At 42.9% G+C, this 72089-nt stretch overlaps 1 protein-coding gene across 2 annotated transcripts; it reads left to right on the top strand.

Moving 5' to 3' along the window:
• Nucleotides 1-13431: 13431 nt before the first annotated feature.
• MATR3 (matrin 3) lies at nt 13432-59930 on the top strand. 2 transcript variants are annotated; one of them, XM_073621973.1, is made up of 15 exons: nt 13432-13540; nt 31858-32865; nt 35780-35841; nt 37305-37331; nt 37964-38091; nt 38376-38419; nt 39144-39269; nt 40727-40852; nt 42667-42882; nt 47969-48100; nt 52816-52850; nt 54127-54481; nt 55398-55659; nt 57190-57311; nt 58469-59930. In XM_073621973.1, the coding sequence occupies exons 2-15, from the start codon at nt 32002-32004 to the stop codon at nt 58511-58513; spliced, it is 2544 nt and encodes an 847-aa protein (XP_073478074.1). In that variant the 5' UTR covers nt 13432-13540; nt 31858-32001; the 3' UTR covers nt 58514-59930. The 2 variants fall into 2 exon arrangements, with proteins under 2 accessions (XP_073478074.1, XP_073478073.1); XM_073621972.1 differs by having other exon boundaries at nt 13464-13632.
• The last annotated feature ends 12159 nt before the right edge of the window (nt 59931-72089 follow it).

Below are 72089 nucleotides of genomic sequence, written 5' to 3'. Positions count from 1 at the left end.
GCTTCTTCCATGCTGTCTGCACTTCAGATCCAGGGGGGCCGCAGTGCGATGGAGGTCGGACACCATTTCCAGAGCAAGGACATGGAGAGAGATCCTGAAAAGCCATCACCATTTGCATCCTTACCAGCAACTTAAGTTACAGTGTCGGTGAGCGGGCACCTGCCCATTTAATCCTATAGACACTGTATACAGACACCATTGTCTTTGTCCACATTTTAAAATTTGTAGTGCCACTGGATGCAAGTTCATTTTATCCCATAGACTTTGTATACAGACACCTGTGCTTTCACTCACATCCCAGGCATCTGTAGTCCTACAGGATACAATACCATTGAACCAACATACATTGTGATCACTTGTGCTTAGGCTATACAGGGAAAGTCTGCATCCTCTATTGGTTAACCACATACCAGCTAAATTTGCTCTGCTCTACCATCCAGGATTATTTCATCTACCATTCTTTAGGTACTAGTTGAAGATCTGCCGGATTCCACAGAGTTACTGTTAACCCCTTTTATCCCTTCCTAATCTCCACAAGTGACAAGTGTTGTTTAATAGAAGAGGTCTGCTCTCTTTTATCTGGAACTCTGCTTAAAGGAGCCAGCCAAGTTAAATACAACAGTTTGCTGAATGCTTTGTCAGTTGTTTTGATGTTAAGTACGTGTGGGCTGAGGAGACAGAAAGGAGTGGTCTGGCATAGTCAACAAAGTGCCGGTCCCCTACCTTTCTGCTGCCTGTTCACATAGGCTTCAGTGACTGAAACTGGGTTTGATTGTATTTAACCACACTGTGTTTCTTTGCATTCTACCTTACTAACAAAAATCCTTATAGGGCGTACACACGGTCGGACTTTGTTCGGACATTCCGACAACAAAATCCTAGGATTTTTTCCGACGGATGTTGGCTCAAACTTGTCTTGCATACACACGGTCACACAAAGTTGTCGGAAAATCCGATCGTTCTAAACGCGGCGACGTAAAACACGTACGTCGGGACTATAAACGGGGCAGTGGCCAATAGCTTTCATCTATTTATTCTGAGCATGCGTGGCACTTTGTCCATCGGATTTGTGTACACACGATCGGAATTTCCGACAACGGATTTTGTTGTCGGAAAATTTTATCTCCTGCTCTCCAACTTTGTGTGTCAGAAAATCCGAGGGAAAATGTCCGATGGAGCCCACACACGGTCGGAATATCCGACAACATGCTCCTATCGAACATTTTCCACCGGAAAATCCGACCGTGTGTACGGGGCATATGAGGGGCCAGGACAGATATTAGCACCTTCGTAAACACCCAAGGGGAGGTACACAGCCCGAAAGTACAGGGCATTAGATTGTATAATTGCATTTAATACTAGTGCTTTGTTGCCCTCAGATAAGATATCCTTATGACATACAGTCTTATGTTATGTACTCCTTCATCATTGTGTAAGTTTCATAACCACTTCAGCCCCGGAAGATTTGGCTGCTCAATGACCAGGACATTTTTTGGGATTCGACACTGTATCGCTTTAACTGACAATTGCGCGTTTGTGCGACTCTGTACCCAAACAAAATTGAGGTCCTTTTTTTCTAACAAATAGAGCTTTCTTTTGGTGGTATTTGATCATCTCTGCGGTTTTTATTTTTTGCACTATAAACAAAAAAATAGCGACAATTTTGAAAAAATTTTGAAAAAACACAATATTTTGTACTTGTTATAATAAATATCCCCATTTTTTTTTTTTAAAAAAAGCTAATTTTTTTCTCAGTTTAGGCCGATATGTGTTTCTCTACATATTTTTTGTAATAAAAATCACAATAAGCGTATATTCATTGGTTTGCGCAAAAGTTATAGCGTCTACAAAATAGGGCAGCGATCTGTGAATTTTATCGGGACTACAACATTATGGCGGACACATTGGACATGTTTGACACATTTTTGAAACCGTTGACAATTATGCAGTGATCAGTGCTTTACTGCCTCCCAATTGCAAGTGTAAGTGAGCTCTAAGGGCTTGTTTCTGTGTGTTGGTTACGAAGAATGAGGCAACACTCATTAACGTACCTAGAACATTAATGCACACAATTTGATACATTTTTGAAGAGTTGAAAAAACATCAAGAAAACTTGTCAAACGCCCATGAAAGTGTTGTTTTTCTAGGGAGAAGTGATTAAAGTGGAAATAAAACCTCCCATCCCTTTTAACTAAGGAAACTGCCAGCTTAGGCTGGCCATACATTTTTCAATTTTTTTGTACAATTTTCCTTTGGATTTACCAAAACCGTATAATATAAGCTGAAACCTAAACACTTTCAAATGGTATGCAATCAAGCAGTCCCTTGCACTACATAGTTGAAGGTAAATCTAAAGCTGGCTATACACTATATAATTTTCTTTAGATTTACCAAAAACATATAATATGAGGTCAAACCTAAACACTTTCAACTTGTATGAAATCAGGCGGCCCTTACACTACATAGTTGGTAAATCTAAAGGAAATTGAACAACAAAAGTTGTATAGTGTGTATCCAGCTTAAAGGAAATTGAATAAAAAATTGGATGGCCAGCCTTAGGCAGGCCATACACGGTTCAAATCTCAGCTGGTTCAGCAGGAACTAAGCAAGATTCGAACCACGTATAGGTATGCTAAATGTACCAAGTTGATCAATCAACTTGGGTATTACCAACAGGCCAGCTACTATAACTGCTAGCAATAATCATTGTTTTTTCCCTGTGGAGACAGCTCCCCCCCCCCGGGAGAAGACAATGGCCCGGCAGGAGGGATTCCCGCATCAATACTAAGGCCCTTTTCACACGATAAGCCCGCTCGGATCCGCCTCTCCGTTTTTCAGGCGGATCCGAGCGGGCCACCCATGGGCAGACACCTGTCTGCCGTCCGATCTGCTAAAAACAGACGTATGGCCATACGTTCAGCCATCTATCTGGCAGATCGGATGAGATCTCATGAAATGGACATGCTGTCCGTTTTCGCCCAATCTCCCCATATAAATCAGCGGGGCTCTGACTGGTCCCACCCTGCTCAGTGAGCAGAGACTGACCTGTCATCTGCCGGCTCAGCGGAGATCAACGGATCGATCTCCTGCTGAGCTGGCGGACTTCACTGGGTTTGCCCGCAACCAATTCGCATAGCAGGAGATTGTGACCGGCACGCTATGGAGTCCGTTCACACATCTCTGCAGTGGCTCCGATGAGAATTGCACACGAGTCATGTGCGTCTTTTGGCCCGTTTCAGGTCTCAATTCAGCCAAAAATTCGGGCTGAAATCGGACCTGAAACAATAAATAGGGACACACCGGACTCTTGATGTGAGCCGGAGTGTGCTGCAATGTGAATCCAGCCTACCTGTGTTGATGGGGGAATCGAGCAAATGTATTTCCTGCAACCACGCGCTCCGTGTATGGCGGCCTCTGTTTGATTTTCAACTGCCATAAAAGCTGCACATGTCATCAATTATGACACCAGCCATTTGATGGTTTGACAGGTTTTTTGAGAGCACAAACAACTGTGATGGTTGGCATTCCTGGCATGCTGGGAAAATAACTGTTCTTTGAAACTGTAAAATTGGTGGGTTTAGTTCCCCTTTTAAAGGGGAAGTGATGTAGAGGAGATGATCTGCTTTAAGGTGTGGTTAGGTAGTGGTGTGATGGCAGACATTTTTTGTGATTTATCAGCAAGATGGATTTGTACACTTTAATTTCTTTGATACTTTGCTTGGTCCAGCTCAAGATGATCATGGAAAGAATGATACAGCGGAAGAAGAGGACGGTATTGTGCTGGTATTCAGTGCATGCCATATTCTTGCATAGAATTTCCAATTGGCATTTCCATACTTGCTGTCAACCGAACTTACTGACATGGTCACTTCCATGTACAGACACTTGCTGGCACCAGGGGCGGATCCGGGGGAGGGCAACGGGGCAATTGCCACCCCCGAGAAATTTGTTGCGGGCCGGGCGGGCGGGTGAGAGAGCAGGCGAATAAGGGAGCGGATGCAGGAGCGGGCGGCTCCCCGAGCAGATGAGGGAGCGGGCGGCTCCCCGAGCAGATGAGGGAGCGGGCGGCTCCCCGAGCGGATGAGGGAGCGGGCGGCTCCCCGAGCGGATGAGGGAGCGGGCGGCTCCCCGAGCGGATGAGGGAGCGGGCGGCTCCCTGAGCGGATGAGGGAGCGGGCGGCTCCGTGGGAGGACCGGGCGGCTTGGGCGGGTGAGAGCAGGCTAGGTGTGAGTGGCTGTCCAATCAGCGAGCCGGCGTGCAGGGGAACAGAGAGATGACATCATCTCTCACTGCCCTGCATCCCTGCAGTAACTTCTGCCCTCACTGTTCAGGCAGTGTGGGCAGCAAAGAGATTACATTATCTCTCTGCTGCCTGATCTGGGACAAAGAAGAATGATGCAAGCAAAACACCACCTTAGCAGCTAGCTATGTGACAATCCGCAAGGTGTCAGGTGACGTGGCAAGTGACAATCCGCATCTGGTGGCAGGTGATGTGACAATCTGCAATGTGTGGCAGGTGACGTGGCAAGTGACAATGTGCAAGGTGTGGCAGGTGACGTGGCAAGTGACAATCCACATCTGGTGGCAGGTGACGTGGCAAGTGACAATCCGCAACATGTGGCAGGTGACAATCTGAATCTGGTGGCAGGCAAGTGACAATCCGCAATGTGTGGCAAGTGATGTGACAAGTGACAATCCGCATCTGGTGGCAGGCGATGTGGCAAGTGACAATCCGCAATGTGTGGCCGGTGACGTGGCAAGTGACAATCTGCATCTGGTGGCAGGTGACGTGGCAAGTGACAATCCGCAATGTGTGGCCGGTGACGTGGCAAGTGACAATCTGCATCTGGTGGCAGGTGACGTGGCAAGTGACAATCTGCAATGTGTGGCCAGTAACGTGGCAAGTGACAATCTGCAACGTGTGGCAGGTGACGTGGCAAGTGACAATCTGCAACAGGTGACGTGGCAAGTGACAATCCGCAACATGTGGCAGGTGACAATCCGCATCTGGTGGCAGGCAACTGAAATCTGCAACATGTGGCAGGTGACGTGGCAAGTGATAATCCGCAATGTGTGCCAGGCGATGGTGGCAAGTGACACGCTCAGGGCTCCCACTGATTCTGCATTATGGTGAGTTGAACCATTACATTTTATATTACAATATATTAATAGAAATAACAACCATGGTGCTGGGATAATTGAAGCGCCAACACCAGCCATTTCCTCGATAAATTGCCCACAAAAAAACGTATTTTCTGGCAGTGCCCCTCCCAAGAGTAGACTCTGGATCCACCCCTGGCTGGCACCAACACTTTGCTGACACTAAATGGAAAATTGTATCATACTTACCGTAATTTTCCTTTCCTGGTGCCAATCCATGGCAGCATACATGTGATAGAGCTCCACCTCTACTCCGCCTTCAGGACTAGTGAATAGCATAAATTAAAGTGCATAGCCTCTCCCCCAACATTCTTCGTAATATAGAATACCAAGGGTGGGAGCTTATGCTGCCATGGATTGGCACCAGGAAAGGAAAATTACAGTAAGTATGATACAATTTTCCATTTTCCTGGTGTCTCCATGGCAGCATACATGTGATAAATAACTAGATCACATGGGTGGGTTTAATGCTTTAACAAAAATTAAACTTTAATCAAACAGACATAACAGCATGAATCACTTTTTGCCCAAACTCTACGATTGTAAGAGCCCCAGGATCAAAACGATAATGTTTGAGGAACATGTTCCGGGAAGACCCAGTGGCGGCCCTGCATAATGTTTCAAGAGAAACATTTGCCCTCGCTACCCAAGATGCCAATACCACTCTTGTTGAATGAGCATTCATCTGAGCCGGAAAAAACAGGTTCCTCACCCTGTATGCTTTCTATATTATTTTAACAACCCAAGAGGCCAAGGTTCTGGGGTAAGCCTCCCTTCCTCTGTTTTTTCCCCATGGGATAATGAGAAGTCTGTCGGAGTTCCTAAAACTCACTGTGGTTTCCAAGTAGGCCCTGTGAACTTTGGAGAGATCTAACTCACGACAGGAACTTGATTCTGGGTCAGAGAAGACTGGTAATGCCCATGGTTCCCATAGATTTGCTGTTGAGGTGACCTTGGGTGTGAATCCTCGGAGAGGGTGAAGTTCTACTCCATCTGGAAGAAAAGAAATGTGTTCATCTGCCACTGCCAGGGAGCGAAACTCCAAAATCCTTCTGCCGGATGTGATAGTCAGGAGAAAGGTTGTTTTCAGGGTTAGGATCCAAATTGAGATTTTTATCTACCGGTGCAAAAAGGTGAGCGGATAATACTTCTAGTATCAGGGGAAGATCCCATCTTGGAAAGGAACGCCTGGTTGGAGGGCGCATCTTCAGTACACCCTTGAGAAATGTGACCATTAGAAGATCTTTAGCCCACCTTGTGTTGGTTGCTGCTGAGATTGCTGACACTTAAATTTTAAGAAAACTCTGGCTGAGGCCCAAATCGAAACCTGTTTGAAGAAAACTCAAAATATAGTTGTCGGAGAGACTGGATCAAAACCCTTTCCTGTGGCGTAAGTTAGGAACTTGTCCCAAACCTTAGCATATATTGCATTGGTTGCTGGTTTCCGGGCTTTCAGCAAGGTGGATATAACTTCCTGGGAACAGCTCAAACCTCCTCCTTTCAACCTCCATACTCGAAGATCCAGCTTTTGTGAGTCTGGATGGATTAGCCTGCCCTGGGTTAACAACTGCGGTAAGGGGGAAATCTTTATAGGAGGATTCACACTGAGGTGCAAGGCTAGGGGAAACCAAGGCCTCTTCGGCCAGTAAGGCAATACTGCCAGAACTTGAACTGGTTCCCTTAGGAGTCTGAGGAGAAACTTTGATATGAGCGGACGAGGAGGAATGGCGTAAGCCATCTTGAAGTCCCAAGGACATGATAATGCGTCTACTCTCTCCGCTTGTGGGTCTGGCAGTCAAGAAAAGAATCTCCTGAATTTGGAATTCTTCTGGGGAGGCAAAGAGGTCCACTTGTGTCTGCCATAGATGGGAAATCTGATCGAACACATGGGGTGGATTGACCACTCGTTGTTGTCCCAAAATCTCCTCGACAAGATGTCTGCCTCTGTGTTCATCTTTCCTGGGAGATATATCGCTCTGAGGTCCACCAGATTCCTTTCGGCCCAAATTATTATGGGTTCCACTTCCCTCAGAAGCGTCCGGCTGTGGGTGCCCCCCTGTTTCTGAAGATAGGAAACTGCAGCTTTGTTGTCCAGGCGCAGAAGAGCCCTCTATCCCTTGATTTGGGGTGCAAATTAAGTTAAAGCTAAAAAAGCTGCTCTGATCTCCAATACATTGGATACTATCCCCCTGGTGGGAAAGGACCATCTTCCCTGGATCCTGACTTCTCCGCAATAGAAACCCTACCCCTGCCCACTCGCAACTGAAGTAATTTTGGTTCAAGAGTGGGAACCCAGATGATGAGAACGGGAGAGATTTTCCAGGCTGGTCCACTAGTGCAAGCTTCTGGACATCAGGGTTGACAACAGAAGTGTCTCAGATGCCAGTGAAACCACGGGACCATAGGAATACAGGAAGACATGGTGCCTATGAGGCTCAGACATTGTAAGGATGACAAGTGGGACTTCTGTAAAGTCTTCAACATCTTTTGAATGATGCCCTCCATCTTCTGTTGAGGTAAAGAAACCAACCTAGATCTGACAACGACTGTAGAAGTATCTCTCTGTGCGCTATAAGTTGATCCTGATTGTTTGATAACAATAGGATGTCGTCCAGATAGTGGTAAATTATTAGCCCTCTCTCCCTTATGCCCTGTACACACGGTCGGACTTTGTTCGGACATTCCGACAACAAAATCCATGGATTTTTTCCGATGGATGTTGGCTCAAACTTGTCTTGCATACACACGGTCACACAAAGTTGTCAGAAAATCCGATCGTTTTAAACACGGTGACGTAAAACATGTACGTCGGGACTATAAACGGGGCAGTGGCCAATAGCTTTCATCTCTTTATTTATTCTGAGCATGCGTGGCACTTTGTCCGTCGGATTTGTGTACACACGATCGGAATTTCCGACAACGTATTTTGTTGTCGGAAAATTTTATCTCCTGCTCTCCAACTTTGTGTGTCAGAAAATCCGATGGAAAATGTCCGATGGAGCCCACACACGGTCGGAATATCCGACAACACGCTCCGATCGAACATTTTCCATCGGAAAATCCGACCGTGTGTACGGGGCATATGAGGGGCCAGGACAGATATTAGCACCTTCGTAAACACCCAAGGGGAGGTACACAGCCCGAAAGGTAGAGCCTGGAATTGCAGGTGGACATGACCCACTGCGAACCTTGGATATTTGTGGAAATATGGTAGGATAGGGACATGAAAGTAGGCGTCCTGCAGGTCTACTGATATCAACCAATTTCCTGGTTGTATGACCTGAATGATTGTCTGCAGTGACTCCATCTTGAAACTCTTGAGATGAATGTATTTGTTGAGTCTCTCCAAGTCTATCACAGGTCTCCAGTTGCCCGTCTTCTTCTATACCAGGAAGAGGGTGAAATAGAAACCTGTAAAACGTTCCAATGGAGGGAGGGGTACAGCGGCCCCCTGAAGCTGAAGCGACTTCATAAACTGACCTATTGCCAGAGCTTTCTCCAGGGAGGCCGGAACCTCGGTTTCCTTGAAGGAAGTGTGTGGAGGCTGATGACAGAAAATCCAGAAATGTCTGTGCCGAATTGTTGACAGGACCCATGGGTCCTGGCACCTGGCAGCCCAGACTGGGAAAAAAAGTTTTAGCCGGGCTCCTACTGGGGGCGTCTCCCCCCCTTTGGTGTCAAAAAGACTTCATACCCTCCTGGGGAGCAGTGAGAGTCTTGTTTTTTCTGGCACCCAGAAAGGAAGACTGAGTGCCTTGCCATGACCTCTTGTTGTCCTTAAAAGGGATGAGTTTGCCTAAAATCTCTGGAGCTTGACTGCTGGAAGCGAGATGCATAATTTCTTGTTCTCCGGACCCTCCTGTCCTGAGGAAGCAAGCCGGACTTTCCTCCTGTTACTCGGGAAATTGCTTTATCCAGCCTTTCTCCGATGAGGAATTTGCCATCAAACGGAATCTTGCACCAATCTTGTTTTGGACACAAGATCAGCAGTCCATGGCTTCAGCCATAGGGCCCTTTTTGCCATGACTGACTGAAGCATTGAGTTGGCCGAACAGCGGACCGTATCAATAGCTGCTTCCCCCAAAAAATCTACTGCCCACTTAAGCTTCTCCAGAGCCTTGATTATATCATCCTTGGGGAAATCCTGGCAGAGGGCTGCCTCAATGTTCTCTATCCATGGCCTAATGGCGTTGGAAACGGACGTCAATGCAATGGCAGGTCTGCAGGCTGCTCCTGCTGCTAGATTGCCTCAACAAATGGTTGGACCAAGGAAAAAACTGAAAGCCGATGGTTCAGCTTCCTCCGACGACTCTCCAATAGGATCCTCAGGGGAAGAGTGTCTGGTTGTGCTTCCCGAAGTAGGTAGCGGGTTACTGCCCGATGAAGGACCCGGAGTGTTGTGGTCTAGGCCTTGAGCCTGAACAGCCTGAGAAGTTGCATGAGCAGATCGACCACCTGACGGCTTTCTAGCTCTCGATTGTCTGCGTATTCCCTGAAACAGTCCTTACAGGCCAATTTATCAGAGAGTGGTACAGCGCCACATGACCAACACTTCTTGTTTAACCCTCTAGATGGGGATGAGGGAGAGTAATGACATCTTCTAGACCCAGGTTTCCTGGAAGACTTATGACGTGAAGAACGTGACTCTCGCTCAGAGTTGTCCCAACCCCCTCCTGGCAACCTATACTTATAGGTAGACCTTTTTCCCTCAACAAAGATGGCGGCCGAGGCTTCAGAGTCACCTGTGCCTGCGCGCACGCAGGCGCAGTAGAGTCTACCAGACGATCCCACTAACAACAGTGGGCTGCGCAGGCACCCAGAGACCCGCAACACACCGTGATCATACAGGAGAGATGCCGCCGTACCCCCTCTCTCCCCACCGCGATTGGGGAGAGAACAAACCAAGGACACAGTAAGAACCCTAATCTAAGGCACAATACAGCTTTTAAGAAAAAGAGGATACCATGCCCAGGTCGCGCATGTACGAACCAGGAATAAAACATCTAAAAGAGGACAAATTTTACTTTCTTATGTAAATGCACCAGCTATTACTTTTTCTGCCTTCACATCACTATGAACACTATTTAAAAATTGAACTCACCTATACACCTTTTATTTTAAAGAATGAAAGAGAGAAAATCAAACCTGACCAAGGAACCGAAAAAGCTGATCCTCCTGCTGCCTTCACCAATCATTTGTTTGTGTTTGAAACACCAGCAGACTACGTTCCTATGAAGAAACTCTGCAAAAAAAGATCCATAGAAGGGGTTCCCAGTCTTATCAGGGCTAATAGCGGCCCAAGAACAGGGACTGCGCATGGGAGAGGCTTAACCCGGCGGACGCTGCCAACTGCAGAGGTATGGACATACTGCTACTCTGTTGGGGGAGGGGCTATGCCCTTTAATTTATGCTATTCACTAGTCCTGAAGGCGGAGTAGAGGTGGAGCTCTATCACATGTATGCTGCCATGGAGGCACCAGGAAAAAGCTTTGCCACTGGCAATAATGCTGGTTGATGATTTTGCCTGCATACAGAAGTAAATGGTGTTACCATATGGGTGCTCTGTACACAATGGAAGTGACTTGTGCTGCTCTGTCCCAGTTCTCTATTTCTTCCCAGTGCATTCTGGGATACAGGAACCTCCGCTGTCTCTCCCCAATGGCCAAATAACACTTTATACACTTATGCACTGTAAATGCTATAGGAGAATTTATGGCACACTACCATTGAAATTAAAGTGGTTGTAAAGCTACACCTTCTGTGTGCAGAAGCCCCCCAGCCTCCCCCTAATACTTACTTGAGCCCCCTCTCGATCCAGTGATGTCCACGAGAGCCTTGCCTCTCCGGGGACTTGCACTCCTGACTGGCTTTTGGCAGCAGTGGGACCCATTGGCTCCTGCTGATGTCAACCACAGCCAGTGAGCCAATCAGTAGATGGAGGGGGCTGAGCCATGGCTCTGCTTGTGGATGGACACACAGAGCCATGGCTCGGGAGCGTGCCTGCTTGGTTGTCCCCACAGCAAGCTGCTTGCTGTGGGGGCACGTGGAAGGAGGGAGGAGACAGGAGCACTGCCGTGGGACCCGAGAAGAAGAGGATCTGGGCTGCTCTGTTCAAAACAACTGCACAGAGCAGGTAAGTATAACATGTTTGTTATCTCCTAGATTGTAAGCTGTAATGAGCAGGGCCCTCTGATTCCTCCTGTATCTTATTGTTTTGTAACTGTACTGTCTGCTCTCATGTTGCAAAGCACTGTGCAAACTGTTGGCGCTATATAAATCCTGTATAATAATATAAAAAAAACAAGGCTTTAATGTGATTGTAAAGGCTTGTTTTTTTTCTTATAAAAATAACAAACATGTTATACTTACCTGCTCAGTGTAATGGTTTTGCACAAGGCAGCCTGGAGCCTCCTCTTCTCAGGTCCCGCTTCTGTGCTCCTGGCCCCTCCCTCCTGTTCAGTGCCCCCTCAAGAAGCAGCTTTCTATGGGGGCACCCAAGCCGAGTCACAGCTCCCTGTGTCCATCCAGATATGAAGCCCTGATCCGGCCCCGCCCCCTCTCTCCCCTGTTCGGCTAGCTGACTTTGATTGACAGCAGCAGCCAATCAGAAGGGAGAATCTTGGACAGCTGAGACACTCGTGGACATCGCTGGACAGAGAGGGACCTCAGGTTAGTATTAGGATGGTTGATGCACACAGAAGGCTTTTTATCTTAATGCATAAGGGTAAAAAAAACTTCTGCCTTTACAACCCCTTTAATATCGCTTTAATGGAGGCGGCTGAGAAGTGTAATGACTTCTGAAAGCAACATGCTGCTTAATTTTGAATGCAACACAACGCTACTGCACCTTGAAGTATTGCATAGCTCCCAACTGTCCCTGATTTAGAACAAAGTCCCTCTGTTCCTCTTCATTTTGGTCCAATTTATATAGTTGTATATAAAATGCACTTTTTATCTGTCAAAAAGTGTTACCTGGTGATAAACCTTTCGTCCAATTTCTAAATTGCTGCATTTGTAAATTTGGAAAGCCAATATAAAGGAATAGTAGTGGTAAAAAAAGCACTTGTGGATTTAACGAATGTTTTTTTTTTCTATAATTCTCCTTTAAGGGGGCGTGTCCTATGTCTACATACTTTTTGCTAATAGGTGTTCCTCATTTTCATCTCAAAAAGTTGGGAAGTATGGTATTGCAGTGTGTGGTGCCCATTGTGATATCCATGGCAGGCATTGAAAGGCGGTTATGAGGATACCCGGTTCACATTTATGTGATGCAGGAACCGGCGCAATTTCACATTGCATGTCACTTGCCAGGGGTTCACACTCACATCTGCGAACTGCTGTGGGTGTCAATGCAAAGTTGATGACACCCCCAGATCAGTTCACAGATCGCACTATGAACCAAAGGGCCCTGCACAATTTTGGTGTGAATGCGATGCGAATTCAGACAATCTGTATGGCTGAATTCGCACTGCACACACATTTATTTATTTTAGGTACTTATATAGCGCCGTCAATTTACGCAGCGCTTTACATATACATTGTACATTCACATCAGTCCCTACCTTTAAGGAGCTTACAATCTAAGGTCCCTAACTCACATTCATATACTAGGGACAATTTAGACCTACCAGCATGTCTTTGGAGTGTGGAAGGAAACCGGAGTACCTGGAGGAAACCCACGCAGGCACAGGGAGAACATGCAAACTCCAGGCAGGTAGTGTCGTGGTTGGGATTCAAACCAGGGACCCTTCTTACTGCTAGGTGAAAGTGCTACCCACTACACCACTGTGCCGTCCATGCTACCCACTACACCACTGTGCCGCCCCATCACATGTAATCTGCATCGTAGTGCAAATCACATGCCATGTCTAACATCGCACAAGTGTGAACCTTACCCGGCCTTAAAAGGCCACTTCACACAACAATGCAATTCTGCAGCCGGTGACAATGTTAGCACACCCCAAACGCAGTGCGTTTCCCCACACCGGATCACATGGTACATTTGTATGCTGCAATTGCCTTTTACGGCACAGATGTGGCTTACAGGGTAGTGAACGAGCCCTAAGAAAAGGGGTTTTGCCTTGTCCATGCTTTGGGGATGCCAGCTTAGCCCCATCTGCTGTGCCAGCAACATTCATCTACAAATAGCTCATTTCTAGAAGGGTCTCTGCAGCACACCATTAACTGTACATTATTAACCAAGACCTCTAGATGTCAGTATGGAGCCAACATCCCTGCCAGCCAATCAGAAAAGGACATGGCAGTGATACGCCTCTCTCCGGGCCCAGCCCCCCTTCCAGCGACACGATCTCCGCCCATCAGTTGACGTCGATTCTTTCGAGGCGGGAAGAGAAGGTGGTGCGCGTACTTCCGTCCAGCGTAGGTACCTCGTGTGGCCTTTAGCGCGTTCTTTGTGCGAGCAGAGGAGGTGAGCGAAGGTCAGAAGAGCGGAGGAACGAGGGGAGGCGGAGGTGAGACGGCTCGGCCTTCTATGGCCGGTGTGAGGGGTGGTCTTCATGCGGACGATAGAGGTGGTGGTGGCGGTGGCGGTGGCGGCGGCGGCGGCGGCCATCTTCTGTCCTGTGATGGCGATGCTTTGCCTCGTGCGTAGAGGCGCAGGCCGCTGGCTGTGCGGGAGGGGGGTCACTGGGGGGCGCTATTCCCCCCTCACTTTGTTGTTTATTTTATAAAGAGGCCCTGTCCTTGTTTTATTCCCCATTCCCAGGGTTTGCTGTGGATTCCTATGGCCATGGGGCCCAGTTACCTCACAATCAGGTTGTTCTCCCTCTCCTACCTATGGAAATGTGGAAACTCACATTTTTTATTTTCAAATATTGCCTTGTTCTTGTCATGGGGAGACTGTTACTGCCCCCCCCCCCCCTGACCTGTGTGCGGCTGGGTTTGGACCCCAATAGAGCCCTGCGGCACGTCTGTACAAGGGGACCTGCAATCTGCACACATTGGGGGTTTTTGCTGCGCATGCGCAAGAACCGCTAGGAGCCCTCGCCGTCATTGTGTGTGCACAGCACTTCCACGCCTGATGGCCTCTACCAGGACCCGGAGCCGGTCACAATGGTGGAATAATCGACTGAAGATCTGCTTTATATACACTGTATTACCAAAAGTATTGGGATGCCTGCCTATACATGCACATGAACTTTAAAGAGGAAGTAAAGCTACTGGGGAAAAAAAAAATACACCCTGCAAGACAAAAGCATAATGAGCTAGTATACTCGGCATACTAGCTCATTATGAATTGCTTAACAGATCGAAGCCCCCGCATCGGCCCTTGTTCGCCTCCTCCGATGCCACCATCTATCCCGGAGTGACTTCCGGGTATCGCGGCTCTAGCGCTGTGACTGGCCGGAGCCACGATGTCACTCCGCGCATGCCCGCTGGTGCCGCCACTAACAGCATGGTCGCCGTTAGAAACGGCACCACGCCGTAGACATCGGTGCTGCTATTATCTTCTAAACCTTTTAGGTTTGGGAAATATTTCTTGCACCTACAGGTAAGCCTTAATCTAGGGCTTACCTGTAGGTTAAAGTGATTGTACAACTTTAGCACTTTAGTGGCATCCCAGTCTTAGTCCGTTGGGTTCAATATTGAGTTGTCCCCCCCCCCCCCCCCCCCAGCTTCAACCCTTCTAGGAAGCCTGTACACATGGTTTAGTAGTGTGTCTATGGAAATGTTTCACCATTTTTCCAGAAGCGCATTTGTGAGGTCAGGCACTGATGTTGGACGAGAAGGCCTGGCTCGCAGTCTGCGCTCTAATTCATCCCAAAAGTTTTCTACTGGTTTGAGGTCAGGACTCTGCAGGCCAGTCAAGTTCATCCACCCCAAACTCAATCATCCATTTTTTTTTTTTCTGGACCTTGCTTTGTGCACTGATGTGCAGTCACTTTGGAAGAGGAAGGGGCCATCCCCGAACTGTTCCCACAAAGTTTGGATCATGAAATTGTCCAAAATATCTTGGTATGCTGACGCCTTAAGAGCTACCTTCACTGGGACTAAGGGTCCAAGCCCAACCCCTGAATAACAACCCCACATCATAATCCCCCCTCCACCAAATGATTTGGACAAAGCAAGGTCCATAAAGACATGGATGAGCGAGTTTGGGTTGTAGGAACTTGACTGACCTGCACAGAGTCCTGACGTCAACCCGATAGAACACCATTGGGATGAATTGGAGTGGAGACTGTGAGCCAGGCCTTCTTGTCCAACATCAGTGCCTGACCTCACATATGCGCTTCTGGAAGAATGGTCAAACATTCCCATAGACACACTCCTAAACCTTGTGGACAGTCTTCCCAGAAGAGTTGAAGCTGTTATAGCTGCAAAGGGTGGGGCAACTCAATATTGAACCCTATGGACCAAGACTAGGATGCCATTAAAGTTCATGTGCGTGTAAAGGCAGGCGTCCCAATACTTTAGACAATGTGGTGTATATTCACTTATCAATATGTCTGTGCGTACAGATATATAGATGTATAATCTATATATATATCTCCTCCTCCCCCCCCCCCCCCGTGGCAGAGAAATGTATTGTATAGGAAAGATTGCAGATTACATGACACATTTGGTGGGTGAGATGAATATTTCTGTAACTGATCTTTTCTCTATAATAAATTAGTAATATGACCCTCTTGGATGGCTTTGGTCTGTATTGTGACTCTTCTGCCATACAGCATTGAGCTACTCCATCCTCTCCAATCTCCCTCACACATCGCCCCCCCCCCCCAGCTGAACCATGTATAGATGTATGCATTGTGTGTATGGCTTGTAATTGTAGCTGGAATCGGCCATATTTCCTCATCACATAGGGTGGCTGTACCACTCCTCCCATTGTAAGTCTATGGCAGGCCAAAGGTCATGCAGTTTTTCTTTTCTGGGTTGCAGGAAAGGAAATCCCTTTATTTCCCCCATCAACACATTGGTTATGGGGGAATCCCTCCCACGGAGCCTTTGTGTTCTTGCAGGGGCCTGTCCCTGCCAGGGAACGCAATAATTACAATTGGCTATAGCATCTGGCTATGATCACATGCTAAAAATCCCACATGCTGCTTGTACAAGGCTCAAATCTAGGCCGTTCCCTGCTTAACCCGCCAAGATTTTAACCATCTATGGCCAGTTTATGGGACACAAGACTCTTAAAGTGGAGTTCCACCCACTTTTACAACTCTTCAGCATCCCTCACTAAACTGTGCACTGTAAACAAATTGAATATTTTTAATTTTTTTTCTCCGCACCTACTGTATATCTGCTGTATTCATTTTTCACTTCCTCCTCCCTGGCCCATCGCATCATTTCCTGTTTGCAATGCCTTCTGGGAAGGGGCGGCAACTTCCTCTGAAACTGCTGTTGCTATGGAAACCTGACCTGAAACCTATTACACTGCTTGTGCTGCACTGAGCATGTGCGAGATCTGCAAGGATGAGATCCGGGAAGAAATACAGTCTGGCTTCAGATGCCCACACTTAAGATGGCCACGGCCTGCTGTAATTTTATAAAATAAACTACTGCTATAAACTAACAAAACAGACCTTAGTTTACAGACTAACTTTACTAGAATACATTAAGCTTGTGTATTATAGGGGTATTTTTATATAAAAAGTATAATTTCGGCCAGAACACCACTTTAAAGCGGTTGTATACCCGCAAATTTTTTTTATTTTTTTTTTTTTTTAACCCTGTAAAGCAAAAGGCATAATGAGCTAGTATGCACCGCATACTTGCTCATTATGAAATACTTACCTTAGAACGAGGCGTCAGTATCTTACCTGGTCCACGCCGAGGGAGCTGTCATGTTGCCTTGGCGTGTCTTCCGGGTATCGCGGTTCCAGCGCTGTGAGTGGCTGGGGCCGCGATGTCATCACTCCCGCGCATACGCGCGGGAGATTTCTTACTCGGCAAGGTCCGGCAGCTGCCGGGCTTCAGCCGAGAATCCCCTGTGCGCATGCTGCAGTCAGCGGCGCATAGCAAGGGGAATATCTCCTAAACATAAAGGTTTAGGAGATTTTTTTTTTACCTACAGGTAAGCCTTATTATAGGCTTACCTGTAGGTAAAAGTAAAAAAGACTATACAACCGCTTTAAGGCTTGTACACACTATAAGAAAATTGGGAGAATATTTTTGTCCGAGAAACAATCATGCGATTTTTCTGATGGTGTATACATGACTTTCGACAGCCGATTCCGACCGAAAATTTCTGAAGGGACCATCTCCAGAATTTTTCTTGCACAGGACCAGAACAAATTATTTTTGTTTTAATGTGTTTGATTTCATACAAGAAAAATCAAAGAAGACTGTGAATGATCAGAAACAATAAACAAAAAAAAAGCCTTTGTTGTATGAGAATTTTTCATACATTACCTTCCTCTGTTCCGACTTGCTATGGAACAATGAGCAAAAGCGCACGATCGTTTGCCCGATTTTCTTAGTGTACCCCAAATTTACTGGTCCATACATTTTATCTCCAGACCGGTTTTATATTTTTGGATGGTTCAAGGAATGGTTATAACCTATGCAGGTAGTTTGTGTCACTGTTGGGGATATTTTCACTTCCCAGGATAATGAAAGCTGGATTAAACCTAAAAGAAAACCTTTATTATATTGCAGGTAACCAATTCTTAGGCCAAATTCACACCTGGGCAACGCGTTCATTTGAATCGGCCGCCCTACATGCACCAAATTAGCTCATGTGGCCTTTTTGTTTTTTTTCTTTTGCTGCTATCCATGTTTGGAGAGCCATTAAGAAATATTGACACTGCAGGCACAATGCCTGTTAGAGGGTTGGGACAAACCATTTACCCCTGACAGGGGTGCTTGCATACAGTGGTCAGCTTTTATTTATGTAAAACCTTTATTCTAAATAGAAACTGTTTCTATACCAGTGTTCTATTGAATAGTGCCCACTGTTGAAAAGTGCCAGAAGGGCACTCCAGCTGATTCCCCAATCAGCTGGCGTGATGTCACCATGCGCACATTGTAGGAGGAATTTTTTTACGGGAGATACCATTTGACGGGCACAATTGAAAGTTACACAAACAGCGGAGGGACACCGTAGTTCTCAGATTGTGCCTCGCTGTTGCGGGGCGGATTTTGTGTGTGTGTTCCAGGGCGGGTTTGGTGCGTTGAAAGGTGGCTTTTGCCTGTGTCTAAAGGCGAGTTGCAGCACAGGCAAAACCCGCGCTTCAACACAGCCACAACCAGCGAGGCACAATTTGACAACTACGGTCTCCCTCCGCTCTTTGCATAGCTTTCCATTGTGGTCGTCAAATGGTATCTACCATAAAAAAATGCCTCCTAGGATGTGCACATGCACCATGGTGACGTCATACCAGCTGATCGGGAAATCAGCTGGAGTGCCCTTCCGTACTGTGCATGCATGGGCACTTTTTGACGGTGGGCACTATTCGATAGAACACCGGCCTATGAAGTGTTAGCTGGCATTTGGCTTCAGTTTGTTAGCATTCTGTTACATCTAGCACTCCCCTCCCCCCAGACTGACCATGTTGCTGTCCAAGGGTGCCCCCTGTAATCCTTCATCCAGAGTGGGGGAACTCTAATACAGTAGTTATTACTGACCAGATCACCAGGTAAAAACGGGCGAGGGGGGAGAAATCCTTAAACAAAACTAATACAGCCTCTACATCTAACTGGTAAGCTGCAATATATTATGTTTTTGGTTTAATACTGCTTTTAAAGTTGATGGGATTTTCCCTTTCCTTAAGTTACAAAAGGAACCTTTTTTTGTCTGGCTGATTTGTAGTTGGAGTATTTTCCTCGCTTTCTGCCTGGTAAACCATTGTACAGAGGAAGAGGTGAAATCTCGCTAATATAGTATGTAAGTTTGGGCTATACATACGCTTTTAAAGTTTTACTAAACCCACAACCGTAAAATTTGTCTGTATATGCAGCATAGCATGCTTGTTATACTCACTGTGGAACTTAAGGGGGTTAACCCTCTGCATTGTGAGAAAAGGGTGTTTTATCCTGTATGCATAGATCCTTCCCTTCTTGCATTGTCTATCTTGGGAAGGCCAGCTAACACGGGCAGTAGCCAACCTGCACATGCTTGCGTTTTTTTTATGCTGGAGAGAACATTTACTTGTTCTCAGAGCTAGCCAGGTCACATGATATTGACATCACACATGTGGGTGTGTATACAGGCTGCAGTGGAAATCTCCTCCTACCTGAACTCTCAGCACTGGAGAAACTGTACAGTTTATCAATGACCCTGATATGCAAATCATCCACAAAGGTATATAGTGGCAATATTTTAATGTAAAAAGATTTATAAGCTGTGGGCACTGGAGGGGCAGATTAACTATTTTCATATTACTGGGTTTAGTAACACTTTAAGAGTGATATGTTGCTATAAACTGTAATGCACCATTTGTTGAAAATGACAATCGGCCTAGAAGAAATCTAGTTGTTTGCGTTTTTTTATTTCTCTTTAAATGAACATGTTGCTTTGTTCATGGATAAAGATTGGGTTTACTTTATTGTAAGCACCAATATTACGATCAAATTTGTGCTCGCTGAAGCCAACTATAGCCAAAGCCTTTAATGTGTATAGAGAAGAGAACAGTTAAAACCCACTTGTTTTCCTGAATCATCTTCCAGGGTAGTTGATTAGAAATATGGCATCGCCCAAATGCAGGCAGCCCAAGACTAGGGAGTTATACGGGCAGTCCCTGAGTTACAAATATCTGACTTGCATAACACTCATACTTACAAATGGAGGGAGATAACAGGAAGTGAGAGAATCTTCCCCCTAGGAAGGGAAATTTCACTCCTGTAAGTTATGGGGGAAAAAAGGTGTCTCCACTGAAGCTTTAGCACCAAACCTTGTTTCCACGACAACCCAATATTTTCAAAATCCAGTTGTCAAAGGGACAAGTTAGTTGAAATCATCTGAACAGACAACAAAACAAATGTTTGGGGTGTTAACCCTTATGCTAAAAAAAACTAATTTTTGGCTGAAGTTACACTTAAAAAAAAATGTACCTGTTCCAACTTGCATACTAATTCAACTTAGGTTCTGTAGGTTTGTTCTTATCTTGTTTGTAACCCGAGGACTGTCTGTAGTTCTTCAGTTCTTGATCCTGGTCTACCTGCAAGCAACAGTCCAGTGTATACACCGCTCCTAAAGCGCCTCAAAAAAGCTGCTTGCAGGACTGTCATTCCTCTTTGACAGAAGTCAGCCAGCTTCTGTCGGACCTGGGTGACGTTTCTAAGAATTCCAGTCTATTCTTTAAGACATGGGTCAGCTTGCTGAGGATGGATGTCTTCCTTTTAAAGTATGTGAACTAGTTGTCAACTATTTTCATAATCGAATAATCGGCCAGCCGATTAGTTGGCCTGCATACAGAATGCATTATTTGTTTACATATCAGGAAATAGTGTGGAACACACAGCTCAGTACATCGTCCATACATGTTAGATGACAGTGCAGCACACATACAGCTCAGTACACCATACATGTCAGTGAGTGCCTGAGAACTTAATGTGAGGAGCAATGCCTCATGGGACATGTAGTCCTGGGCAGGAAGTGAGTGGTTCTAAAGTCAGAAGTTTTTTTTTGCCTTGCTATAGGGACACTCTATATTACACTTTGCTGCTTGCTATTGGGGCACTCTGAGGGCAGGAAGAGCCGGAAGCATCTGGGGGGTACCTAGAATAGGAGGATCAAGGCTGCTCTGTACAAAACTATTACACAGAGCAGGTAAGTTTAAAGTTTAAAAAAAAAAAAAAAGACTATGGGCAGGGAAGATCAGCATCTGAACCTAGCGGAGGGTGAGTAATAGAAGGCATTATAATTACATGTAACGACTTACCGGCCGCCGCAGTTGTACTGCGGCAGGTCGGCTCCCTTGGGCAAATCAACGTTACCTTAGGTTCTCCTCATCGCGCCTAGGAGGCACGCCCGCGGCATGACGCTGGAGCTGACTGCCGGGCGACCGCGTCACACAGAACGGAGATCTGTCAATATAAACAGACAGATCTCCGTGCTGTCAGGGGTGAGGAGAGTGATCTGTTCATACTAATGAACGACGATCGGTCTCCTCACCCAGGCAGTCTCACCCCCCCCCCCCCCCCCCCCGTTAGAATCACTCCCTAGGTAACCGTTAACCCCTTGATCGCCCCCTACTGTTATCACCCTCCCTGTCTGTGACATTTACACAGTAATCATGATCATAGCCATGAAAAAGTCTTAGCTTTAATATCTCCCTTCTGCTTTTCATATAGCTTCATGTCTGACAATGCCCATATAGCCTACTTCTGGAGATAGATAGATATAGATATTAGTGCTGGGAAAATTAAAGATTAATTCCTCGATTAATCGTTAATTTTTTTGATCGGTACTCACCTCTCCGCCTGCTTCAGGGAGTTCCGTCGACATCACGGACATCGACGTCACCGGACTCCTCCCCCCCTTCCCCAGTGCCTCCGTCTACTAACGAAGGGAGGGGGGGGGGGGGGGGGGGGGAGTCCGGTGACATCGATGTCTGTGAAATCATAAATTGAGGAAGAAAGTTCCTAACGATTTGATTGATCTCACTGGTCAAAGTATTCAGATAAACATTTATGTAAATCCTGGACTGGGCTATGAAAATCAACATATCTGAGGGCTTTCCTGGCTGTAAGTCAGTTTGACGATGAACTGTCATTGGTTATCCAGCAATCAAACATTTATGATGAGGGCACTTTTTTTTTCCAAAGAGCTGACACTTTGCTGTCTCAGCAGGTGATGGATGTCTCTGTCTCTCAATCAGTCCACCTGATGCACAACGGTGCTATTTAAATAGACTGTAGGGTGACGCTGTAGCCCCGCCCCGCTGAGGAAGTTCTGATTGAATGTAACCCGTACGGGGGAGGAGCTACGCATGATGTCAGCTAAAAGTAGCTGGATCTTTATGTGCGTTATAATTAATCGAAATTAGTCGATTAATTGAACATGGGGAAAAAAATGATATATATATATAATTTTTTTTTTTAGTGATTATCTGCTCTTTTTGTACTATAAAGGGCTAATTTTAGTTTTAGTTTTTTTTTTTTGTTTTTTTTTACCCCATGATGACAGTTGATACAAAAAAAGCATGCTGCTGCTACTAAACGTCTTAGGCCTGGTTCACACCTATGCGATTATTGCGCTTTTTGCTGAAACGCACTACAGTTTAGCATGGTTTCCCATGGGACACGTTCACATCTATGCCTTCTTCAGCCGCTGCATATTTGGAGAGGCTCAAGGATTTTTTTCAATGCAGAAATGGTGCTTTTTTTTTGGTTCAATGGAGAAGCTGCAGAAAAGCATGTAGTGCGTTTTTGCCGCAATTTGCGTTTTGTTAATCTGCCCAACAACAAATTGGCCAAAAAAAAAAAAAATGCACAGCAAAAAAAGCACTGTAGAAACGGATCAAAAGCAAACTGCATAGGTGCGAACCGAGCCTTGTGCTGGCCATACACGTATCGATTTTCGGACGAATATTCATACGGGAAATCTTTGTACATTCGCTGAATGAAAGAATGTAATTTGAAAATTTCACTTGCTTTTAACATTCAGTTGTAAAATGATTGTAATTTCTGAACAAAAACCACATACTGTCTGAAAATTCCTTTGACCAAGATGCTTTTTAGTCCGCTCTTTTGAATTTTCCCATAACTGTGGTTGAAAAGAACATTGCTTTTTCTAATCGTTAGTGGGGTCCAAACAAACGTTCTTAAAATGACTTTTTTTTTTTCTTCTTCTTTTAATCACTTCCCACCCAGCCACTGCACATAAACAGCCAGGTGGGTGCTTCCTCCTGAGTGGATGTTCAGGAACATCCTCCAGAAGGAGTAGGCTCTGGCCCATGCAGCTGCGTGATCCTGTCGTGTCCCCCGGCACATCTCAGATCGGCTAGAGGGCTCTGTGATTGGCCTTCCTGATCACATGATGGCTATGTCCAATCTTAGCCATCATGTGATGTAAATAGAGGGCCGGGTTGCTAGGCGATCGGCTCTCTTCTTACATGGAAGTCGTCAGAGGGAGAGCGGATCGCTGCAGCCGGCGGTGATCAGGGTGTATGAGCTGGTTTTTTACAGCTTTTTACACTCCGGTCACCAGCCTAGTGTCCCCAAAACAGTGCCACCCCTCAGTAAAATCATCTGTCCCAGTGATCATCTGCGCACATGTCCGTGTTCACACAAACCAATTATCCCCTTCCCGCCGACCTTACGCAGATGTGCGTACTCGGCTTTCGGGGGTTATACCGGGATGATGCCCGCAGCTGCAGGCATCATCCCAGTACCGTTGTTTAGAGCCGGCGATTGGCTATCCGTGTGTAACAACCGATACAGCTAAAAGCCGCTCGGCTGTTATACCGGAGCAGCGGGAGGGGACGCCCCCCTCCCGCTGCTCTTACCGGGCCTCCTGGTCGATCCGGAGGCTCGGTGACCAATCCGATGCCTCTGGGGGCAGGCTGGAACGAAGCTGTGGGCGGCTTCGTTCCATCCTTCAAATTGTAAACGCGGAAGCGACGTCAAGACTTCACTTCCCGTTTAATCGGCTGCCAATGGCGCCGGTTTTAAAAAAAGTACACAGTATTCAGAATCGCCGTTTTCGGCAATCTGAATGCTTTGAAGTGTAAAGGAGGGATGGGGGGGGGGGGGGGGGTCTTTTAGATCCCCGATCTCTCCATAAAGAGTACCTGTCATCACCTATTACTGTCACAAGGGATGTTTACATTCCTTGTGACAGCAATAACATTTGGTGAAAATTTGCTGAAAATTGGTCTAGGAAGGAAGGGGGTGAAAGTGCGCAGTATTGAAATGGGTAAATAAAAAAAAAAAATTAAAAAAAATTTGATCTGAGTCTAATATTTACCAGATTCAATCTCTAATAGTATATGCAGTATATCTCTTCTGTCTGTTATCCTCAGTAGATTCGTTTTTGCTCCCTAACCATATACAGTTGTATGCAAAGTTTAGGAATCCCTGACAATTTCCATGATTGTCATTTATAAATATTTGGGTGTTTGGGTCAGCAATTTCATTTTGATCTATCAAATAACTGAAGGAGACAGTGATATTTCAGTAGTGAAATGAGGTTTATTGGATTAACAGAAAATGCACAATATGCATCAAAACGAAATTAGACAGGTGCATAAATTTGGGCACCCCAACAGAAAAATCACATCAATATTTAGTAGAGCCTCCTTTAGCAGAAATGACAGCCTCTAGACGCTTCCTATAGCCTGTAATGAGTGTCTGGATTCTGGATTAATGTATTTTGGACCATTCCTCCTTACAAAACATCTCCAGTTCAGTTAGGTTTGATGGTTGCCGAGCATGGACAGCCCGCTTTAAATCACCCCACAGATGTTCAATGATATTCAGGTCTGGGGACTGGGATGGCCATTCCAGAACATTGTACTTGTTCCTCTGTATAAATGCCCGAGTAGATTTTGAGCAGTGTTTTGGGTCGTTGTCTTGTTGAAATATCCAGCCCAACTTCAACTTTTTGACTGATTCCTCAACGTTCTTCTCAAGAATCTGCTGATATTGAGTGGAATCCATGCGACCCTCAACTGTAACCAGATTCCCAGCACCGGCTACACAGCCCCAAAGCATGATGGAACATCCACCAAATTTTACTGTGGGTAGCAAGTGTTTTTCTTGGAATGCTGTGTTCTTTTGCCGCTATGCATAACGCCTCTTATGTCCAAATAACTCAATCTTTGTTTCATCAGTCCATAGCACCTTATTCCAAAATGAAGCTGGCTTGTCCAAATGTGCGTTTGCATACCTCAAGCGACTCTGTTTGTGGCGTGTGTGCAGAAAAGGCTTCATTCACATCACTCTCCCATTCAGTTTCTCCCTGTACAAAGTACGCTGAATTGTTGAAGGATGCACAGTGACACCATCTGCAGCAAGTTGATGTTGTAGGTCTTTGGAGGTGGTCCGTGGGCTGTTTTTGACCGTTCTCACCATCCTTCGCCTCTCCAATATTTTATGTGGCCTGCCACTTCTGGCCTTAACAAGAACCTGTGCCTGTGGTCTTCCATTTCCTCACTATGTTCCTCACAGTGGACACTGACAGCTTATATCTCTGCAACAACTTTTTTTTTTTTTTTTTTTGTAGCCTTCCCCTAAACCATAATGTAAAACAATCTTTGTTTTCAGGTCATTTGAGAGTTGTTTTGAGGCCCTCATGTTGCCACTCTTCAGAGAACAACAACTTGCAACTGGCCACCTTTAATACCTTTTCTCATGATTGGATGCACCTGTCTATGAAGTTCAAGGCTTAATGAGCTCACCAAACCAATTGTGTGTTCCAATTAATCAGTGCTAAGTAGTTACAGGTATTCAAATCAACAAAATGACAAGGGTGCCCACATTTATGGACCTGTCTAATTTTGTTTTGATGCATATTGCACATTTTCTGTTAATCCAATAAACCTCATTTCACTACTGAAATATTACTGTGTCCTTCAGTTACTTGATCAAAATGAAATTGCTGATCCAAACACCCAAATATTTATAAATGACAAACATGGAAAAATTGTCAGGGGTTCCTAAACTTTTGCATACAACTGTAGTTGGTTATTTATATTTACCACTGCATATAGATATTTAAGAATAAATTGCTTTTTTTAAAAAAACTTTACATATTAACTAAATTATTCACCACACTTCTTTTAAAGTTATTATCCGATACAATAAATCGGCCAACTAATCGATTATGAAATCGTTAGTTGCGGCCCTAATATGAACCCTCACCTTGTAAAACAACCTGTTAAATTTAAAACGGATAAGAGAGGCAAATTTGTGTATGCATATTAAAAAAAAAAAATCATAATTTTTCCTTTGATTGCATATTCTTTGTTCTCAGCTGCATTGCGAGATCAGAGGGCTGGGGAAGGAACCGTAGCACATTGATCTTCCCAGTTATTGGCTGTGGGTGGGGTGGAAGAGAGCAGGCTGAGTTCTGAGCACACTGTGTTCTCATGCCTAGTGTGGTCAGTTTTAATAGGAAAGTGGGACTGGCAGGAACGCCAGGTATTTCACACAAAGGAAGTCCTACAAAGAGAAAATTATATTTTTTCTTACATGGTACAGCAGGAAATGTTGGTAACACATTCTTCAAGGTCTAGCTTTTAAAGCCAACACATGGATTCTTTCCAATCGGCTATTCATAATGGCACCTCCAGAAGAATGGGTAAGTGATGTTAAAACAGCCTTGGTTCATATTGCACGCAGTATGGCTAAAGAATGATCAAGAGTTATGGTCTCCAGAAGTAGACTTTGTGGCCTTTATTGATGAACTACAAATTCGGTTTTACAAACCGTGCAGTTTTTGAAATCATCCGCCCTTATCTCAGGCAGTGCTGGCAAGAGGGTGCGCTGAGCCGAGAGCCCCTCCTGAAGACTCTAGGATGTATGACCTCATTTTGCCTAGGCCTGAAAGTAACTGAAGAAATGTAAAGATGTTTAAAAAAAAAAAAGTGAACATTTATATACTTCCCTATCTAATAATGCTACAAGAATAGAGATTACAAATGGTCAAAAGACAAAAGAAGTTCTGCTTTAAAACGTGGTGAGCAAGCAACATCAGCTCCCAGTAATGTGTCAAATGCCCCTGCAAAGCGATTGCTTGTGGAATGCTTTTCAGAGGGATGTCAAGAGCTGCAGCAAGTGCAAAGAAATCATAAAGTCACTATGGATGCACCGAAATTTCGGCTGCCGAAACATATCGGCCGAAAATGGCCCTTTCAGCAGAAAGCCGAAAGAATTTTTGCTGATACCTGGTGCCGCCTATCAGGGGGGCTTCCTATATCGTAGAAGAGAGGAGAGCCGCTGCCTGTTTGATTACAGTCCCATTGGACGGGTGATCTGTCTATCAAAGTGCCCGGACAGGGGGGAGGGGCTGTATGTGACGGCGCGCAGCAGGGAACACACAGTTATTGAAATGAAAGCTGTGATGTTCCCGGCGCTGTAATCAAACAGGCGGCGGCTCTCCTCTCCCTTCATTGGCTGCACTACTGGGGGGCACTGGTGAGGCTGCACTGATCTCTTGTATCCTGTCTGCAGTCTCTGACTCTCTGACCATGTCCCCAGTCTCTGACCATCTCCTGTATAAAAATATTTTTTAAAACAGTCACTTTCGGTATCGGTTTAGGGATCAAGAAAGATTTATTTTCGGTAAAGGTTTCGGCACCAAAAAACCCATTCGGTGCATCCCTAAAAGTCACTTTGCCAGAATTGACCTTGCTTCACTTTCTTGGATGTATTCTCAAATACATTACATACCAGGTAGTTTAGGAAATCCCATTCCTGTTCTTTCTAACATTGCTAATAAAGTAAAAAGGAATCAGAACCTCCATAGCCTACAGCAGGTAAAATAAGTATTGAACATGTCACCATTTTTCTAGCAAATATATTTCTAAAGATGCTGTTGATATTAAATTTTCACCACATGTCGGTAACAACCCATGCAATCCAGACATACAAAGAAACCAAAATGAAGAAGTTCAAAAATGAAGTTATGTGCAATAAAATTGATTCACACAGGGAAACAGTATTGAACACTCTAATTGAAATTTAATACTTGGTACAAAATCCTTTGTTGGTAATGACAGCTTCAAGATGCCCCCTGTATGAAGAAACTAGTTGCATGCATTGCTCAGGTGTGATTTTGGCCCATTCTTCCAGTCTTCAAATCCTTAAGGTTCTTTGGGCACAGTCTATGAACAATGATCTTTAGTTCATTCCATTGATTTTCTATTGGGTTCAAGTCAGGTGAGTGGCTGAGCCATTCTAGCAGTTTTTTATTTTCTTTCTTTGAAACCGGTTGAGGGTTTCCTTGGCTTTGTGTTTGGGATCATTGTCTTGCTGGAATGTCCACCCTTGTTTTCGCAATCCTGGTAAATGGCAAAAGATTTTTTTTTTTTCAAGAATGTCTTGGTATATATTTTCCATTCATCCTTCCTTCAATGATATTTTCCAGTACTGTCTGGTGAAAAACAGCCCCACACCATGATGTTCCCACCTCCAAACTTCACTGTTGGTATTGGGGTGATGTCCCATTTGACCTCCAAACATGGTGTGTATTATGGCATCTAAAGAGTTCTATTTTGGTCTCATCTGACCAGTCTATTCTCCCAGTATTTCATAGGCTTGTCAGCAAGCTTTAAATGAGCTTCAACATGCTTTTTCTTCAGTGATTGCATGGTGAACGCGCATACAGGCCATGGCGTTTTGAGTGCATTACTTGTACCTGCTAATTCCAGGTCTTTCTGAAGCTCTTCACAAGTGGTCCTTGGCTCTTGGGAAAACTCCTATTTCTTTTCAATCCTGTCAGAAATCTTGCAAAGGAGTACCTGGCCGGTTTTATGGCAAAACTGTTCTTTCCACTTCCAGTTTATGGCCCCAACAGTGCTCACTGGAACATTCAGAAGTCTAGAAATCCTTCTGTAACCAATGCAATCGGTATGTTTGCTTTTTACCCATCATGAGTTGTTTCTTGTGTGACACCTTTTTTTTATAGGCCATCAGTTGAGACTGCATCAGATGATATTAATTTGCACTGACAAGGGGTGGGATTACATGTGTGTTTTGTTTTTTTGCACCGCCCTTTCTTCATGTGTTTAATGCTTTTTCCCTGTGTCATTCCATTTATTACACATAACTTAATTTTTGAAACGTATTTGTTTTGCTTTATTTGTATGTATGGATTGGATGGGTTGTTGCCCACGTGGGGAAAGTTTCATGTCAATAGCACCTTTAGAAATATTTACCTAGGAAAAACACTGACCTGTTCAATACTTATTTTACCTGCTGTATGCCTCCTTCAGACAAGCCCTGTCGCATCAGGATAATGTTGCGCTGTCAACATCTGGACTCAAAGGGCTGTGCTTTGGAGTAGATCTTGCAGGGCAGCCACCAGGATGAGCTTTAATACCTTCATAAATACTACTGAATTGACACCCTCCTTGGTCAGAATCAAGCCATTGGGAGGAAAGTGCTTCAAGATGTAGTCCTGCTCTAGGTAACATCTTGCAATTGTCTCCAGTCAACTGTCTTGGAGGAATGATCCTTTTCCAGGAAATCTTATGGGCATATCTTATATCTCTTCAACTAGGATTGGTTTTATTTGTTGCAGTTGCTTTTGTAGTATTTAAGGCCTGGGCTCCAAAGATTTAAAGTATATCTTCCAGCCGTACCACTTTATGTAAATGACTTGGAATGGTAACCCTTCTATTTTATCTTACTGTGATTTTTCAATTCCACCTTTAAAATTGTCCATGTTCTTCATTCTTCTTTACTGAAGCGTTCTGTGTATTCAAATATCAGTCATCTCTACCTTCTAATAGCAAAACCTTTTTTTTTTTTTTTTTTTTTTTTTTTTTTTTTAAACCCCCTTCTATAAGGTATTAATTGCGATTTGTAACCAGTATGTGGCAGATTCAGTTTTAGCTTGGTAGTATTTTGACATTCAATCCAATGGGATCTAGTTGCGCCTCTTGCAATTCTCAACCTCTTTATCTAATAGATGTGGGTCTGAGCCCTATTGGTGTATTTGAGTTGGCCTTGACAACATTTAATGCCAAGATTATGGCCTGTAGATTTTCCTTTTGGGTACTTCCAACCTATGGAAGCTCAGACCATTATATTCTGGGATTACATTGCAATAGGCCATATCTATGAATCTGTTGCCAGATTAAACTGGCTTGTTCCTTTTTGAGAATTTACTAAAAGTAATTCTTTAAGTTGTAATTTTTCTCTAAAGTAGTTTAAGCTGTTTAAAAAAAAAAAAACCCTCCTATAGTGGCCTCTGCTGCGGCATCAGTCCCACGTTGGCTCGAAACCAGAGAACTGAATAATCAGAACTTTTTCTCAGTCCGTTTGGAGAGCAGTAACTGTCAATCGCCACTCTTCAATGTGCCCCTCTAGTGCTCCCCGCATCACTGGACTAAGAGGCAGACACAGCTGGCTTCAGCTCTCGGTGTCTCGCTGAGAGCCGGAACCAACTGTCCAGTCAGCTGGGCAGATTCCAACAAATGGTCAGTATAATTCTAGAGCCTGGAGTGGCTTTGACATCAGCTGACAGTGGGCCGCTTAGCTGTCAGTAGCCAAATAAGATTATACACTGCTGGCTCAAGTGCTTTTTGCTTTTTTTTAATCCAATGTGTAAAGCATTATCTTGACCATTTCAAGCTTACCAAAGTTTGGATGACCAAAAGTTGCTTAATTAAGATTTGTTTGACCTGGATGGGCTTCTTTGCTCAATCACTAGCTATTGATTTTGCTGGCTTGTGGTATACCTGCCTTTTTAAAATTCACCTGTAGTAATTAACACATAATACAAAGCTGTCGAGTGAGTCCATCATTGGATTGAAATATTTATTGATTTCTAGCCACTTTGTATTCATATTCTTGGTAGGTGCAGGCTATTGTATTGAGGCCATTGTTTTGTCTCACGTGTCTTGTGACCTTTTGCTTCTTACTACCTGAAAATCTTGGTGTTCGGGTGGCAGTGTTCTCAAGAAATACTAGAATAGGAGGGGCATGTTTCAAATTAAAATCCCATGTTTATGCATGCTTTTGGTACTCTTTTCATGGAATATTAAAGTGGTATTGTACCTTACCAATTGTTGGATGTGATGGCTGCATTTGTTTTTTCTTTTTAGGCTTTTTTTCTATTTTCATCTTGTGATCCTGCCAGTATGTTTTTCAAAAGATCAAGCTCTCTTGCAGATGTAGCCATTAGAGGGATGAGACAAGCCACTTACCACTGGCGGTGCTTAAAATGATCAGCTTTTATTTATGTAAAATCTTTATCTCGAAAGAAAAAAAAAACTGTTGGTGTAACTTCAGGGTAGACAACCTTTCAGAGTTTAAGATTTACCTGGACAAGATGGAGGAAATCCAAGCTGCCCAGGAGGCCATGTTATTTAAAAAAAAAAAAAAAAGTGACTATCAAGCCCCCAATAAAGACGGCACGAAGAACACAGTCACAGTAGTGTCCTGCCCCCCTTCATATCACCCCATCGTATGTAGCTATTATGCTGCCGTTCAAAGGTGCCCTTGTGCTCCTTCATCTGGAGTGGATGCACTCTTAATACAACAGGTGTGATACTGGCCAGATCACCAGGTGAAAACAAGGGGCAGGCCTAAAACGAATGCAGCCACCACATCGAATGACTATTTGCTGCGTAATTATATTTGGTTTCTGGTTTACTATCACTTTAATGTATGTCCATTTGTACACCCCCTCCTCCTCCTCTGAAAATACCTTCTTGCTGTTATACACGGTGCCTTTTTTCCCTTCCTTCACCTTTCAGTGTAAACTTTCTGTTTTCAGATAAGTTCGTTTCAAAGCCAATTCACGAAAATATTTTTGCAACATGACAAATTATAATTCTGATATTTTCAAATTTGATTAAAAGAATAGCAACAAATTTGAATGCCGTCTGCTTTGTATCAAGGAAATCTATCTTTAATTCTGTTTCATTCAGCAAAAGTATAGCATTGAAAAGGCTGTTTTTCTGATATATTCTGTCATTATCTCTGGATATCCTCTGGCTAGTGTTATGTTGAGTCTTAGGTGAGACCATTTCTTGATCTGTTTTTAAATGTTTTCCATTTAAGCCCAAAGTTTTGATGTGGATATTGTAACTAAATGACTAAAATTGCTTGTTTTTCTACAGAGTTGCTTGGCGTCTATATTCTTAAAGAAGATTCATCCGTCTCCTTGGTCACAACGTTTTCAAGTGTTTGTACACTAGCTGCAGGACTTGATCCTTGTTCTTGCCTTGCTTTTCTTCTTGAGAATCTGAGAGAATAGCCCCATAATGTCTAAGTTTTCTCATTCATCCCTAAGCAGAGATCTGCCTGATCAACGCAGACGAGATTCATCCAGAATGGGCCTTCTCTCAAGTGATCAGCCTTTATCATCTGGCTTTGGTCGATTGGGCCCAAGCTCTGGCCGTATTTCCAGCTTGATGGACCTAGGTCCTAGCTCTAAAATGGGCCCGCAAGGATCCCGTGGCATGATGCCCTCTGGCTCCTCTTCTCAAAACTTGCCATCCATTTTAAACCTTGGTAGCAGGGGTCCGCCACCTTTATCTTCCCAACCACCCAGAGATCCTGATCAGGCCAGTAAAATTTTGGCCAGCTTTGGTCTTTCCTCTAGTGACTTGGATGAGTTGAGTCGCTATCCAGAGGAAAAGATCACCGCTGAGAATTTGCCTCAGATTATTGAGCATCTTAAGAGAAGGAGGGCAGAAGACGTTGCCATGCTAAGGAGAGAGAGACTGTCTCGCGATCCAATGAGACCTTCACGCGATGACTGGGATGACCTCAGGCCCTTCAGAAGAGAGAGTTTTGATGATCGCCCCTCTAGTCTCAATCCTGTGGTTGACCATGATCATGGGAGCCGCTCTCGAGAACTTGCTTATCGAGAGAGACTGGATATGGATGAACGCTTAAGAGATCGAGAGAGGCTTAGAAACGACAGCTTCTTATCTGAATCCCCTTTTCGTAAGCTTGAGAGTAACTATGATCGCTTGGGTTACGTTCAAGCACAAGAAAGATCTATGTTTGAAAAGTCAAGAGGAATGCCATCCGGTAGAAGTATTGATGATTTCCATGGCCTTACGCCTAAAGTGTACCCCCATCTCTGTACTCTGTGTGATATACCTTGTAATTCAATTAAGGTGAGTTATCCCCACCCCCATCTCATCCCTAAGTTCTGAAGTCTCTATAGATTAGTTTTGGTGTCATGCAAGGGGTATGACTTTCTCTCGCTGTGTTAATGATCATGATTGCTTTGCTTCACAAAACTTTCATAATCTACTTTGCAAAAATAGATTTGATTCCAAATCATTTTTTTTAATCTGAAATTAGGCTTTTAATGGACATCTCAGAGTTCAGAATTATTTTAAAGCCAGAGATTTTGCTTAACATTGTGGCCTTAGCACAGATCCAAAATACATAACTGGTTATGACCAGTAATCTGCTGGTTTTCTAGGCCTGACTAAAGGTTAATGTGACTTGACTGTCTGTCTTTTGCCACACACAAAAACAGTCTTCTCAGTATGCACATGTGCTTATATTTTAATATAGGCTGCAAATTCCATAATCTGCTTGGGCCCTACATTTGGTTGAGCTAATCTTGTTGTCCCTAAGCTTTTATAGCTTACTTGTACTTAAACTTTGTAGCCAGTCCTTGTTCTTTTATATTTGACTGGACAAACAGTGCAAAAACATCCCTTTTTCATTACGTCTCTCAGAAGGTCAGCTCATCCAACCTCAAGCCATTCAGTTGTACCTGTCTTGGCAAGATGTCTTTACCCCTGCCTCTAGCTATCTATATTTGTTTAAAGTTGATATTCTGATAGTGGCTCTTAATTGTTAAGGAACACAGGGTCAGGAGTTCTGAGACATATGGGGGGGTTATGCGGTCACTTTGAGAAAATTGGGACATCGGCAGCCAGTATAACCGTTCCCACTTTAACCTGCCTCAGTTTTGACCTGGTTGCTTCTTTAGGCTTATTGGCATTCATTTGCTGTGTTTGCCCTCTATTTGGATGTTGCACATCTCAGAGTTCCTTCAGACTCTGACTTTGTGTTCCTTAATGAACATTCAACAAGGGGTTTTACTGGCTAAGCTTTTTGTTGCCAGTGTCCAAATCGTCTGTAGGTGGCTGTATATAACCCATATTTCTCAGAATTCCTTCTTGCTCTGTGTCCCTAAAGTCCAAAAGCATTTTCTGTTTTTGAAACTTGTAGAACCAAATAAGCAGACAAGCGTAGTTTAGCTCCTATTTTTCGATTCATTTTTTTTTTTAATCGCTTAAAGTCTTTTTAGGCTTTACAAGCTACATTTTAAGTAACCCATTCATATTTGGAAGAATTTACTTCAAGACTCAAAGATTCATCCTGTTCAGGTTTTAATTGCTGGAGAAAGGGGGTAACCAATACGTCCAAACTATCTTTGTCCTTGGATGGGCATTTTGTCACCCTCCGGTCTTTTATATGTGACAAACTTTACAAATTCATTCAGCTATTATACTTGCAATGCCTTCTGACTGTTGGTCAGGAATCTGTGTTCATTTGAACACCTAATGCTATTTGGTCAGGTATTGAGTTTGATTCAAGCCTGGTATTGCATTGTTTAGCCTCGCTAGTCAATGAGGAGCCCTTCCTTTACACAAAAGCACAGTGAATTGGATAAGGGTTGATTTATTATAACACCTTACCACTTTTTCTTCTCAGTCTTTGCAAATACATTCTGTCTTTTGCAGCTTGGTGTACAGAGACTTGTTTTTCCCCTTCACTGTTCTGCCTTAGTATTCTTGTATCCTTATATGTAGGAAAAAGGCATACTTTTCAAATGGGTTTTTTTTTTTTTTTTTTTTGCTTCAAAACACCCCTCAAAGGTTAGCATTTTATATTCAAAGGTGACTTTGCTCAGAGCAGAAGGAAGTGTTTTAGTTACTCTGGTGTTTCAAAGCATATGCCAGTTTCTTATAGATATCCAGAGGACAATTTTAAACCTTCAAACGTTGTTGCATTATCTTGGGGTTAGATATGGCTCCAAATGTCCATTAGGAGCATCTGTAATTGCCTAAAAATCAAAACGAGGCAGAGGGTGCACCAACTTTAAAGAATATATGCCCTCTCTGATAAGGTGCCCTTATTCTTTTTGCCTTAACCTAAACAATCTCGCCCTCCCACTCCACAGATTTATGCACGCTGAGATCTAATGGCCTCTGTTATTTGCATCCAGTGGTAAGAGGCTCCCTCTCTTGGCTGTGCCTTTGCAGTCCAGCCGACTTCAATGGGGCTATTTGACCCTGTCTCCAGACTGGAAGACAGACCTATGGAAGTCTGTGGGGCTGTAATGTGCAAGTGCAGCCAGGAGGCTCTAGCTGTCAGATCCCTAAAGTATGCAACTTGGGTGTATTTATTAGATCATAGATAAAAGTGCACCTATTTAATTCAGATCAAAGGCATAGAGAAAACGTACATGCACAAAAGGAAGGTTGTTAAATTGCTTACCCGTGGCCCAGAATAGTTTTTCTATATCCATTCCAGGAAGACCTTCAGCAGTGGGGGTTGGAAGCTGTAAAGTGTGAAGGATGCTGGGATTGTATCAGTGGTATCACTAAGCTGTTCCAGTATCGTGGGCACTTTACAGCTCCAACCCTAGGTTATTACATTGTGGGTGTGTTCTGCCTTATTGTTTAGATATTTATGCGGCCCAACAGGCAGCGCCAGTCAGCTGTAATTCCTGGTGCAGCCAAAGGTGTGTAGGCAGGTAGTGCTGAGGCAAAGATGGGGATCCAAGCAGTTTGTTTAAGCAGCTCCAGCCAAAACCAAGTGTGGATAGAGCATTGAAGGCTTAAAACCTCTGTCCGGTTTTTCTAGTTTTGTTTCCCAGTTGGAGAGACTTCTCTTCCTTGGTGTGCTGAGCATACTTGAACCAAGGGGAAATCTCCCCTATGGCATTAGACAGTAATAGCCTGACAGAAGTTCTAAGAATTCGGTTCTCAAATGTGGGGGCAGTCAACACTTCGCTGTGTAGCCTGGAAATGTCATACTAATGCTTCTATTTTTTTTTCATAGAACTGGAAAGAACATATCAATGGAGGGTACCATAGAAAGCAACGTCTGCTGCTGCTTGACCTGTAAGTGAATTATATAAAACCATTTTTTTTCTTTCCTGACATATGTACGCATTAAAATTTAGTGGTTATCGCTTTCCTTTGTGGTTTGTTTGGGGGGGGGGCAATAGGTGGCACACTTTTCCAGCTTTTAAAACCGTGCAACTCCTTAAGCAAGTATCAGGTAGCCATTGAGAAAAGAATCTTGTTGCACCCCCCGCCCCGCCCTGTCTCATTTGCATCCTTGCTACTCTGTTAAATTGTACAGAAAACGCCTAGTACTTTCATGTGTGGAGTAGCTTGTGACAGCGTAGTTTTTATGATTGGCCCAGTGTTGACACATGGGATAATTTTGTGTAGACAAACCTTTACAAGTAGTGTATCCTATAAATGATGACTGCACTGTCCCCTTTTAGCATTAACCAAGAATATAATATAACTTCCTAAAATACATAAACTTAAAAAATCCAAATTGTAAAGTGTCCCAAAACTGAAAAACTATGTAAAATACCATGCAAAAAAAAAATAAACCTTGCATGAAAATGGTGTCCAGTGCTGTATGTCCATATGTTGGTGTCCTGTGTAATCAAATTTGTATATTCATTGAAGTGTCCAGTGCATTCCAATGAGTAAATTGTCCCATATATCTTTGGTGCAACAAAATCCATGTGCAAACAAAGTTCATCCAGGAAAAAAGTGCTTGTGTTCCAAAAGAAATCTCTCCTCCAATCTGTCCACTGCAAAACACTAGCTACTTACCAATCACTAGTTAGCAGTAAACTTTAGTTTTGTATCACGTATTGCTAACTAATTAATCCAGCCAATAATGGGTTCTGTTAATAGGGCGTACACACGGTCGGACTTTGTTCGGACATTCTGACAACAAAATCCTAGGATTTTTTCCGACGGATGTTGGCTCAAACTTGTCTTGCATACACACGGTCACACAAAGTTGTCGGAAAATCCGATCGTTCTAAACGCGGTGACGTAAAACACATACGTCGGGACTATAAACGGGGCAGTGGCCAATAGCTTTCATCTCTTTATTTATTCTGAGCATGCGTGGCACTTTGTCCATCGGATTTGTGTACACACGATCGGAATTTCCGAAAACGGATTTTGTTATCGGAAAATTTTATCTCCTGCTCTCCAACTTTGTGTGTCGGAAAATCTGATGGAAAATGTCCGATGGAGCCCACACACGTTCGGAATTTCCGACAACACGCTCCGATCGGACATTTTCCATCGGAAAATCCGACCGTGTGTACGGGCCATTAGAGTTCTTTGTCAACCCGTTGATGTAGCATGGCTTCAAATTTACTCTTTTTTTTTTTTTTTTTTTTTTTTTTTTTAATGGGGGACAATGGCCTGATTCTGCATTCCAGATAAAAGGGTTTGTGTAGCATGTGTACCTTCTCCTCCAGTGTTCTGTTACTACAGATTGTAATGTTGCATGAAACTAATCAATTGCTGGTCTTTTTGTGCAGATTTCCAGAATTGGCTGAACCTGGAATGTAAGTGTAACAAACATGCACTATGCACTCACATTGTACTTTATCTTCTATTTGTTGCCACCAAGCCTTTCCCCTACTATTCAGCAGTCCTGTAAGGGGAGCATGAGGGGGAGGTCAGGGGTCTATTGACGGAGACAGTTACTTTGCTACCAAGAAGTTTAACAGTACGCCCTGTTCACACAGGACAAAGAGTGCAGGCCTAGCCTTAGTCATATGTCCATTCCATAGTATTAATAGAACTTTCATATGTGTGCTATTGCCAAATTTGACCAGTAGACAAATCTGTTAGTATGTCTTTTGGGATATGATTCTAGGACCAATAGAAGCACAAGTTGTGCATAGATGACTCAAATCTGACTTTGATATTTGCGAGAGCCTAGAGGTCAGAGGTTCCTGGGGGCACCGCAAAAAGTGTATGTAGGCAGCTCAAGCTGCTTTTCTTAAGACAACCCCCCCCCCTGCAACTTGGGTAACATGTAAGTAGCAGGGCTTTCCGTTTATACATATCCTGTCGGTGTAACACTGAAGATTTCTGATCGGTATAGTGTACTTGCATACTGTCTATCCTCTTGAAATGTTACAATTTCCCATCCAATGTAAACTTGGGAGAATAATGCATGAAATATTTACAGGGGTGATCCTTACATGCTGCAGCAGTCAACCAATCCAGCCCCTGGACTCCTGGGACCTCCTCCTCCTCCCGGGATGAACATGAGAGGTGGTCCTGATGATCGACATGGAAACTTCAGGGGTTACCTAGGTGAGTGAAGTCTGTGCCTGAGCAGCTAGTTCTTGGTTTTAGGAAGTGATGTCGTATCCTGTCACCAGTCCTCCTTTGCTTGCAAGTCAAAGATGTATAGACTGTCAGTTTACAGTGCACAGCTCATGCAAGGCAAAAGCATACAAAGCAAGAATATAAGTTAATAGTAATTTTTTTGCTGTGCAGTCACTGTGGTAGCCAGAATTTGCTAAAATAGATGCAGATTTTTTTATTCGGTTTGTAGAACCAAGTGTAATTGTAATGTTTGTACTTTAATTGTGCAGGACATGATGATATGCCAGGACAAAGACCAATGCCAAGGAAAATGGTTCGTATACATATGAAATGGTTCCTCCTGATTTTAGATTCTGGGAACTCAGTAATGTCTGCTGTGGTGCACACTACAATTGTAAATGCACATCATGTCACAACTGACTACAGCATGCTTGGTAAAGAACCTATACATGTAGACAAATTTCCACGCTGTATTTTTCACTCCGTTTCAAACCTAAGCCAGAGATAACTTTAAAAAATATTGTATATCTAAAAATATTTGATCATAGGAAAAATAAAATGGATTTTTCTTAACATTGAAGGACACCGTGTGTCTTCATACTCATGGGGACACAGAGGAAAGGAGTCCCTGCGATACTACAAGATATGGCTTTTACAGGCCTGGAGATGCTGCTTAGTAATGGAGTGCTGTGTTGTGAGGGAGTTGATGTGAAGTCATATATTCATCCATACTTGACTATATCTTGGGCTATTGAAGGGGGTTGGCGTTCACTGCTCTAAATGAGCATGCCGGTAAATATCGGTTTGCATTAAACAAAGGACGTGACCACTGCCTGTTGATTCTTATTTGATTTTAAGGCCATCTATCACATTCCTGGAGATGTGGGGCGGGTGATTCAGGCACCAACCTCTTCATGAAGCTGCGAATTGAGTGTTGGATAACTGTGGGCGCTAGGCTATGTGGTTCCTAGAAGTATTCATTGCATGTCATTAACAATGTACTTGCTGTTGTTTTAATTTGAATGCATTTGATTTAGGGCACCGGCAGGGTGGTTCATATCATGGAGTTTGAGCGAGGAAAGAACTTGAGGTTCCAGCTTCTGAAACTTGCCAAGCCTTTTGGAACAGTTGCCAGCTGTTTCATTTTGAACAAAAAGAACGAGGTATAGATGACTGTCAAAACCATGCTTACAATTTATTTTTAATTTCAGCTCCACCCAAAATATTCCACTTTTTTGTTTGAGCACTTATAGGTTGGATGCTATTTACCTTAATCGGTGCTACCTTTCTGTTTCTGCACCCGCTGTACATGGCTATAATGGTGTCCCTATGTCTCGGGTAGATTTTCTAGTTATTCTGCATTAAAAATTGATAATGTGGCGATCATTTAGGCTACTTTCACACTGTGAGGTGGCGCGTTGACCGTAAAGCGAAGTTCGTTTTTAGCAGCAATTTTTGGCCAATAGCAGGGTGCTTTTAACACCAGCTAGCGGCTGAAGAAATGGTTAAAACCGCCCGTGTTGCAGCGCTTCTGTAGCACTACCCATTCATTCCAATGGGCAGGGGAGGTTTAGTATACGGTGCTCCCAGCACTCGGCTTTCACACTGGGGTGGCATGGGATGCAGTTTTCAGGCTTTACAGGGGCTGTGAAAGTAGCCTAAGATACCATAGACTGTTTAATATTGCTAGAGATCATACTCAAGTTTTGTGTGGTGTGGGTTATTAAAGTGGAGGGCCACCCTGAAAAAAAAAAATTGCACCAAAAATCCTAAAAAAAATAATTAAAACATTTGGGAAAATTTTTTAAGCTTGCCTGAACCCTTGTTGCTAGGCAGTCTTCTTCCTCTTATGATCGTGTGACTGCTGTTTGGCGGTAACCTGTTCGGAAAGCTCCTGATCGTAAGTAGTGATCAGGAACTTTCCATTGGCCACCGATAACTGCTGGTCACACGCTCTTGGCACAGCTGTATTTACACTAATTCACGCAAATATGCAGCCGCTCGGTGCCGAGGCGCCACGTATTTGCATGCGTCTGGCGCCAAGGGGTAGCCCAGCGAGGGAGAACTGTTCAAACTGGCAGTCACCAGTTAGGTTTTAGTGCAGCAGAGTGCACGGGAATTTGGTAGCTTGCTGGATTTCTGGCAAATCAGTAGGTTTTTTTTTTTTTTTTTTTTTTTTCTGTACTAGTACTATTTTTAATAGCGTAAACTGGGAAATCTGCATGCATAAGAGATGCACTTTTGTTAAGTACACTTCTCCATAAAAATGCCTTCGTGCTGCATGTATGTGTTAATTATTCCCCTGGTAGTAACTTTGGGGTGTCTGTCCACACACTATGAGCACCCCAGATAACCACCAAACCTGGGAGATTAGCATCTGTAGTTTTAGCCATATGCCAAAGCTCTGACTCCTACAGATCAGAGTAGCCTCTTCCCTCATCAATGTTATCTGTGCAGTTTGCTATACGTGTAGTGCAGCTCATGATTTTTTTTTTCTGAACTAGCACACTACACTTCCAGCACATTTAGAATGAAAAGTGCATGCAGTTTTGCTAGAGAATGAGTTTAGTGCATTTATTTTTAGTATTGCATAATCCCTTTTTTTTCCCCCCCTTAATAGGCTTTCATTGAGATGTCCATTCCAGCAGAGGCTCATGCTATGGTTGATTACTACATTAATAAGCCGGCTCTTGTGTTTGGGAAGCCAGTCCAAGTACACATGTCACAAAAATATAAACGCATTAAGGTATGTGTCAAGTTTAGCTTTCAACTCAATGTAATCATATGAATCGCGGGGGTGGGGGGTTGCTGTGAACAATCTGTTCTTCCCAAGGCCTACCACACTGTAATAATTTATTGAACCGTGGCTAAAAACACGGATATATAGTTATAGTAGGTGAGGTTGAAAAAAGACACAAGTCGATCAAGTCCAACCTATGTGTGTGATTATGTGTCAGTATTACATTATATATCCCTGTATGTTGCGGTCATTCATGTGCTTATCTAATAGTTTCTTGAAGCTATCAATGCTCCCCGCTGAAACCACCGCCTGTGGAAGGGAATTCCACATCCTTGCCGCTCTTACAGTAAAGAACCCTCTACGTATTTAAGGTTAAACCTCTTTTCTTATTTTAATGAGTGGCTGCGAGTCTTGTTAAACTCTCTTCTGCGAAAAAGTTTTATCCCTATTGTGGGGTCACCAGTACAGTATTTGTATATTGAAATCATATCCCCTCTCAAGCGTCTCTTCTCCAGAGAGAATAAGTTCAGTGCACGCAACCTTTCCTCATAACTAAGATCCTCCAGACCCTTTATTAGTTTTGTTGCCCTTCTTTGTACTCGCTCCATTTCCAGTACATCCTTCCTGAGGACTGGTGCCCAGAACTGGACAGCATACTCCAGGTGCGGCCGGACCAGAGTCTTGTAGAGTGGGAGAATTATCGTTTTATCTCTGGAGTTGATCCCCTTTTTAATGCATGCCAATATTCTGTTTGCTTTGTTAGCAGCAGCTTGGCATTGCATGCCATTGCTGAGCCTATCATCTACTAGGACCCCCAGGTCCTTTTCCATCCAAGATTCCCTCAGAGGTTCTCCCCCCAGTGTATAGATGGCATTCATATTTTTGCCACCCAAATGCATTATTTTACATTTTTCTACATTGAACCTCATTTGCCATGTAGTTGCCCACCCCATTAATTTGTTCAGATCTTTTTGCAAGGTTTCCACATCCTGCGGAGAAGTTATTGCTTAGCTTAGTATCGTCTGCAAATACAGAGATTGAACTGTTTATCCCATCCTCCAGGTCGTTTATGAACAAATTTAAATAGGATTGGTCCCAGCACAGAACCCTGGGGAACCCCACTACCCACCCCTGACCATTCTGAGTACTCCCCATTTATCACCACCCTCTGAACTCGCCCTTGTAGCCAGTTTTCAATCCATGTACTCACCCTATGGTCCATGCCAACGGACCTTATTTTGTACAGTAAAAGTTTATGGGGAACTATGTCAAATGCTTTTGCAAAATCCAGATACACCACGTCTACGGGCCTTCCTTTATCTAGATGGCAACTCACCTCCTCATAGAAGGTTAATAGATTGGTTTGGCAAGAACGATTCTACATGTGTATCCTTTTTGATCCTTATGAAAGGTTCAGTGCTTCAACTCATTTTAAGGTTTGAGATGCTGTTTATCTAAAGATGGGTAGATGAGTTCTAGGTGTACTGACCCTGCTTACCTTTTTGAGATCTCACAAGGTGGTCTTTTACCTGAGGTCCTGGCTCCACCCACCTGTGGGTTCTTGAGCTTCCTGCTGGATTTAGATGGAACAATTTAAACTTTATAGTGGTCTTGGAAAGGGCAGGGAGCTTCTATATTGCATCACTAAAAAAAATAGAAGTTTATAGGTGAAGCCAACAAATTTTCCCACAAGAAATTTGGGGAATGTGTGTGGGGTTTTTTGGGGTGTGTGTTTTTTTTTTTTTTTTTTTTCGAAATGGAAACCGTCTGCATGTCATATTCTCACTGCTTTTTTCTTTGTAACGCTTGTCAAATGATAGAAACCTGAGGGGAAGCCTGAAGGAAGGTCAGAAGGGAAAGCTGAAGGAGGGGCTGAACAAAAACCAGAGGCAAAATCAGACGATGATAAAGAACCTGGCCGTGTCATACACCTTACTAACCTTCCAAAAACAGTCTATACTGACAGTGCAATTATAAAGCTGGCTGAGACCTATGGAAAAGTGAAGACCTACATACTGATGAGAATGAGAAGTCAGGTATATATACATTTGTCCTGCATGCAAATTCACCTCTATGGAGTAGGGAAAGCAAAGCACAGATTAACTGAGGTCATTTAAAGGGTAACTCCACTTTCGTGGGGGGAAAAAGTCAGAGAAATATAGCTTGTATAATTGCGACACGCTTGTATATAGAATGTTGGATCTCCTTTCCTTTTTCAATCTGCAACCACTAATTTTCTGAGAATGCAATATGGCTACATGGAGTTGTTCTGTATACAGAATGTGTACTGGACACATCCCAGAAACCTATTTTCCTGCTTGTGTGATTGGCTCACCAATTTTCAAGTCAGATTTCAGGCATCCCCTGTAACAAAAATGTCATTTTAATAGGAACACGTCTAAAGGGATGCAGGCCCAGCAGCTTTCCTCATTAGTGCTCTGCATTTTCATAGCTGGCAGTTAATTATGAAACCACTCCCATTAGACACACTCAGTATAGAGGGATTTCTTCAGAGCTATAAAAGGTAGGAATCTGCAACAAAGGTTGTTATAATCCTTGCAATGTACATAAATCACCCAGAGGGGAATGTAGGGTTTTCTCAACATAGTGGAGTTGCGCTTTAACCACTTGCCAACTGGGCCACTTCAGACATTCCTCTCCTACATGTAAAAATCTGTTTTTTTTGGTAGAAAATTACTTGGAACCCCCCAAACATTGTGTGTGTATGTAGAGACCCTAGGGAATTTAAATGGCAGTCGTTGAAATTTTTTTCCTTGTCAAAAGAAGTTTATTGAGTATACAATGTTATAAAGATACATAAAGATACATAAAGTAAGTTTACAAGGATCTATAAAGTAAGCTCATTGTTTTACAGTAGGGTTTATATAGGTAAATATCATGAAATTTCAAATATTAAACATTGGGTTCACGTAAACCTAAATTAAAGATATATATCATTTCCTTAGTTACTTTTGTAGGTATTTAAATGATTTATACCTACTATACATATTGTTTACAAGTAGAGTGTATATAGGTGAAATAAATTCTGATAATGAGCTTTAATCGTAAGGTGGAGAAAAGGAAAGAGAAAGAAGAAAAAGGGTTGAAAGGTAGAGGTATGGTCCACAAGGTTGTCCCGCTCGTCAGTTTATTATTCTTTTTAGTTCTCTTTGAAGCCTTAGAATGGGTGTCTCTGTAAGTCATTTAATCTGTTACCATGGCAACAGGACAGAGTCATTGAAGTTTGACAGGAACTGTTGTTTTATCCAAGGATGCCAAAGTTTTTCAAATTTTGGAATTTGATTTTGATCGATGGCTACCATCTTAGCATGGGACATTGTATTATTCATTCTGTGAATTGTTTCTGCTAGTACCAATGTAGGAGATTTCCATGCCTTGGCCATCGTTGAAATTTTTTATGCCACACGGTATTGGTGCAGCAGATTTTCAAACAAGTGTTTTTTTTTTTTTTTTCCGGGGGAGGAAACTTTCATGAATTAAAAAAAAAAAAAAAAAAAGCCTGCTAAAATTAGCCCAATTTTTTTGTATAATGTGAAAGATGTTACACCAAATAGATAACCTAACATGTCACGCTATAAAATTGTGCATTCTTGTGAAATGGCGACAAACTAAACTTAAAAAAATTCTCGAAATGCAAAGCTTTAAAAATGTTTGACAGGTTACCAGTTTAGAGTTAGAGGAGGTCTTGGGCTAGAATTAGTGCTCTTATGTTCGCGGCGATACCTTGCGTGTGGTTTACATGTGCAGGAGTGCTCTACGTATGCGTTCGCTTCTGTGTGCGAGCACGTAGGGATGGGGGCACTTTAATAAAAAATTTATTTTTACGCTTCCCTTTTTTTAAATTTTTATTTTTAACTTTATTTTTCTTTTAATTGTATTCATTTTACAAGGCATGCACACATGCCTTGTAATAGAAGTAGGGCATGACAGGTCCTCTTTATGGAGAGATCTGGGGTCTGTAAGCCCCCACATCTCTTCTCTATGCTGGAAAGCATGAAATTAAAAAAAAAAAGGGAAAAAAAAATCTCAGGCTTCCCAGCGGTGCTTTCACATTGCAGGGAATCACCGGCTAAAAAAGAAATATCTGAATGATGCCTGCAAATATCACTACTTAAAGCCCAGGATGTCATATGATGGCCAGCAGTTTGCAAGATGGATCAGGTTATCTATCGCAGCTAAACTCAGACAATGCTTTCTTATGGCCCCATTCACACACTGCATTTAGCAACAGTTTCGTTACATGGGGTTTGGTGCGGTTAGAAAAAATGAATTTTATTGCAGCTGTCTGCACATAACTGCAGGTAATCGCAGTGTTCTATTTCACCTGCAGATAGTGGCAACAAGGAAAGAAAAGCAGGAAGCGCATCAGAAATGGCAAGAATGTTCCAGCGTAGACGCATGTAAATGCAGCTAATCGCAATGAACAACTGCAACTGAACGCTGTGCTAGGATTCTCTGAATTTGAAAATGGCAAAACATGCTTTTGTGAAAGGGGACTTGGGCTGCATTCACACAGGTGTTTTACGAGCTTAAAATGCTCCGAACAAGCAAAATCACATTAATTTCAATGGCACCTGTTCAGATCTGGGCATTTTGTCATCTGACGCAAAACGCCTGAAAATCGCCTTAAGCTCAAAAAAGAGCATGAGCTTCTCTGGGGTAGATTACAGGCAATTTTTCTGCTTTTTACATTGGTGACCTGTGCAAAATCCCGCGACTTTGAAATGCTCAGGTGTGAATGCAGCTTTACAATAGAGCTGACCGGGGACCAGATGGTCCTCGACTATCTCTAACCCTCGGAAGCCAGGAGCAACATCATGACTTCACTTCTGGCTCTGGCAGATGTAAACGCTGCCCTTTTTTGTATTAAAAAAAAAAAAAAAAAAACTTAAAAACTCGCCATGCCTTTTACTAAACACCATCTAAGGCTTTTAAAGTCCCCCATCATGCTTGCACGCAGAAGCGAACATGTATGTAGGTTGCGCTTGCATATGTAAACTGCACTCAAACCACACGTGAGATATCGCCGCAAATGGCGTGAGCGATAATTCTAGCCCTCTGTAACTAAAATGGTAATAAAAATTGAAAGAATAGTCTATGGAGATTTGTAAGTACCGAAGTTTGACGTTATTCCATGAGTGTGCGCAATTGGGCTAACTTTCTTATCTCTCTCTCATATAGATATATAGATTTACAGAGATGTATAATATAATTTTTTTTTTTTTTTTTTTTTATTGAAAGATTTCGCAAATATCGTGTGACATAAATTGCAACAACTGCCATTTTATTCCCTAGGATCTCTGCTAAAAAAAATATAAATGTTTGGGGGTCCTGAGTAATTTTCTAGCAAAAAAATGCGTGGTTTTTTTTTTTTTTTTTTTTTTTTTTAACACGAATGCCAGAATTGGCTTGGGATGGAAGTGATTAAAGCAAGAGTTCCACTCTGAATTTTTTTTTTTTTTACATCGCACACCTTTAAACCTAAAAAGAAACATTTGGTGGGTGTGTATGTATATAAGTATAATTTTATTTAATATTACACCAATATACCAGAAATGCTCTGTTGCTATGTAGTCCTCCTAATCTGCCACTTCCTGGTCCGTGGGGCAGTACTGTGATTAAAAATCGCGTTAAGGCAGATCATAGTGATTGGGACAAGATGTCCGTTATTTGCAGAGCGCTTATCCAAGCGCTGCAAATAACTCAGCTGCTTGGAAGGCTAGAGATTCCTTGTTTTACTCTATTGAGGTGTAGATGTTGCCAAAACAACGGGGTGGGACCTTCATCCGTCGCCGCCCGTTATGGCAACTTTAAAAACAATTGGCGCTACGGCCGCCAGTGAATCGCGCAAGTTCGAGAGGTGCATGCTGGTTAACCAGTTTTCACCTCTCCAACGCTAATCCCGAAAGAGGTATCGATTGGGCCTCACATGCCCACAATCATGGCAACGGCCAGAAGAGGATGTACAAAATAAATGTTACCAACATCCACTATTAAACATGAAATTGTTGCTTAATTTAACCACTTCAATACCAGGCACTTATACACCTTCCTGCCCAAGACAATTTTCAGCTTTCAGCGCTGTCGCAAATTGAATGACAATTGCGTGGTCGTGCTACACTGTACCCAAACTTTTTATCATTTTGTTCCCACTAATAGAGCTTTCTTTTGGTCTATTTGACCACGATTTTGTGTTTTTTTTTTTTTTTTTTTTTTTTTTTTTTTGTTTTTGTTTTCTCACCCTCCCCCAAGAACCCCCCCCCCCCCCCCCCCCCCCCCGTAACAAATAAAAAAAGACAAAAATAAAAATTTTTTGTTAAATTTTTTTGTGCATGAGTACGTTTTCTTCTTCGGCCACGGATATGGCTGCACTGATGGGCACCGATGAGGTGGCACTGATAGCCGGTACTGATGGGTGACATTGCTGGGCATCACTAATTTTTATTGTGCCAGTCAGTGCCCAATTTGTGGGCACGGATTGGCATATGTTGATCATTTTTACATGTGGATGTCCGTGGGGATGTACCTGGCCATGCACATGTTAGGAGCTTCCCTGGTGGTCTAGTGTGGGCATCCGAGGGGGGGGGGCTGCGCTGATAAACAATCAGCGCAGACCCGCCGATTGGCCGATCACAGGATTTTCCTGTTTACATCGTGATCAGCCGTGATTGGACACGGCTGATCTGGTAATAAAGAGCCTCTGCCGGAGCACCTTTCTTGAGATCGGTGTGTCAGACTTACACACCGCACCACTGATCGCCGCGATGCGCACCCCCACGGGCGAGCGAAGGCTGTTATCCTGCAGGGCGTCATGATGCCCAGTCAGAATATCTGAACCACCGCCCAGCCATCATTCTGCTATAGGTTGGGCAGGAAGTGGTTAATCATGCATTATGCTAGGATACATGAGGGTGGGAGTTCGGATCTCTGCTTTAGGTGCCTTTTCACTTAATGAACTAAATGCAAAGTGTAATAAAGGAAAGGCTATTTTGGCTCTACGTGTTTGCTACTTGATACCTATTCATTTGCTTACTATATTGTTGAATGAGCTTTGATAGAGAAGGGTTGTATTGAGGTTAATTTATTTGTTCATTTTTATAGGCTTTTGTTGAGATGGAGAAAGCAGAAGATGCACAAACTATGATAGAGCGTTGTGCCAAGATCCCTCTCATCTTCCAAGGGAAAAATGTGAAAGTAAACCTCTCTCAACGATACAAAAAACTTGTATTAAGAGTAAGTATTTACTTTTGAAGCCTTCACACTGCTTACTTTTGCTTATTGGTGGATACTCTGGGTATGCATGTCCTGCCTATAGAAGTTTTGGAAGCTAGAGCAGATCCTCTCCTAGGAGGTATATCCTAAAAAAGTATAACTAAAGGCAAAACTTTTTAGTTTTGGATAGAGTTGAGAGCGATTAGACCGCTTGTCAGTTTTTATTGCTGTCTATGACCCCCGTTGAGATTTACACTTTGTCATGTTTTCAATTATCATGGAACGTAACAAAAAATCCCAAATTTTTGGCTGTCCCCAGGAAGATTAATGGGGACCCCAAGGATTTCCCTTAATTTGCCGGGATTTCTGCTCACTTTTTGTTTGGCTATGGGACAGGAAGTGAAGGGAAATCTCTGCAATGGGATACAGATGGCAAAAAAAAAAAAAAATTGATAGGGGTTATAACCCTCCCTTGCCTTATCGAAAATGGCAGGGGGAGTTTTGCCTATAGCTCTACTTTACTTTAAGGCATTGGCTCTTTATATGGTTTCGGTAGAGAAAAATAGATTTTTTTTATTTACTTTCAAAGTTTAGAAAGAAACAATGCTTTTACTGAACAGAACAACCTTCCATATAGCTCCAATCAGTGTTCTGGGGTACTAGAATAAAAAAAACTTTAGCTTTATGAACTGTTTAGCTTGCGTCTATCTAGCAAGGTTGCTTTGCTGTATAAGCAAGGAAGCTGAGACCTCTGCAGTTTGTAAATGTGCTTTTACTAAACATGCTGTACATACAAAACTTTTACACTATTAGGAATACCAGACTGACAGATATCTAGAACAAGCAAATAGCCTACGGTCTGTAACAGTAGAAATGCACTTAAGTTACTTAACTCTGGTTACTGTGTTCGTCATCTCCAGTGACAACGAGGACTCAGCTGGTAGTTATTGGAGAATCAGGCAAAAGCATCTTTTTCTTCAATGGCTTGTTACAGTTGAGTCTTTTGGTGTTAATGCATTATGGAGCCAGGAGCCCTGTCCACAGCTTATGTCAGGTTGTTTACCATAGTTGCCGAATAACAAAAATGTACCTGTTTACTGTAGCTGTAGAGACAATAGACTGCTGAAACAGTTCCCATTTTTTGAGGACAGCCTATGTACTTGTTACCAAATTGTTTGCGAAGCATCCTCAAAATAAAAACCTGATTTTCTGTTCCTATGAAAACTAGTCTGATGGAGAAAATGTATTATATAGCAAAATTATAAACGCAACACTTTTTTGTTTGCCCGTATTTAGGCTTAATGTACACGGGACATTTTTACAACCTCTCCTGAATGCTTTAACTTGACAGATAGTAACCCATGTTTAAAACTTCCGCTTTGCTGCGTTTACATCCTGCGGTTTTTATTTTATTTTTTTTTAAATGGCCAAAAATGAAAAACGCCTGTAAACGAAACACTGCTAAAGGAGAGTTGCCACGTTTGGTGTTTGAAATGCCTCTGAACACTGCTTCTGAATGCATTTTTGGGGGGGGGGTTCCAAAAAAAGCTTCAACACAACTGCCTAGAAACTACTATAAATGACCCTGTGTACATGTACTGATAAGATAACAGAGGAGAGTTCAGGAGAAGTTGGAAAATGCCCAACTGCTTCTAAATGTCCGTTTACCAGCAGCAGTGTACATGAGGCCTTATGAGCTGAACTCAAAGATCTACAACTTTTTCTTTGTACACAAAAGGCCTATTTCTCTCAAATATTCACAAATCTGTCTAAATCTGTGCTAGTGAGCACTTCTCCTTTGCCACGATAATCCATCCACCTCATAAGTGTGCCATATCAAGATGCTGATTAGACAGCATGATTATTGCACAGGTGTGCCTTAGGCTGGCCACAATAAAAGGCCACTCTACAGTAAAATGTGCAGTTTTATCACACAGCACAATGCCACAGATGTCGCAAGTTTTGAGGGAGCGTGACGTTGGAATGCTGACTGCAGGAATGTCCACCGGAGCTGTCGCCCTTACATTGAATGTTCGTTTCTCTACCATAAGCCATCTCTAAAGGCGTTTCAGAGAATTTGGAAGTACATCCAACCGGCCTCACAACCAGAGACCATGTGTAACCACACCAGCCCAGGACCTCCACATCCAGCATCTTCACCTCCAAGATTGTCTAAGACCAGCCACCCCACCCGGACAGCTGCTGCAACAATCGGTTTGCATAACCAAAATTTCTGTACAAACTATCAGAAACCATCTCGGGAAAGCTCATCTGCATGCTCGTCATCCTCATCGGGGCTTCGACCTGACTGCAGTTGTAACTATCATGAGTGGGCAAATGCTCACATTCAATGGAGTCTGGCACTTTGTAGAGGTGTTCTCTTTATGGATGATTCCCAGTTTTCACTGTACATGGCAGACGGCGTGTATGGCATTGTGTGTTTTGATGTTGACATTGTGGATCGAGTGGTCCATGGTAGGGTTATGGTATGGGCAGACGTATGCTATGGACAACAAACACAGGTGCATTTTATTGATGGCATTTTGAGTGCACTGAGATACCGTGACAAGATCCTGAGGCCCATTGTTGTGCCGTTCATCCACGACCATCACCTCATGTTGCAAGGATCTGTGCACCATTCCTGGAAGCTGTAAAACATTCCAGTTCTTGCACGGCCAGCATACTCAGACATGTTACCCATTGAGCATGTTTGGGATGCTCTGGCTTGGCGTATATGACCGCGTGTTCCAGTTCCTGCCAGTATCCAGTAACTTCACACAGCCATTGAAGAGGAATGGACCAACATTTCACAAGCCACAATCAAAAACCTGATCAACACTACGCAAAGGAGAAAAAAACTGCACATTTTAGAGTGGCCTTTTATTATGGCCACCCTAAGGCACACCTGTGCAATAATCATGTTGTCTAATCAGAATCTGGATATGCCACCCCGTGAGGTGGATGGATTATCTCGGCAAAGGACAAGTACTCACTAAGGCCCCTTTCACACGGACGGCTGTTCTGCCGCTGTTAAAAGCATGTTTTGTTTTGAAATTCAGAGAATCCTGGCACAGTGTTCACTTGCAGTTGTACATTGCGATTAGCTGTGTTTACATGCGGCTGCGTTTGGAACATTCTTGACATTTCTAATGTGCTTCCTGTTCTTTCCTTGTTGCCGCTATCTGCAAGAGAAATAGTACATTGCGATTACCTGCAAATAGCTGCGCTATTCCTGGACGCCGTCAACTTTATTTTTTCTAACTGCACAAAACTGCATATGTAACAAAACCGTCACTAAACGCAGTGTGTGAATGGGGCCATAGGAAAGTATTGTGTGCATTTAGCTGCAGTAGAAAACTTCCTCTGTCCGCAGCTAAAAGCACAATTCTCTATCCACCCGTGTGAAAGGGGCCTTGCACAGATTGAGGCTGCATTCACATGAGTTTCGTTTTCAGGTAGAAAGTTGAGTGATTTTTGTACAGGTCAAAAGGTCACCAACGTAAAAAGCAGAAAAACTCCTGTAATCTGCCTAAAAAGAAGCTCATGTACTCTTTTGAGCTTCAGGTGTTTTTGCTTCAGGTGACAAAATGCACAGATGTGATCAGCTCCTATTAAAATGAGTGGGGTTTTGCTTGTTGGGCATTTTTTTAAGAGCTGAAAATGTTCAGGTGTGAATGCAGCAGACAAAACGGCAGACCCTGGCCTTTCAGCTATAATCTCTCTCCTAGCTAGCTTCTTGCCTGGATATCTGACCAACACTTTACCACCTGCCTTTATGCACTTCTGATCCTCCCAAAGAACCTCAATAGGGAGGAGAGGAAATAAACAGCAGTGATCTTCTGGGAAATATCTGTATATTTTGTATGGCTTGTTTATAGAGCCTCAATTTCCACTCTTGCTGAGAAGTATCCACTAACCAATCAGTCCCAGCCACTGTTCTGGAGCTTGCCTGCCAATGCAAATCTTAACGTCAAACCTTCAACAGATTCCCTCCTTCCCAGATAGGCTTCATCAGATACGTCACGCTTGGTTTCTATGTCATGGGAAACAGTAACATGGTATTTAAGCCCTGTTCTTTCAGGAACCTTACATAAATACTAAACTCTGCACTCCAGCTGTGGAATCTGTGCCCCAGCCCCTACCATCCTCTCATATGGTGTGCTTTTGGCCTAGAATTTAACATGACGGTCTGTGAGAGGATACAATCACACCCCCTTAGTGTATGTGTGGGTGTAAGCTTGCATATCTGGTCCTTCAATAGCCCATTGTATCTTTCAATCAAACCAGCTGCCTGTGGATGGTATGGGATGTGGCGCAACCAGTACACTCCAGAATCTTTGGCCCACTGCTGTACTGTTGATCCGGTGAAGTGTGAGCCGTTATCACTTTGGAGTCGTTTGGGACAACCATAAGGAACGACAAGTTTCAGGAGCAGTCAAAGCGTTGCGGCTTAATCTGCACGTTTGCAAGGATGAACAAGCAAAAGTCCTGAATAGGTATCCACTGCAGTACAAATTTCAGCTTGTATCTATTGGATTATAGAGAGCATAAGTGCAATAAAATTTTGACAGGCTTGAGTTATGAAATATATATATTTTAGTACTAGGGCTGGTAATCTGTGCATGCCAATCGCACTTGTTTACGTAGTATTGATCCTCTACCCATATAGGTGGGTTTATTTTATTTTTTTTTTTGTCAGCTTTCTAAATGTGTTTTGATTTTTCTTTTTCCCCTAGATTCCGAACATTTCAATTGAAAAAGAAAAGGGCAGGTAATTTTAATGTGCATGTCTGACATTCTGCACCTTTATTCCATTTTTAGTTGATCATAAGCATGTTTACTAGCTTATTTAGATGGAAGTCAAAATATTTAAAGTGAGGAACAAAATAAATTAAATTGCTACTTAGATGTGGTAGCTGCCTTAGTTTTTGGATGTCAGTTTTTTCCCTTTGTGGTCATGTGGTAAACTTGCATGTGACCCACTCCTTCACTCTACTGCAGTGGTCATCAACCCTGTCCTCAGGGCCCACTAACAGGCTGGGTTTGCAAGATAACTGAAATAGAAACTGAAAAAGGTACCGTATATAGTCACGTATAAGTTGAGATTTTCAGCCCCCCCCCCCCCTTTTTTTTTTTTTTTTTTGGACTGAAAGTGCCCCCCTCGACTTATACTTGAGTCACCACCATCTGCCGACATGATCAGTGTGTCATGCAAGCAGACGGCGGCCAGCGTGTGCTACATACCATTCGGCAGCCTCTCACTGTTCAAAAGCCGCGCTGCCTCCTCGTCTGTGTTAGGCAAAAAACTCCATTTCCCAGCAGTCTATCACGGACATTCTCTCATCCTCGTCCATGGTATGAGGATGAGAGAATGTCCGTGTTAAGCTGACTGCTGGGAAATGGCGTTTTCTGCCTATCACGGACGAGGAGGTGCGGCTGTTGAACAGTGGCTGCTGAATAGTAATAGCACACGCTGATCAGTGCATGCAGAGCGGCACACGGAGGCATGCACAGGATGCACATATACGCAGGGACACATGCGCATGCAGGACAGGTCTTACGCTCGGGTCAATAAGTTTTCCCTTTTTTTTTGTTTTTTTTTTGTTTTTTTTTCTGGTAAATTAGGGCCTTGACTTATACTCGAGTATATACGGTATATAGTGGCAGCATTTTAATGTGTAAAGATTTATAGGCTGTGGGCACTGCGGGGGGGGGGTAGATGAACTGTTTTCATATTACTGGGTTTAGTATCTCCTTTAATGCTGGGAGGTGACTTCTTGAATGATTGGCTGTTCTTGGCACATAACTTCTGAGCCTCCTGAGGATGTGTGTGACAGATGGGTGTTGAGGCCCTACCACCACACCGGTTATGCTGTCATAAAGGGGTTAAAGGCTCAGGTTCCGTTTTATACTCATTCTGACTTCAATATGTAGGAAGTCACAAACTTGGAAAAGGATTAACTTGCACAGCACCCTGTATTATAGTCACTTCTCTCACTGTTTTATTGTTTGAAAACCTTGTGTAAGCTGGTATTCCACATCTACAGAAAGAGAGCTCATCCCCAAGATCAGAAGAATGGCGCCAAACCAAAGCAGCGCAAAACTGACAAATCTGAGTCAAGTGATGCAGACAAGTCCTCACAAGTTGTCACCACAGAAGATAATGACCAAACCACTGAAGAGACTGATCCAACAGACCTGGTGTCTGGATCATGTGAGCCTGAGCTTGCAGAGGAGACTGGGGATGAAGAAGCAACTGCACTCATGGAAATGAGTGGCTCTGTAGAAGATGGGGCAGAAGTACCTGACATTTCTGACCTGGATCAGCAAGAGATGAGTGAAGATCAAGGAGAGGCCCAAGAGCCACTTTCTTCAACTCCTGCTGTTGGAGGGAGAAAAAAGGTATGAATCATTCTAGCTATATTTTCAGCTAATTGTTTAATTACTTTGTTTTAAAATGTAGCACTTCTATGATGAGATTTGCCTTGTCTATAGATGGTGAATTTATGTAGTTTTAAAGAGAAAGTAAACTTCCTCTAACATTTACCTATAGGTAAGTCTAGAAGACTTACCTATAGGTAGTGTAAATATCTCCTAAACATGCGCTGTTTAGAAGATATTTACTGTACACGCAGCCAGTGACATCACTGGCGCATGCGCTCTGAAAACAGCCACAGGTGCCGTTCCTTCCAAGCCCTGTGCCGTGTACTGTGGCTCATGTGCGTGAGTGGTGTCATTGCGGCTCCAGCCAGTAGGAGCCCGCGAACCTGGAAGTAACAGGTGAAAATGGAAGCAGCTGATGCGCTGACATTGCGGCGCTGGAACAGCTTTGTTTTAAGGCAAGTTTCACATAACGTGCTAGTATGCAATGCATACTAGCACATTATGACTTTACCTCGCAGGAAGAAAAAAAAAGCTTTAAATATGTTGTCCTCATCTTTTGAGGTTTTGACGGGATACTATAATGGTACTAGGCTAGCTGCTTATTTACATTTTTGCTGTATACAATGAAATGTTTTTTTTTTTTTTTTATATAGCACAGACCCCAGCAGCCATCCTGTTCTGCCACTAGATGTCCTCAGTCTTCTGACTGGACATACTGTGAGTGCAAGGCGTCATTGACTCTCCCCCCTTTGGAAGGGGGGGGGGGAAATATGATACGGCCATGGCATCCTGCAGTCAGTGCAATAATGCAGAGACATGGCTACATGCTTTTACGGGAAGCTGTCTTAAGTGGAAAAATAGAATAATACCTTGTTTGATTTTTTTTTTTTTTTTTTTTTTTTTTTTCTTTTTTAAACTATTCCTCTCGTTCTAGAACACACAGGGCTTTCATGGGAATATGGAAGATTTCGTTACTCTTGATGAAGTTGGGGATGTGGAGGATATGGAAAGTCACAAGATGAAATTGGAAGTTTCTGAGATTGCTGAAAATGAGACGGCTAAAACAGGGATGGGTGCGGAGGATGTGCTTACAGGTGTTAAAACCGTTGCTGACGAGAGTGCTACAGAAACCAGTAACTTGGCAGTACTGAATACTGATTATGAGCTTGGGCCATACCAGCCCAACAATCCTGTCGGTAAGCATGTTTATCATTTGAAGTCTTGTCTTTCCTTTTTTGTAGAAGTTTTTCAATTAGTCATATGCCGTAAGCAGAAATTTCTTGACAGGCACATGTCTGTCAGGGCAAAATAAAAATATTTGGCATTGTTTTCTTTCTTTTGAAAGGTATCCAAATCATTGCATGTGTTTTTGGCCTGCTTCAGCGTTCCTATAGACTTTTTTGTGTGAGAAGCAGTTCTGATGTGAACAAAAGCCTATGAACACTGACTCCTCTAGTGTGTGCTTCCATCATCCAGTCATGTGCAGGAGCTGTGATTGGATGTTTACTCTCTCCTGCCCTTCATTTCATCTTGTATTTAGGAGATCAGGCTACAGACCAGGGTGGATTTGATTTCATCACAAGTAAAATAGCTTGATTTAAATCAACTCGATTTAAATCATAATTTTTAAATAGCAACTGTCATCCATGTCCCGCAGCTACTCCTCTGACCTGCTGTTGACTCACCGACAGTCCGATTCATTTTAATGGGACAGCTGGTGATGCAGCAGTGACACAACAAGGTGAGAGACGTGGCGGCAGCAGGTGAGTGTAAGCCACTAACAGACGCTACCATGATGGATCTGAAATGACAGGTTCTTTAAATGTAAGGACTCATTCTTGCTGGTAGTTAGAATCGTTCATATTTGCAAACAAAATGAAGGTTTCCCATTTATAAGCTGTCAGGTTAGTAAAACCGCAATATCTGAACCGATTCAATCATACAGTTCATAGTGTACATAGGTTTGAAAAACAATTGGGTAAAGGAATATTCCAGAACCTTGTTTTATCTCATGGTAACTGAAATTGTGTGACTGCATCAATGCAGTGCATGTTATTTTAGCTTGCAGAGCTTGGATTCATTGAATGAGTTTACCAAAAATAGTAATTTAAAAAAAAGTATTGTAGGATATACAGCCTTGTGCTACATAACTTGGCTCCATTTCATGTTGAATAAACTAAAATTATCAATGCATCTTAAATCGAAATTTATCTTTTTAGATTTTTACACCAAAAGCTGTCTATTAAAAAAAAAAAAAATTGATAAAATTTTTTTTTTTTTTTTTTTTTTTTTTATCATTGATTTTATATCCACCCTGCTACAGACTATATCAGTTGCTTGCATTTTAAGGAAAGGTTTTGTCTCTGTACTAGTTGGTGATTCTAATAACTTTAGCCTAATTGTACAGTACTTGTGCTACCTAATACTAAACCATGGGATTTTATTTAGTATATAAACTAGCGTTCCTAGTGCAGAATAAGCACATTGTGTGGGTCTCCATGCAACAACACTTGTTGTCAGATCAGCTTCTTTGTCCCTGGGGGAGCAATCGCGTTTCTAGATATGGGCTACGTGCTGACTACCTACCTAGCACTAAGTTGGGTCCCCTCTTGTTACCAGCACGGGAATCTTTGTTTACATGATTTGTTCGCTTTTATATGAATGAACTGTTTAGTAATAGTATTTATGAGCTTAAGTTTTTTTTTTTTTTTGTTTTTATATTCAAGGAGTGGATCATGTGATTCCCAAAACTGGCTACTACTGCAGACTGTGCTCACTGTTCTACACAAGTGAGGAGGTGGCAAAAGTTACACATTGCAGCAGCCTGGCTCATTATCAAAAGCTCAAGGTAAGGGTGTGTGTGTGTGTGTGTGTGTGTGTGTGTGTGTGTGTGTGTTTTTTTTTGTTTTTTTTTTTTTTTGTTTTTTTGTTTTTTCCTCCTCTGACCTTCCAAGTTAGGCTGACCATTAATGTAAAGGGGGACAAAACATTTAGGTGTCTGTTTAGATTACATAGGCACTTAATAAACTTTAGTTCCTGGTCAGATATTTGTTGAGAGAATCCTTATATGGGTTACTTGGACTACAAAACAATTTGATTTCATAGCAAATAAGGAGCTCTTAAAGTGATTTTAAAGTCTTATTTTTGCTTAAAAAAAAAATAACAAACATGTTTATACTTACCTGCCCTGTGAGCAGCCCAGATCCTCCTCTTCTCGAGGGCCTGTTCGGTGCTCCTGGCCCCTCTCTCCTGTTGAGTGCCCCCCACAGCAAGCAGCTTGCTATGGGGGCACCCGGGCCGAGCCACAGCTCCCTATGTCCATTCAGACACGAAGCTGTGGCCTGGCCCCACTCCCTTTTCTCTCCTCATTGGCTGCTCACTGTCTTTGACAGCAGCAGGAGCCAATGGTGCTGGGAGTGTCGGGCAGCTGAGACACTCGTGCAACATCGCTGGTACTAGAAGTATCTCAGGTAAGTATTAGGGGGACTGCTACACACAGAAGGCTTCTTATCTTAATGCATTAAGATAAAAAAAAAAACCTGTCTTTTTATAATCTCACTTTGCTAGGGTCGTGGAAGTCCAAAAAAATGCAGGCATTGGCAGCTGTCTGCAGACTTCTGACTAGAGTTTGTTGAGAACCCTGTCTTTAGGTGACTGATGTAAAAATTATTTGAACAGGACAGTTCCAGCGCTGCTGAATGTCAAGTGTTCCCTACAGTTTTCTCAATTGTATTTTTGGGTTTTTAATTTTATGATCAGACACCTCAAATATGCTTTTAGTTTTTGCTGGTAATCACCCACAGGCTTATTACATGATCCACCAGAGAGATCTCCTCTGTCACCCAATGTCTTCTACTCCCACTGCATTCTGTAAAATGTATTAAGAGGAGATAACTGCAATTTTCCAGCTTGTATCCAACCAAAACTAAACCAGTAAAATGTTGGATGCCGTTAGATGTATCTTACCTCTTGATGTATTCATACACAATTTTGTTTTCTCTGCAGAAAATTCTGAACAAGACGGCCAAAGCTTCAGAGAAGAAAAACTAAGCAGAAGGAAGACTTTTTATTTTTTTTATTTTTTTTTATTTGCATCAGAACACTTTGGGGAAATTGTGAAATAAACTGTTCACCAATAAACTGATAGTATATTAGATTTGTTTCAGGATGTAAGTACAGTAGCAGTTACTTGCAGTTATTTTGAGTTGTGTCTTCTCAATAGTTTGCTTATTTCATACAAAATCCTAGAGCAATGTTTTCTGCAGTAATGGTCACAGTATTATATAAAGCTTCCAATCTGAGACTGTTCAGGGTGCCTCAAGTTTTAGGTGGCTTTGAAAGGACTCAACATTGGAGAGACCACAAAAGTGAACATCCTTTAAACTTTGTACATATTTAACTCCTTCATGCTGCCTTCAAGGCAGCCGTCTCATGTGACCACTGTGGTCAGTCACATGATCGAGAGCCCTTCATGTTGATAATAAGAAGGCAAGAGCTGTCAGTGACCGCTTAGTGTGCTGTGAGCATGCTTTCAGCAGACATCCTCTGGTCACTATGAATGCACGTGTGTGGCAGCTGGATGTTACAATCTTGTTGCTGCTGCGTAACTGCATTGCGCAGTAACAAGAGGTACGTAAACTAAGCATTCCAACAAAGTTATGTAGGCCTTATTTAGTGGTGGTTCCCATCATGCAAGTGAATGGCAAATCTGAAACTGCACGTTTGATCAGGGTTTAGAGCCCAACTTAATTTCAGTTTAACTTTAGATGCATCAGAAGAAAAACTGTGCAAAGTCTTTTGCTTTCTGTAGACACAGCAGGGATCCTTCTCTGAAGAATGCTGGCAGAGGACAGGTTATTACACTCCAGCTGTGGCTGCTTTCTAAAGAAAACCAACTGCAGGACTTCGCACACCTTTTTGTTTTAATGCACCTGGAATAAGTTTAGCGAATTTAAACTGTTCAGTAGGGCTTTACCAGTGACAGACATTGAAGGGCAGCTCCAGTCAAACAGCAAAAGACTTGTGTATCAGTATTTATCTGCCCCAAAGATTTTAGTAATGCACATATCCTTTGTGTTTCCCCAATCCCTGTGTTAAATGGCTACGTTACATCAGAGCTTGCAGTTTTGAACATTGTGTTATTATCCCAACCTCTGCCTGCTCTTTGGTTAGCTTTTTATTTTTTGTCCATTGAGGGATTCAGGAGTTATTCACCTTCATGGTGTGCTGCTGCCTGCAGGAGAATTGGACACTAGCTAACAAAACTGCTGGCCAGCCCAGGATAACCCTCCTACTAGCAGCATGCCTCAGTAACTGTGGAGCCCAAGTGCTTTATGTGATGTATTTTAATTCACCTGTGTTCATTTTATACACTTCCCCAGAGCAAATCCATTTTATACAATTTGTTTGCTAGTAGTGAAACTGTATTCAGCCAAACTGAATAAAATGTAACACTTTTTTTTTCAAAGGCTTGTTTTTTTGTTCTGTATTGCTTTAATGAGTTGTATAGGACATTGCACCCTACTGTGTATTTTAGAGACTGGTAAACCCTGAGTACTTTGGTCACCACCTCAAGTTGTGCTGTAAGACAGCTGTACTGTGGGGGGGGGGGGGGGGGGTCGCTGACTTTGTGGAACTCCAGAAAAAGTTATTTGATCCTGAAAAGTAATGTTTGATACTTTATCAACTATTTCCAAATTGTTGTGATTGCTAAAATGTTTGTTTTAATTGTACAGTACAGGGCATACCAAGATTATTTACACACAAAGGTAAAAATGCGTACCTTCAGATTGGGTGCCCTTAGAGCAGGGGTCTCAAACTGGCCTCCCTCCAGCAAAAGTCCCATGAGGCATTGCAAGGCTGACATTTACAAGTATGACTCCCTCAGGCAGAGGAATGATGGGACTTTTAGTTCAACATCTGGAGGGTTTGATGAAACTCCCCATACCCAACTTGTGAGTCAGTCCTCGGCTTTGTTCTAGTTTCTGAAGGTGGTGGATCTCTTCTCCTTCATGGAGAAAATCAACCTCGGCCTAACTAGTGTGTTTTTTTTTTTTTTTTTTCGTGTGTGTGTATTGAGAGGGGAAAAAAAAAAAATCTGTCTGTGTGTCTCTCTCTGTCTGTCTGTCTGTGTGTGTCTGTCTCTCTCTCTCTCTCTCTCTCTCTCTCTCTCTCTCTCTCTCTCTCTCTCTCTCTCTCTGTCTGTGTGTCTCTCTCTGTCTGTCTCGATATATCTCTTTGGATTCTTCAATTAACCCATCATTGTCTTCTAAAACACCAACATAGAAGCAACGTATCTAAATCGGTTAATCTCTGTAAAAACGTGGGAGCCATACCTGGACGTTGCATCCCACATCCCATGCATAAAGTCTGAGGCCAGAGAGGGATACCCATTCTGTTGCCCACACAACTGCAAATTTGTGACCATGACTTTTCAAAAAAGTGTCTAGAAAAATTTAGGTGAGAGGTTTTAACAGTTTCCACTTTATTGCTGTAGCCTTTGGAGTATATGTTTTTTAAGTAGTCTCCCTTCAGATGTGAATAGACTGGGTCCTCCACCACAAAGCCCAAGAGACATGCTTTTGGACAGAGGTGGACAGCTGTTATGGACATATGATCCACTGCATTCAGTTAGAAATGGAATTCAATTATTTTAATTGTACAATACAGGACACAGACAATGTTCATGAACCCTGGGTTATAGGCTGTATTAGATGCTGGCAAACTTTTGAGGATGCATCCCCCTTATAACCCTACCCCACTCTTGAGGCCTTCATTTTCTCCCTTTGTCTTTCAGGACAGCACCTGGAGAGAGCGCAGCTCCACCCACTTTCCCAGGAAACACTGCAGTCAGTTTCTTTAAAGACCAGACGCTTCCATCAGTTGTAGTGTTTCCTCCGCCATGGTGGAAGCGCTGCAGGGAACCAGGGGTGTGCTACGCTTTCTCCAGGTGGGGAGAGTATGGGCATATCGGTAGAAGTTCTTTCTCTCTCAAGACAGCCCAGCATCCTCCCTCACGTGCAGTGGATACTCCAGCGTCCCCTTCTCTTCATGCTCGGCGAGAGCCAGGCTGCTGAAGATCCCGCTCCTGTAAACCGGTGGCATGGCTAGGGAGAAACGAATGGCGTCTCCTACACCCCAGAGCCTCATGCCTTCCGGGTTCCGATGCCGAGCGCGTCATTCCAGCTGGGGGTGGGGCTTCTAGCAGCGCAATGCAGGTTCCGGCCGCTGGAACGCAGGAGGAGGGGGCGGTCTCGTGGCTGACGCAATTTCCGGCCCTCGCAGCGGCCCGGGAAAATCACATTAAAAAAAAAAAACACAGTACGCCGCTGTAATCCTGGCAGCGATGGAGGATGATCAAACGGCAGGAGCCACGCCAGGCCCAGGTAAGCAGGGACAGTGGTCTCTGTCTCCTTTACTCTATGGGCACTTATTTATTCCCTTCCTATAAATTCTATGGGAATTTGGAAGCCTGCAAATCACTCTTCCTATGTATTGCAAACAGGAAAAATGATTAATTATTCGTTTTGAAGTGGATCTGTGGGGTGATTCACTGGCTGTGGTAGCAAAGGCACAGGGGTTAAAGTGTTGACTCCCCCTTTTTTTGTACAGCATGTTTAGCTATGATTTAAATACAAATGGGTTTTTTCTTTTGGTGTATTTCAGAAAGCTAAAGACCAAACATTCCTCCCCTCCTGTTAAAAGGAGATGTCCGTCATGTAAAAATATACTTAGAGAATCCTGGACCAAGATATTCAGGTCCTGTATTGCAGATATAGTTAAGGAGGAAACTACCCCTGTGACTCAACAAGGAGAATTACTAAGCTCCTTCCGGAAGGAACTGGCGGACACCTTTGAGTCATTCCGGTCCTATCTGGATAAATGCCCAGCTGCAAGTGGCAGTACGGTACCCCGTTCTCATTCTTCTGTTTCTGCATGCAGAGGGGGCAGTGACTCAGAAGATGAAGAGCGTAGTGTTTTCCCAAACTCTGAAGAACAAGTGGAAGAAGAGAGATTTCTTCTCGGTACAAATTATCCCTAGAGGGAGGTGGATGATCTTCTAAAAACTATCCACACTACCCTTAACATCAGAGGATAAAACCCAGTTGTCCTTACATGATAAGATGTTCCAAGGCTTGGGTGAGGAAAAACAGGGTTTTCCCAGTGCATAAGTTTCTATCGGAAACTATAAAAAGAGAATGGAAGGACCCAGAGAGTCCCTTTCTTTTCAAGATCCCTCAAACTGAAATTTTCTTTTGAAGAGGATAGCTCGCAAGTCTGGAACAAAAAAACCAAAGCTTGACACAGCTTTTTCCCCAAGTATCAAGGAACACTGACCTTGCATTTGAGGATATGGGTATCCTAAAAGATACCATGGATAAGAGGGAGGACTCCCTATTAAAGAAAGCATGGGACTCAACCCTAGCAAATTTGAAGCCAGCCATGGCCTCAACGGTGGTAGCCAGGAATCTGGAGCAGTTGAAAGCCCATATTGAGGTGGGAACTCCTCGTAAGGATCTGTTAGATACCCTCCCGGTGCTACTAAAAGCGGTGGGGTACATAGCAGATGCTTCAGCTGAATCAGAATGTGAGCCAGATCCTCAGCTTTAATAAATTCAACTCGTAGAGCTTTATGGGTCAAAACATGGACCGGGGATACAGCCTCAAAAACAAAATTATGCGGTCTACCCTTTGAGGGAGATCTGGTATTTGGCCCGGGTCTTGAAGCCATACTTGACAGAACGGCTGACAAGAAAAAGGCTTTCCCTATAAAGTAAAAGGTGATTCCTCAAGGCAATAAAAATATTCGTGGTAAAGAAGCCTTCAGGTAAATTCAGATTAATTCTGAACCTGAAGATTCTCAACAGATCTATCAGGTACAAAAAATTCAAAATGGACACGATCTTTTCAGTAAAGGGTCTCCTGATCCCAAACTGTTTTATGGCATCCATAGACCTGAGAGATGCATATCTTCATGCATCCCAAAAGCACCTAAGGTTTGCAATCAAAAGGGGGGACTCAATCCTACATCTCCAGTTCAGAGCACTTCCCTTCGGGCTGTCATCCTCTCCGAGGATATTCACAAGGATCTTAGCAGAGGCCTTAGCCCCACTCAGAATAGAGGGAATATTGATTGTCTTGTATTTAGACGATCTTCTAATATTTGCCAAGACAAGGGATCTATTAGAGAAGGGTCTGGAAAAGACAAAGAGACACTTGGAGCGTCTCGGCTGGATAGTAAACAAGGAAAAATCAAACATGATTCCATCACAGTATAACCCAGGAATTTTATTTTCTATCGATTCCATTCAGGAGAGAATCTTTGTACCCAAGGAAAAGATAGAGAAGATTCAGAATGCGGTAAAAAAGACCCGGACAAACATGCCAATCTCCATCAGGGCAGCTATGTCGGTCTTAGGGCTCCTCACTGCAGCTATACCAGCAGTACATTGGGCACGTTTACATGCAAGGGATCTCCAGCAGGCAATCCCGAGGAATTGGTCCTATGGAGAGTCCCTGGAAAAGTTGATAAAAATGCCTCCGCAAGTTCAGAGGAAGCTATGGTGGAGGAGGAGCCACTCAAACCTGGACAGGGGCCTGCTCTGGTGCTTTCCCTTGGAAAAGAGGTTGACAACAATTGCAAGTTCTTGGGGTTGGGGCGCCCACCTGGACGGACAGATGGCTCAGGGGAGTTGGACAAGCAGGGAAGCCAGTAGATCCTCCAATTGGAGGGAACTAAGGGCTATTCTCCTAGGACTATGGGCCTTCGAGAAACTAGTCCAGGGTCACCACGTCCAAGTTTTGTCGGACAACGCCACAGCAGTGGCATATATAACAAGGCAAGGAGGCACGAGGAGCAGGCCCCTGCTATCCTCGTCCCTTCAAATTCTATCCTGGGCAGAACCTACTAGCAGACTTTCTGAGCAGAGAAAGAATACTAGAAGCAGAGTGGAGTCTGAACACAGAGATATTCCAAAAACTAATGGAAAAATGGGGAGCTCCTCAAATAGATCTATTTGCATCCCAGAAGAATACAAAGGTAAAGGCTTTTTTCTCACTAAACAGGCAAGATCAAGCGAGAGGATTGGATACGCTAGCACATCCGTGGAACTTCCACTTGTGCTACGCCTTTCCCCCCTTTCAGATGATCCCTTTGGTTTTAAAGAAACTACAAAAAGAGGCCACGAGTATGATCCTAGTGGCTCCTTTTTGGCCCAAACGTGCTTGGTTTGCAACGGTACAGAGGATGGCGGTAGAACCTTATTGGATTCTTCCACTGCGGAAAGATCTCCTAACCCAGGGACCCCTTCATCATCAAAATATCAAGCACCTCAAGCTGACAGGGTGGTTACTGAGGAGCAGATCTTAAAAAGAGTTTTTTTTTTTTTTTCAGATAAGCTAGTCTCTACCCTTTTAAGTAGCCGTAAGGAGGTTACCAGAGCTATTTATTTTAAGACGTGGAAGCAGTTTAATTCCTGGTGCACGGCTAAGAAGCTTTCACCACAGGAAATGCTTTCAGTCTTAGAGTTCCTCCATGATGGAATGGAAATGGGGTTGGCAGCTAATACCTTGAAGGTACAAGAAGCTGCATTATCGGTTTTCCTTGAGAGACAGCTAAGGAGCCGCTTATTACATTTTTCAAGGCATTGGCCAGAGCTAGGCCAATACCTTTTAATTTTTTTTCCAAAATGGGACTTATCATTGGTTCAACAAGGTTTAATCAAAAGGCCTTTTGAACCGCCAGAGGAAGCAACAATCAAATTATGGTCGCTAAAACTAGTCCTGTTAGTAGCAGTTACATCAGCTAGAAGAGTAAGCAAGTTGCAAGCTCTATCCATAAAAGAACCTTTTTGTTATATATTTCCAGACTGGGTAGTGCTAAAAACTGACCCGGGTTTTCTGCCAAAAGTGCCAACAGCATTTCGTAGGACACAAGAAATAATTCTCCCTATCTTTTGCCATACACCATCCAGTTCTAAAGAGAAGTCTTTCCATACCCTGGGCGTGAGAAGGTGTTTACTACACTATATAGAAATAACGAAAGATTTCAGAAAATCGAATTCTATAATTGTTCTATTCTCCGGACCACGTAAAGGGTATAGTGCGTCCAAAAACACTATAGGTAGATGGCTGAGAATGGCCATCAGTGAAGCCCATAGAGCTTCAGGGGCAGAGGCCCATTCAACAAGGGCAATAGCAACGTCCTGGGCGGAAAGAGCAGGGGCTTCTCCGGGTCGGATCTGTAAAGCGGCCACGTGGACGAGTTTCTCCACCTTCACCCGCCACTACAGGTTGGACTTGCTATCAGCATCGGAACAATTGTTTGGCAGGAAAGTCCTGCAGGCGGTGGTCCCACCCTAGAGTAAGTACTCTCTCATCATCTCCAGGTGCTGTCCTGAAAGACGAAGGGAGAAAACCCTAGTTAGACTTACCGGTAACGGTATTTCTACAAGTCTTTCAGGACAGCGCCGATGACCCGCCCTACGAGTATTTGCAGTTTGCAATACACATTTTTGATCTATGGAACCAAAAACCAGAAAAAAGTCCCTGGCCCTTTCCATAAAATGCACAGATGTGAACATGACTTTTTAGAAACCATGCTGAATGGACTGTAGTGTGTTTCAGCAAAACTGTAACCGCACTAAAAAAAAAAATGCAAAGGTGTGAACCAGGCCTTACTGGCCCGAACTGCTGACGTTCCTTGCCATGAGGGTGGGGGACAGGGTACCTGTCAAAAACAGACACCTGCTCCCACCCCCCGAAATACTTAGGACCATGTGATCTTTCATTTTTTCTTTTTTAATAAATCTGCAAAAATGTCAACAATTCTGTGTTTTTCTGTCAATATGGGGTGTTGTGTGTACATTAATGAGGAAAAAAATGAACTTAAATGATTTTAGCAAATGGCTGCAATATAACTGTCAAGTTGAACCTTGAAATAAAGGACATCAACGCCAATAGAGCTGCATTCGTCTCATGTATGTTTACTTCAGAATATGCACTGTACATACAGTGGATCACATCTAAATTGATCGTGATACAGATTATAAAGTGGTTCAGACTTTTATAGAAACTCCTAGCATTACATTCTATGGCGGGCAAAAGCCCAAAGTTACACGTCATAAGTACGTATTTCACCAAGTATGTCAACACAGCTTTTGGCCAGTTTTCTGGGTCATCTTGACCTAACTATTTTTAATTAAGAATTATTTTGACAGAAAAGGAAGAATAATTATTTGGGAAAGGTTAATTTGACTTTTACACAGGGACTTTCTATGTCAACATCTTACCATATCACATCCTTTCCGAGAATTGTGTCAGGTCATTGGCAGACACATTCAATTGTCAGCTGGTCAGCCACTTGTGTTGCAATACCAAAAGAATTCAGAAAAATCTTAGAGAAAAACAAGAATAATAAGAAATATCAGAAATACAAATTCATGTTAAAGAGGAACTCTGGATACATAGAAAGATATGGTTCATATATTTCATATCTTCACAGCCCCTCCTGTGTTTAGAATTCTTTCGGTATCCCTTTTAAGCTTCTTCTGTATCTTTAGGTTGATCTCCAGGTATACGGACCACCATCTCACGAGCAGTTCTGACTCGAGACCTTAAGGGCTCAGAAGAACCAATATTAGTACCAGCACGTGTGATTATCTTCAAACAACATTTGCATAACATAGGTGCGCATTTAACTATCAGGATTATGAGGACTATAATTCCTACAATATATAGAATACCAAGTAAAATTCCAGAAAACCATCCTGCAATACCAGAAAACCAGTTGAGAGGATTGAGCCAGGAAAGCCAGCTTTCCCAGCTACCTTCAACCCAAGCGAAATTTAACCTTCATTTGTTGTACCTTTTCTACATGCGAAATGATGGCATCTTCAGTCTTAGTATCATTTCCAATGTAGTTACAACAAGTAGTTCCCACTATGGTGCATATTCCTCCTTGACTGGCCGTGAGATAATCCAGCACCAGCCGGTGCTGCAAAACCTCTTTTTTGATCATCTTTAATTCTATAGCAAGGGCTATAAAGTTTCTATCATACAAGGCAGTAATGTTATCCATCAGGTCTGCCAAATCTATGATGAAACTGAAAGCCTTTTTAATACAACATCTATTTACCCAAGGAATAGAAAACAGTGGTTTAATCTCTCTGTCATGTGATTCAATATTTGTGAAGTTATCATCTGACTTAGGATAAAATGTAGGCCTATCAGGAGAATCGTCATTTTTCACATTAATTTCAGAGTCTTCTTTTTCTTCTTGTCCTCCTGGGGTTTCATCTTCTCCTGGAGCTGACTGATCATTGAGGTCCCTTTTAACAAGGTGCACAACGTCTTTTTTTAAGAAAGTGTACAGGTATTTTGTGGAGCTGTGTTTCTTGAAAGTCATTATCCTCCATATACCAAGTAGCAGGTATGACTCTACCAAAGTAACAAACCCCATTAGAATTCAAAGGAACCCAAGTATATGCTTTCTTTCCACATATGAAGTAATAACCTGGTGGGGCAGCACAAGCTTTATTGAAATTATATCCTTGTAGGCACATCAATAGCTTCATATTGTTCTGCCGGGAATGTTGACGATGTGTGTAATCATGTAATTCCTGATATCTGTTGGTACTCCACACAACATCTTTACCATCAAACCAGTACCTGATATCGGCATTATCCATGCAGTTAGAGTTCGGGTAGTACTCTGGTAACCCTGGGAAAGCAACTCAGGTGTATAGGTTTGAGTAAAGTTAATGCAGACAGCTGGTTTTCTCAATGGAGCATTTGTGAACAGTAGAAGTGAAATAGCTCTGTCAATCATTGTTCTACTGACTTCACCAAAGTGTGCACTGTCCTCTATTTCAGCTAAAGTGCTAGGTATTCCTAACAAAGGCATAGTCTTATGAGAAATAGGTGCATGTGTGCATATACAGCAATTAGTGATATTCAGTTTCTTGGCAGCTTGCAGGTGCATAGATACAAAAGAGTTATGGAAAGGCTCTGCTAGTTTGGCATGATATTCATGTGCGGCTTTCCTCCGTGCTCTTAGATCAGTATCTGAAACCGGTTCAAGTTGTGACATTTCTTCCATTACAGTAGCATTAAAAAGAAAATTTTTTTTTGAATTATTTTTGGTGTGATGGTGATTTCTATTCCCAACAGGTTGGCGTGGCTATGGGAGCTAAATTTGCTCCCAGCCTCGCCAACCTGTTCATGGCCGAGTGGGAAGACAGGAAGGTATGTAGCCAGAGAAGACCTCAGTTATTATTTTACCGAAGATTCATTGATGACCTCTTATTCATTTGGGAAGGTACAGAGGAATCAGCGATTGAATTTATACAAGAGCTTAATAATAACTCTAACAACATCAAATTGGAACATCAAATTAGCAGCGCCTCGGTCAATTTCCTTGACGTAACGATTATAAGAGAGGGAGATGCATTAAGAACAAAAGTATATTTTAAGCCAACTGCTCGGAACAGTTTTTTATTGATAAGAAGTGGCCACCACCCAGTATGGATAAAATACATCCCCAAAGGACAGTTGTTACGAGTTCGATGAAATTGTACTAAATTAGATGATTATTATGAGCAGGCTGAAGTCCTCAATGATAAATTTGTACAAAAAGGGTATGAAGTGGAAGAACTGAATAAGATCACCCAAGAGGTGGCTTCAGTCTCCAGGGAACAGTGCCTAACAAAGCCCTCAACTGTGTCAGAGGATATTCGACATCAATTTGCATTCATTTCAGGGTTTCACTGCCAATATAAAGAGATCGAGAATATTTTTAAAAAACACTGGCACATTCTGTGTAAGGACAGACACTTGGGTGAGGTACTACCAAATCAACCGAGGTTTATATATAGGAGGGCGCCAAACTTCGGAGACCGGGTAGTGAAGAAAATATTGGACCCACCAAGGCGGAATGTATTCGGTTTTGATTTCAAAGGGTTCTACTGTTGCAGGTGGTGTGTTTGCTGCCGGACAACAAGAGTGAACCACAGAGGAGTTACGAGTATAACAAATAGGGAAGGGGAATCCTTTGAAATCAGGGAATTCAGCACATGTAACTCCACACATGTCGTGTATTTAATGTGGTGTCCGTGCGGCTTACTATATGTAGGGAGAACCAAGAGACTCTTGAGGATTAGGATCTCAGAGCATATGACTAACATAAAAAATGGATACAGGTTCCACAGTGTCTCCCTACATTTTAAAGAAAAACATCAAAAGGATCCCTCCCTATTACAGTTCTGTGGGATAGATGTAGTCCACCCCTCTTGGAGGGGGTCTAACAGAGTTAGGGACCTATCCTGAAGGGAAACCAGATGGATATATCTTCTGAAGAGTTTAGCCCCTAAGGGATTAAACATAGAACTGGATCTAAACTGTTTTATCAATGATTTTTAATATGAGGCTATTTCAGTTTTGGGTTCATGTCTCTCTGTTATAGTCTTTTTTTAGTCCTTTTGTAGTCTCCTCTTTAGTCCTTTTATTATCTTTTTAGGGTTCCAATATAGGAGGTATTATTTTCATTAATAAACATTGATATGATACCCCCTTTTTAGGTGAGAGTGAGGGTGAGTTGGTGAATTTACATTTTCATCAGTCCCCGGCCCTGTTCACTACATCTGTAAAATATTAAATAAACTATTAATCCTTTTTGATATATTTTGGATAATCTTCATGTAGTATGCATAGATTGTCACTCATATAGAATGTTCAGGCTCTTTATTGGATTAATTTTTAACATACAATACATATTGGTATGGGGTTACATTTTAATTTTGGATTTACTCCTGAAAGGATTGATATATTAAAATAAGGTTTCTTACCATGAGTGCCTAGGTTTTATATTGGATTAATTTTTAATAAATAACATATATCTTATTTGGTTTTAATTTTAAAGTTATATCCGAAAAGAATGATGTATTAAATTAAGAGAGGTTCTCACCATGAATACTTTTATGTAAGTTGAATATTCTGCAATATGGACACTGGACACTAGGGGGTTGCTTGCTGTTTGAACACCAGCCAGTATATAATAAGACTGGATGGGATGAGGCATGCAGTTACCACTATTGACCAGCGGGGAAATCTATACAGGATTCCTTTATCCAGTTTACCAGAATTGATCTAAAGTTTAGAATAACTGGGAGTGATATGTATAATGATTAAAGTGAGGTGCTTTATATATAATGTTTTAAAGGAGTTTATATATGCTCGATTCTGCCTCTTAGGTGGTTGAATGAGATATCCTATGTAGAATCAGCAGAACGGGGACGCGAGGTGTGCGCATGCGCAATGCGTGGCCGAATGGGCGTCAATTAAGAGCAAATATAAAGGGTGAATGACAGCATACACAGCCAATCCCATGATTAAGTCTACTGATGACGAAACATGTCGGGGGCGTGGCTGTGAGACGTGACACACAGCGCGGTTTACTACACAAGAGTCAGGAAGTTTGAGTGCACGGAGGAGTGGAGGATAGCCGAAGGGAGGGGTGAGATTGCAGTGAGACTGCAGCCCAGAGATAGCACACCTCGGGCTCGCCGTGACCAACAGTTGTTTTGTTGTTTTATGTTCCACTTGTTTGAAGATTGCTTGAAGATTGATGTGATCCACACATGATTTCTGCTGTTTTATCTTTGGTAAAATGTGAGTGCATCAGTTGAAGATTGCAGTGGTTTTAATAAATGTTATTTGCTGGTTTACACTATTGGAGCACTTTATTTTCTTTCATGTGGATCTATGTAACAACTATCCTCCTGGACATCGATTATTCCATTTACCCCTGGGTGTGGTAAAACTAGCGTTTTTTGCCTTGCATGAAAGTGCTGGCATTGTAATTCGGTGAGTGCATTTCTGGAGTGTGTGTATCACTAAACACAGGGGTGAGGTGAAAGACACTTGAATGTATGCAGCTGATATTACACTAGATGTGGTCACAAGCAGTTCCTCTTGGATGGATCCGATATATATGGACTGTGATGCGATGTTTTGATATGTCACAGCATGGAGTGCAGTGATTTCACGCAGTGTTTCACTTGTATGTCACAGATAAATACAATTAACAGATTGTGTTACTTGGATTTCTAGATTAATAGCACTACTTATTTGTCACGTGTTAAACACAAACACAAACAGGAGGGTCTCACCACTATTGTGTTAACACAGAATTTTGGTCACACAATATTTTAGCGCCCCATATTTATCCCATATTCCTTCAGGTGATTATTGGGTCATCAGTGGCATGTAGGATTAAATATTTTATATGTAGGGTCATCTATATTGTCACCACATCCCACCTTATCCTAGCGCCCCCTACAGTCTCGTGCTATATGTCCACTCAATCTGCACTTGAAGCAAGTGGGGGAGGCACGAGGTTGCAGGGTTGGGGGTCTTGCTCTATTTGGAATGATTTGTTGGTATCGGGACTGAATTCTAGGGTTTATACGTTGTCCCTCATTTTGTCTCCAATTGCCACGCTTTTGCCGTGGCGCCCCATAATTAGAGATATATACCACTCCCGAAGGTGGGTAGGGGGGGCCGCTAACAGTACACCCAGAGGTTTCTTTCTCCATCCCACTGTATTTCTTCCCTAATCTCAGGCAACATT

The sequence above is a fragment of the Aquarana catesbeiana genome, linkage group LG03 (assembly GCF_042186555.1).
Source record: "Aquarana catesbeiana isolate 2022-GZ linkage group LG03, ASM4218655v1, whole genome shotgun sequence".
NCBI classification, from domain to species: domain Eukaryota; kingdom Metazoa; phylum Chordata; class Amphibia; order Anura; family Ranidae; genus Aquarana; species Aquarana catesbeiana.
This window is presented reverse-complemented; position numbering and strand designations above follow the sequence as displayed.

Bases quoted from the DNA above. Each gene is read 5' to 3' on its own strand.
- MATR3 (XM_073621973.1), top strand. From the start codon at position 32,002: ATGTCTAAGTTTTCTCATTCATCCCTAAGCAGAGATCTGCCTGATCAA. The intron at 38,420-39,143 runs GTTCGTATACAT...CATTTGATTTAG, and splicing joins GACCAATGCCAAGGAAAATG to GGCACCGGCAGGGTGGTTCA. The intron at 48,101-52,815 runs GTAAGTATTTAC...TTTTTCCCCTAG, and splicing joins ACAAAAAACTTGTATTAAGA to ATTCCGAACATTTCAATTGA.